Source organism: Saccopteryx leptura, chromosome 2 (assembly GCF_036850995.1).
Source record: "Saccopteryx leptura isolate mSacLep1 chromosome 2, mSacLep1_pri_phased_curated, whole genome shotgun sequence".
In the NCBI taxonomy this organism is placed as follows: domain Eukaryota; kingdom Metazoa; phylum Chordata; class Mammalia; order Chiroptera; family Emballonuridae; genus Saccopteryx; species Saccopteryx leptura.
In genome coordinates this window covers 62,182,051-62,254,139 of record NC_089504.1, presented here as the reverse complement: position 1 = coordinate 62,254,139, position 72,089 = coordinate 62,182,051, and the positions used below count along the sequence as shown (strand labels likewise).

The 72,089-nt window shown below is 41.1% G+C and overlaps 1 protein-coding gene and 1 pseudogene across 2 annotated transcripts; both read right to left on the bottom strand.

The window, feature by feature from the left end:
- Window positions 1-23,635: 23,635 nt before the first annotated feature.
- Window positions 23,636-40,194, bottom strand: KCNV2 (potassium voltage-gated channel modifier subfamily V member 2). Of its 2 annotated transcripts, none has more exons than XM_066368071.1 (3): window positions 38,585-40,194; window positions 28,257-28,534; window positions 23,636-24,649 (listed from the first exon to the last, which is right to left on the bottom strand). In XM_066368071.1, exons 1-2 carry the CDS (start codon window positions 39,950-39,952, stop codon window positions 28,277-28,279), a joined length of 1,626 nt encoding a protein of 541 aa, XP_066224168.1. In that variant the 5' UTR covers window positions 39,953-40,194; the 3' UTR covers window positions 23,636-24,649; window positions 28,257-28,276. The 2 variants fall into 2 exon arrangements, with proteins under 2 accessions (XP_066224168.1, XP_066224167.1); XM_066368070.1 differs by lacking the exon at window positions 23,636-24,649 and adding an exon at window positions 25,067-26,519.
- A 30,841-nt stretch (window positions 40,195-71,035) lies between these two features.
- LOC136396548 (U6 spliceosomal RNA) lies at window positions 71,036-71,133 on the bottom strand (annotated as a pseudogene).
- Between the last annotated feature and the right edge of the window lie 956 nt (window positions 71,134-72,089).

Below are 72,089 nucleotides of genomic sequence, written 5' to 3'. Positions count from 1 at the left end.
GATTTCAAACTCTTCTTTTTGAAAGGATTGCTTTCTAAGTACAGCAATCCTTTCAAATGTTATAGGGGACAATGCTTGAAATGGTCCCTGGTGTATTTTCTTCCTCCACAACCCCCCCCCCCCCATTCTATAGTTTTGCACCACCAGGTCTAAGGCCAAGTTTCACTGCCCCCAGGGTAGGGAGTGGACGCTGGAGAATTTTAAGAACAGTAAAATTCATAATGTATTTTTCCAAAGTAAGACGCTCATGCTAAAACCTGTTGGAAAATAAGCTATTCACTTGATGCCAAAAGGATTACATCTCAGATTTTTTACTAATTTCAAAAAGCAAATGGGACCTTTATGGGAGAGATCTTTCAGTTGTCTCTTCTCAAAGTAATCAAACTTAGTATCACTAGTAGCAAGAAAACCTGGCATTGAGTTCTCATTGAATTTAAAATAAACATCACCTATGAAGTTTGTTTGTCAAAATGACTTAATTTGAATCTGATCTAGTCTTCAGACTCAATTTTCAAGTTATCAGAAATATAAGGTCTACCGGAAAGTTCTGTCCGTTTCTATCACAAGTTTCAACACGTAAGCACATGTTTATTTGGCGCATGTGTGCCTCTCTATTTTTATCACTTATTGTATACATACTGACGTAGCAAATTAACTAAAACAAAGTTGATTCACGTTAGTCTTATGTGTGAAGCGATAGTGTACCCATGGCTACTGATAAAGTTCATTTACACCACTGTAATTTTTACGAATTTCTACAAGGAAGAAATGCTACAGAAGCATGTCTGTCGCATCCACCATATTCCTCGGACTTAGTACCTTCCGACTATCACTTGTTTTTGTCCTTAGAAAATTTTTTGAAGGGCAAAAAATTCAAAAATTAAGAAGATACCAAACAAGCACTGGTTCAATTTTTCACATCAAAAGATAAAATATTTTTCAAAAATGGGATATACAAATTGCCCTCACGCTGGCAAGAAATCATTAATAATATTGGCAATTATATTATTTAATAAAGTTTATTGACGGTAAGAAAAATTTGTATTTTGTTTTATTTCAAACATAGACAGAACTTTCTGGTAGACCTTATATATGGGAAAGAGGAACAGGTTAAATTCTATCACAAGAAAGCTCTCAAACAAATTCAGAATATAGGACTTCCCCCACCCCCAACCCCTGGGAAAAATAAAGGAGAAGGAGCTGTGTTAGGCAAAAAGATAGTAAAGAGAAAGATAGCAAAGAGACAACCAAATGTAATAGTTAACCTTGCTCTAGAATTCTATTATGGTTTTTTTTAAGCCACAATATAGGCTATTGGGATAATAGAAGAAATTTTAATGTGGACTGTACACTAATGAATTGTTGAAACTGTGATATTATGAAATCATTGTCAAATTCTTATTTGTGATAATATAATTATGCACGAGAATTTCTTTATTTTTAAAGTACACATGCTGACATATTCAGAGGTGATGTGTTTGTTGTCTTTGTGGGAGACAGTCTCTATGCTTCTCTTGTATTTCTGCACATCTTATGAATAGAGACATTATAACAGCTTACGTTCCAAACAATAATTTCAGTGTTTGCCAAGCACACAGCCTTAAAGGATAGAGTGTCTCTCTGTAAGTCAAAGGGAGAACACTTTTATACTGTAACGTAATAATAATAATGTCTCCCTCTGGGGTAAAAGTCAAGCAGCCCATTATGAAGATTTGGATTACCTAGGCTTGGGGTTCCTTAACTGTGACACAAACCCACTCTATGTGCAGCACCCACGTAGGTTACTCTGCATTACTCCTGTGGGAGTTGAGGACAAGAGAAACCATTGCAAACAAGAAGCTCATGCCACTTGCTGTGAGTAATCAAGTTCTTTGTCTCTGACCAATCTCTGACCCATGCCTTCTGCCGGCATACATAAAATTAGCTGTTAGCTTGTAGGTGGGTAAAATCTCAGAATCTTCAGAGTTCTTTAAAATGATGCCTCAAATTTACTTTTAATTTTTTTATTGATTTGAGATAGAGGGGATGGTGGATGGGGGGAAGGAGGGAAAGAGAAGCATCAACTTGTTTCACTTAGTGGTTCCATTTAGTTGTGTATACAGTGTTGCCATACCATCAAGCAATCACATGCCTAAAGTATTTACCCAAACTAGTTGAAAACTTATTTTCATACTAAAACCTACACACAAAAATGGGAAGCAACCAAAACATCCTTCAGTAGGTGAATGAATGTGATGATACTAATGAATGAATGTAATATCCTACTGGGATATTATTCATCAATAAAAATAAATGAGCTATCAAGACATGAAAAGACATGGAGAATCTTAAATTCATTTTCAAGTGAAAGATGCCATCTTGAAAATGATATGCACTGTATGATAGTTTGGAATGGCAAAACTATAGAGACAGTAAAATGATTAGTGTTTATCAGGAGTTTGGTGGGGCTAGGGTGGAGATGATTAAGTGGACACAGGAGATTTTTAGACCAGTGACTATTCTGTGTAATACGATAAGGGTAGGATACATGACATTATGTATTAGTCAGATATCATAGAACTTCATAACACAAGAAATGAAACCTAATGTAAACTATGGACTTTAGTTAATAATAATGCATCAATATTGGTTCATCAATTGTGACAAATGTTGTACCACACCGGTGTAAGATGTTAATAATAGGAGAAATTATGGGTGGAAATTTTATGGGATGGAGTGGGAAGAGGGTACATAAGAACTTTATATACTGTCTGCTAAATTTTTCTGTAAAGTTAAAACCTAAATTTGATTAATTTAAATTTATTTATTAATTTATTAATTTATTTAAGTAAATTTAAGTAAGAGGATGGGAGATAGAGAAACTCCTGCATGTGCCCTGAGATCTACCTGGCAACCCTCATCTGGGGCTGATGCTCAGACCAACTGAGCTATCTTTAGCACCCATGGCCAGTGCTCGGACAAGTCAAGCCACTGGCTTCTGGAGGGGAAAGGGAGAGAAGCAGATGATCGCTTCTCCTGTGTGCCCTAACAGGGCATAGAACCCAGGATGTCCATACCGGGCAATGCTTTATCCACTGAGCAAAATGGCCAGAGCCTAACTTAAACTTATTTTTTTATTAAAAATTATTTTTAAATTACTGTTGACATTCATTTTGTTTATTTTGCTTTTTAGATTTCACATATGAGTAAAAACATGACATTTGTCTTTCTCTTTATGACTATTTCACTTATAATAATATCCTCTAGGTCCATTCATGTTGTCACAAATGGCAGAATTTCAATTTTTTTTTATGGCTGAGTAATATTCCATTGTACATATGTACATTTTCTTCATTTGTCTACTAATGGACATATTGCTTTCATATTTTGGCTGTTGTAAATAATGCTGCCATAAATATAGGGGTGAATATATATTTTTGCATTAGTGTTTGGGTTTCTTTGTATAAGTATCTAGAAGTGAAATTGCTGGGTCATATGGTCAGAGACGGATTAAGGTCAGTTGAAGCCCTGGACACAGAAGAAAATATTGGGCCCCTTACATATTAGAAAAAAGTGTAAAGTTGGGGTTTTGTGGTTCTCTTCAAAAGTTGGGGCCCAGGGCATGTGCCTGGTGTGCCTGCCGTTAAATCTGCTTCTGCGTATGGTAGCTCTATTTTCAATTTTTTTTTTTTTTTTTGCATTTTTCTGAAGCTGGAAACGGGGAGGCAGTCAGACAGACTCCCGCATGCGCCCGACTGGGATCCACCCGGCATGCCCACCAGGGGGCGTGCTCTGCCCCTCTGGGGTGTCGCTCTGTTGCATCCAGAGCCATTCTAGCACCTGAGGCAGGGGCCACAGAGCCATCCTCAGTGCCTGGGCCATCTTTGCTCCAATGGAGCCTCGGCTGAGGGAGGGGAAGAAAGAGACAGAGAGGAAGGAGAGGGGGAGGGGTGGAGAAGCAGATGGGTGCTTCTCCTGTATGCCCTGGCTGGGAATCGAACCCGGGACTCCTGCATGCCAGGCCAACGCTCTACCATTGAGCCAACCGGCCAGGGCCTATTTTCAATTTTTTGAAGAGCCTTCATACTGTTTTCCATAGAGGCTGCACCAATTTACATTCCCACCAATAGCACACAAGGATTCCCCTTTCTCTAAATTGTTAACACTTGTTATTTCTTGTCTTTCTGATAATATCCATTCTAACAGATGTGAGGTGTATCTCATTGTGGTTTTAATACGCATTTCCCTGATGATTTGTGATGTTGAGCATTTTTTCATGTCTATTGGCCATCTGTATGTCCTCTTTGGAGAAATGTCTATTTAAGATCCTCTGCCCATTTTTTTAAATTGGGTTTAAATTTTGGTATTGTATGAGTTTTTAAATATATTTTTATTATTAAATTCTTATTGTATATATTATTGGCAATTATATTTTATTCAGTATTTTGTCTTTTGTTTTATTGATGATTTCCTTTGTTGTGGAAAATCTTTTTAGTTTGATGTAGTCCATTTGTTTATTTTTTTCTTTTGTCTTTCTTGCTTGAGGAGACATATCCAAAAAAAAAAAAAAAGGTTGAGAATGATGTCCAAGAGTTTACTGCCTATGTTTTCGTCCAAGAGTTTTATGGTCTTGGGTTTTACTTTTAAGTTTTTAGTCCATTTTGAGTTTATTCTTGTATGTGGTATAAAAAAAGATCCAGTTTCATTCTTTTCATATTATCTGTCCAGTCTTCCCAACACCATTTATTGAAAGACTATCTTTACCCATTGTCTATTTTTGCCTTTTTGTCTATATATTAACTTTTTTTCAAAAGTACTAAAAATGGTGTATAGAGAGCATGAGCCTGTTAAAGTCAGATATAGCAAAATGTTAACAGGTATTGAATCTAGGTGGAGGGTACGCAGACTTTCATTCAACCATTCTTTCTACTTTTAACTCTACTTTTCCTAATAGAAATGAGGGGGGTAAAACCAGGTCTAGAGGACTGAGAACATTGAGGGTGTATCAGTAGAGAAATATGTGATGATGTAAGGTGTTCTGCCATGCAGACGATGATAGAAACTCTGTCTCAGGGGAAGGGGGAGGTCTAGGGGGATAGTGGTGATGGAGGGAGATTTGACTTGGGGGAAAAGCACCCAAGATGGTGTACAGAAGATGTGTTGTAGAATTGTGCACCTGAAATCTGTATAATTTTGTTCACCACTCTCACCTCAATAAATTGAATTAAAAAAAGAAAACTATCTCATTCAGGGATGGGTTGGGGGGGTGATATCTGAGTGTATTTAATGAGGAGAATGCAGATGAGCAACTGCTGTAGGCTCTTGAGGAAATTGATGTTCTTCCTGCCTGACTGGGTTGAAACTCACAAGAATGTGGGTTGAAGAGATCAAAAAACCTCAGGTAATTGCCGAGCTCTAGCGACCGGAAATTTGTCTCAATTCTTTTTTTTTTTTTTTTTTTTTTTTTGTATTTTTCCGAAGCTGGAAACGGGGAGGCAGCCAGACAGACTCCCACATGCGCCTGGCTGGGATCCACCCGGCATGCCCACTAGGGGGCGATGCTTTGCCCCTCTGGGGCTTCGCTCTGTTGCGTACAGAGCCATTCTAGCGCCTGAGGCAGAGGCCACAGAGCCATCCCCAGCGCTCGGGCCATCTTTGCTCCAATGGAGCCTCGCTGCAGGAGGGGAAGAGAGAGACAGAGAGGAAGGAGAGAGGGAGGGGTGGAGAAGCAAATGGGCACCTCTCCTGTGTGCCCTGGCCGGGAATCGAACCCAGGACTCCTGCACGCCAGGCCAATGCTCTACCGCTGAGCCAACCAGCCAGGGCCATTGTCTCAATTCTTAATGGTATAATTGAGGGAGACTGCAAGTATCTTAGAAGAGCTTCTGGGGAGGGGGCACTAGTCATAGCAAAATGAAAACAGTGGCATGTTTAGGCAAAAGGGTCTAAGATAATACCCCAAATCTGTGATGGTACAAGAGCACAGATAGGCCTGTGAGGCTTTGTGGTGGGCATGAGGAAAGCACAGATAACCTGGGCACCCGAACAGTGCATTCTCTAGTTATGAAATGAGCAAATTACAGATGGGTTCATTTGCTTCAGTGGAGGATGCCAGCAGAGAAAGGTCATGGCCAGATGCCCACCTAGCCCGGTCCAACATGCCATGCTATTATATATATAACCTCCTGTGAACCCAGGTGCCACTTCTAGGATGAGAGAGAAGAGGAGAATAATCCAAATTAATATTTTCTCTCTTAAGACATTTTAAATCAAAAGTACATGAATTGTCTCAAATTAGCTAGCCAATAAAGTGAATAAAGGAAAGATACATTTAGTTAATTATCAGCTAATAAGAATATAAGCTGAAAAAAATATTAAGTGTATTATAAATCCCCAGGGCTAGCTTGTGGATTCTCATTGGGTCCACCTTTCTGTGGCCCTCTAATTAGCAAAATGCTTAAAACGAAACAAAACTCCTAAAATTTTAAATGGTAAGTGAATAAAATAAAATATGCCCATCCCACTGGTCTGTGTTATGCTTATGAACTAAACATTTGTGTCCCTGCATTCATGTGTTGAAGCCCTAACCCCCAGTGTGGCTATATGTGGAGTAAGGAAGTAATTAAGGTTAAATGAGTCATAAGGGTGGGACCCTGAGTTGATGAGATTAGTTTCCTTATAAGAAGAAGCCCTGTCCAGAAGGAGTTTTTGTTACAGCAGTTGGAGAAGACTAATACAATAACTAAAAGCAGTCATCAATCTGATTCTAAAGGCTATGGAATTTTTTTCTGTAGGTTTTCTTGAGGGAACAACAAAGGAAAGATAGTATGGCACAACAGCTGAACTAAAATTATTCTCTGTGACTCTTTCCTCTTCTCAAGTGCCACATCTCCAGGCAGCTCCTCAAATCCCTCTTCTCTGCTGTTCAAACTGCACTCAGTACAGTGACACCTCGCCACACAGGTTATTGAGCTCCAGAAGTGCGGTGTAAAGCCAGTAGCCAGGGCCACCATCACAGCAACCTGGCCCATGCAGGTTCGCATTGGATTCGGACAGTTGGTAAAGAAACAATGGAGCCCAAAACTGGTGCGCCATTGTCTTTAATCCTAACTTGCACCCGGCAGGCAAGAAAAAACACACACTGGGCTCCAAAACCCACTCACATTCAGTGCTCACAAAGCTACTGACTTACCCAAGTTTCCTAGAATCAAAGGTTTTTAGCTCACCAGAATTATTCACCTCTGTTCCCCGTCTCCTTCCTTCTCCCTGCATAAATTCTGCACAAACTGGCTTCTCACTCAACACTCCATCATCTTGTCTGCTTCTCCTGACCTCCTCCACGTGGCCTTTCTCTGCTCTGCTCTCTGCTCTCTCCTCTGCTAATCTCAGGAACCAAGAGCGCAAGCTCCTGTTCTGCCCCCATTTTATAGTATAGATTCATAACCTTTAATCCAATATATAAAATAGGGAAGTCTCTAATACAAAGTCACTTCTCTGAGGCATGATGGGATTGTACCACCCCACATCAAAACGGGTGGGAAAGGCTTAATCCTAAAACCAAGCCCCAGGCTACAAGGATCCTGCCTGCCCACAGCCCGCCCCCAACACACATTAATATCACCTGGGCAACGGCCTCCATGTGGGCAGCGTCATCTTTAACAAAGTGAGCATAATACATTTTATCTGCCCAACATGCGGCAAGGCAGACTGAAAAACTGATTTTTAAATTTTTATTTAACTTTAATTAATATAAATTTAAAAGCCAAAGCAGTACAAAGCATTTTTCCATTAAACTCAAATGCATTTTTGTAGTAGGACTAAATTTCACTTAAACTGTATCACCTACAACATTATTGTTGGGTTGTAGTATGCGGTCTGGGTACTTTTATTTTTCTGGTGTTCCACAGGATTCTATCACAGATCTAATCAGTGTTAATGGATTGCTTCAGTTCAACTAATTTATTTTTCTATTTATTGATAGAGTATTGTACATTTTTTGAACATTTTCTATAGACTGTAATGAGCCAGTCATACCTATATAGATTGTTATGGATAATCAAGGTGAAATACTTATTATTTTAGTTATAATTAAATCATAGTTTTAGTTAAATACATGTAGACCAATTTCTAAATTTAAAATTAAGGCATAATATTGGTGCAAAATTGAGTGGAGAAGGAGAAAACAGTACTATAATGCCTTAGTCCATTTGAGGTTCTATAGCAAAAGAATGGACCAGGTGGCTTAAACCACAAACCTCTTGGTCACAGTTCTGGAGACTGTGAAGTCTAAGGTTAAGGCACTGGCAGATTTGGTGTGCCTTATTGTGTGTTAGTTTAGAGGTAACAGAATTTGAGTTCACCTGCCATCTCTGCTAATGAAAATGCGAGTGTCTACCAGGAGTCAGGATTGTAACTGGATGCTTTGCATTTGTTACTTTGCTTAATTCTCAACGTAAGAATTGTGTGACGAGAGCCAACTTCCTGGTTCTTAACAGCTGTGTTTTCCTTGGGTAGGAGGAGCAAGGCAGCTCTCTGAAGTCTCTTACTAGGACACTAATCTCACTCATGGGGGCTCTTCCCTTTTGACCCAGTCACCTTCCTGACCTCCCAATACTGTCACATCGGAGATTAGGTTTCAACATATGAATTTTTAAAGGACACAAATATTAAGTTTATAAAATACTTAACTATTTTATATATGGATGGGAAGGGAGTTGGCCATTCAGTTTCCCTTGTGAAAGGTACATTAGTTTAGAGGTAACAGAATTTGAGTTCACCTGCCATCTCTGCTAATGAAAATGCGAGTGTCTACCAGGAGTCAGGATTGTAACTGGATGCTTTGCATTTGTTACTTTGCTTAATTCTCAACAACTATCATAAAGCACATGGAATTTCCTGTTTCATAGATAAAGAAACTGAGGCTGCATAAGCCAAGTACGTGGCCCACGGTCCTGCTGCTGATGAGTGCAGAGCTTCCCATCAGGTCTGTCTGACCCTGTGGCTTTGTGCTGACGACGCCATTGACTTTGCATGCCTTTCCTGGAGCTGCTCTAACCAAGTCCCACAAACTGGGAGGCTTAATCAACAGACATTTGTAGTGTCCTCCAGTTCTGGAGGCTAGCAGTCTGAGATCAAGGTGTCAGCAGGGTTGGTTTCTGAGGGCTGTGTGGAAAGGAGTCTGTTCCATGCCTCCCCCTTACCTTCCGGTGGTTCACTGGCAATTGTTGGTGTTCCCTGGCTTGTAGGAGCATCACCCTGCTTTCTGCTGTCACCTCCAAATGATAGTTTCACTGTGTGTCTGTCTCGGTGCTCAAATTTCCCCCTTTTATATGGACACAGTCATATGGGATCAGGGCCCAGCTCATCTCAAGACCTGATCATCTGCAGAGACCCTATTTCACATTCACAGACCCTGAGGGAAGGACTTTGACATCTTTTGAAGGGATGCAAGTCAACCTGTAACAGACCTCTGACTCCAGCTCCTAGGAGAGACACCTGTGTGCACAGGTGGATTGCCTTGTTCCATTAATCCTGTAGTTGGAGTTTGAAATCACTATCCAGGCCCCAGGCAGAGGGTTAAAAGGAACCTTTGTATTTCTTTCCTGCTCTGTAGTCTTCCTGTTCCTGCCTTCAGGCATCGCAGCCTGCTCAGATCCTAGGGAGAGGAAGTTGTTAAGCCCTCCTGGCTGGTTGCCTCCTGCTCTGAGACCCAGACTCTGCTGTGCTCAGCAGAGCTGCAGGGAGGCTGCCAGTTCCCACAGGCTGAGTTCTGCCAGGGAGGAGGCCTGGGGTGGGTGGGGGTGTTTCAGGACATCGATGGGGTTTCCTGGGACAACTGGTCACAGGCCCAGGTCAGAAACCACCTGCTGCTGTCACTTGACTTATTTCTTTCTACTCTTACCAGATGAGAGCCTATTGCTGGGAGCAAACCCTACCATTTGTTAACTTTATACTGCAAGCCAGGCCCTCTTCTAGAGACTTTCTATAGAAGATCTCACTTTATTTTAATTTTTATACTCAGGGTTTTATAGTTTGCAAAGCACCTTTACTGCATCTCTGGGATTAAAATAGATTTTTATTTGGTGGATGGGCAAGTAATGAGCTCGATGTGAGGTAGGGGAGACCACAGCCTAGTTCGCAGAAGCAGCCAGGCTTCTCCAGGGGAGCCGCTAAAGGTTCTAATCCAGAGAAGGTGTTTTATTCCCACCTGTTGTTCCCTCTGAGAATGTGCCTCCTTCTAAGACCCATGAAGGAGACAGCCATGCCTTAGATGCCTGCCCCTTTCTGACATTGCCATGTACACTTCTCTCTTACACACCTCCGTTCAGGCACGCATGCGTCTTATGATCTTACTTTTGCAAAGAAAGAGTGCCTTTACTTTGGTATGCTCTACTAAGGGTTCTACCGTCCCCATCAGTGTGTACCAGGATCTGCTCCCAAGGGGCCATTTCTAGGGCAGCCTCAGCCCAATAGAGTCTTAATTCCTAGCTGGAGCATCTGACTTGACTTTTTGCTGCCTATTCTTCTTTGGGAAGTATGGGGCTGGCACACAGTAGGTGCCCAATGAAGGATGATGGTCTGTGTTTATGTATTAGCAATCTTTTGCTGCATGACAAATGACCCCACATTTAGAAACTTGAAACAATACATATGTATTATCTCAGTGTAAGGCCAGTGGCCAGGCAGGTTCACACTGGATTTGGGCAGATGGTAGAGAAATTGAGAAGCCGGAGAATGGTGGGCCATTCCATTTATTAGAGTCTCTCAACGGAGGATGAGCAAGCAGGCAGGGACAACCACTTCTCAGGGCTGATAAGCAAGCAGGCCAGAGGAAAAACCCCTTCTCCCACAAACAAAAGCAAAAAATGGCTCCTCCCAATGGTGGCAGGCAATCGCAGTCCACAATCTGCCGCCCTGAGGGCCAGCACCTGCAGCCTTACATAGACTATACACACGTAGGGCTGCGCTGTGCTCAGGCACCAGTCAGGCAAAGTACAAGCAAACAAGCCTAATACACTTGTTTGCCTAGCACTCAGTTTCTGTGGGGCAGGAATCCAGGCGAGATTTAACTTGGTGATTCTGGATTAGGGTCTCTCATGAGATGGCTATCTAGTTGTCACCTGGGCCTGTAGGCATCTAGGGCTGGTGGATCTGCTTCCAAGCTCACTCTCAGGGGTTTAGTTCCTCTGTGGCTGTCAGCTGGGTAGCTCATCATGTGGGTCTCTCCACTGGCTTCCTGAATATCCTCATATCATGGCAGCTAGCTTCCTCTAGGGCAAGTGATTTGAGAGCCTAAGCCAGAAGAGGCAGACTTTTATTACTTAGTCTTGGACATGGCATCCCAGCACTTCTGTTGTATTTCACAGATCATGCTGGTATCAGCTCCGGTACAATGTGGGAGGGGGTGCCTACCAAGGCCCAGGGTCATTGAGGGCCATCTGGCAGACCATCTACCACAATTTGTCTATACAAATATTTTACATTTTTCAGAGACTTTCGCATGTACTATCTCATTTTTAAAAAACTAATTTCCATGGACTTATCTTGTTTTTCCATAAGTCAAATGCTTATCAAAGGAAGAGAATGTTACATTTCCAGCTCACTTGCCCCTTTTCCCTCTCCCCAGTGTCCAAACCCACACCAGGGGACAAAACAAAGTTAAACAAGCTTCTGTGTATTTGTGAGTAGTATTCACTGCATGAAGTGGGTGGGTTGCTTTGCATTTTCAGTCTCAATTTTTGCCTCTATAAATGGGGTATAGAGGAGAAAGGGTTGGAACAAATGTTCTCTGAGGACCCTTATAGCTGCAAGGGATTTTTTCCTAAACTGAAGGAACTATCCCTATTTGATGGAAACACAGGCAGAGAGTTGGGGAGTTCTCCCACCTCTACCAGGGCAGTCTCGGACACAGCTGGGAGCAGAGCAGCAGTCTGAGGACTGTTGGGGCTGATTAACTCTGCAACAGCCAGCACTTTACTTACTTAGTAGTTTTGCTAGTACTACTGCTTCTACTAACCATCACCACCTCGGCTATTCGTTTAACCTCTACCCCCATGTCAAGCATTTCTAGTATCCCTATGAATCACAATAATCTTATGCCATAGGAATTATTCCCAATTTATAGGGGGGAAAACTAACCCTAAGTGAGTTTTACCTGAATCAATAAAAAGGGAGTGGAAAGCGAGCTCACCCCCTGCTACCCACAATTTCCGGCAAGGCAGCTGCCCTGCTAGCGTCTGCCCCCACCCCACGCTGAAAGGGCGACGTGACCTCCAGGGACACCTGTGTGGAGCATGACCTTGACTCCACAGCTATCTAACTGAGCCTCAAGCAGGTGGACTGCTGCACTCTGAGCCAAATACAAGACGGGGGGGGGGGGGTTGCTGCATGTTTGCTTTACACACAGCATGGTGCCCTTGACTTCCAGAACGCAGACACAGCCACCAGTGTGGAGGGGTTGGAAAGAGCAGTGAGGACTCCGAGGGCACTCTGAGCAGCAGGGCTGCCCTGCCCAGCGTGCCTCCAGGCACGTCCAAGTCTCTGCCTTTACCTTGCAGAACCTGGGCGCCTCTCAGGGAACGCTTACTCCTTAATATGCTCTGGCCTCCCAAACAAAGCTTCGGGTAGCATCCCTGAAAACGTGTGAAAGAAGTTCCTAATTCCCCATGGGACCAGGGACCCCGGAACACAGACACCTGCTGATTCATTTCAGAAATTGTTAGGGGTAAGGAGGAGAAAATTAGTCTTATGATCTGGAGTTTCTTCCAGCAAGGAGAAGACGACAGCACTTAATAGCTCATTGCATCAGCCTTCCATTATTCCTTGCACTGTTCTTCCATTTGTTCCTTGTAAGAGCCCTATGTACCCGGTATTAATCTCCCAATCTTAAAAACAAGAAACTGAGGCTCAGAGATGTTTAGTATGGAGCCCCGGGTTATACAGTTACTGAGAGTTTCAGAGTCAGAATTTGAACACAGATATGTGTAACCTGAGCCACAGGCTGGGGGGTGAGCACCTATCATATGCCAGACTGTATCTTCTAGATGTTTTTGGACATTGCCTAATCTTAACTCTTGCAACAACCTGTGAGATAGGTGTGTTTTGGTGCCACTTTATGGATTAGAAAACTGGTTCAGCAAGATTAAGTAACTTTCCCAAGGACACAGATCTTAGACATGGAGGGAATTGCGAAATTCAAAGTGCCCTGTAGGGCCTTCTTCCTCTGGTCTCCAGGGCCAAGTTCTGGGTGCCCAGATTCGATCATTCCTTGCCCAAGACCCATGCCCTCACGGAATGTGCCGTCGCCCCAGGGCACGTGCACTTGAGCTTTGCTCTTTCTCAAATACCTGCTGGGTTAACTCCTATGTCACTCAAGGCTTTGCTGTGATATCATTCTTCACAGTGAGGCTTTCCTGATCATTGGATTTAAAAATTCCCCTCACCTCAGTATTGTTGCTCCTTATGGATATTTTATTTGTTGTCTTTTCGCTGATACATTTTGTTTTTTTTATTAATTCGCCTGGGTTGGAAGTTTTATGAGGGCAGAGAATTTTATTCACTGTTAACCCAGTACCTAGAACCATCTTGGCAAATAGATGGTTATCAATAAATATTTGTTGACTGAAAAAGAAATGGCGTAGGGCTGGCTGCATTTTGAACCCTAGGTCAGTTGGGGTAGAAAGTTCCTCCTCCCCACTATTCCTTGTCTTTTCAAGATGAACCACAGTTATGATAACTAGACTGTGGGAGCCACTGAGTTAGCTTTTCTGAGGGTGGGGGGAGCACAAGGAAGGGGCTGGTAAAACACCCCAGTTGTGGGCAGTTGTCAGTACACTGCCATTTAAAGTTTTGTAAAAAGATGAAAATTCAGATGGATTTCTGCTGCATTGCAGGCATGAAGCAGTTTCATTGCCACTCCCCTGTTCTCACTCTTTCTTTCCCTTCCTTCCCATCTCAACCACCCTCTCTTCCTTAATTGTGTGCATCTTCCTATTTTCCTTTTTCCTCCCTCTCTCTCTGCCCCTCATTGTCTTGCCTCTAACTCCTTGACTACTTTCCTTCTCAGCTTTCTTAGAAAACAAACAAAACTATTTTTTTTTGGAAAGAATTTTCATTTCCAAGGCACAGGTGAAATGAAATTGTCCCCTTTCCTGTGGTTCCCTTGAGCGTCCTGCACTTGGATGAATTAAATGGCCTGGGTAAGACATGGGCAGTGGGGGTCAGTCAGTCTGTCCATGTTTGGGTCCCCTCTCTCCCTCCCTCAGGGCCTCTGCCATCTAGGGCGGTGGGTATGGCAGGGCAAACTGATCCCTGGCCCCTGCCTTTTGCTACTTCTGAAATAGAAATAAATCACAGCCTAGAGATTTTGAAGACATTTGACAGTGAATCTTGAAGCAGATAGAAAAACATCATTCTCTTTCTGAGCGCCAAGTTTGAATTTCCATGGATGAGCGGGCCTACGGGAGGCCTGTTTCTCTTGCTTCTCAATGAGTTAGGCTACAACAGTTGCATGTGACAGAAGTGGGGGGGACAGAGCTGATGGTGGGGCCCTGGCCCCCAAAGTAAGAAGCAGAAGTGTCGGAAGAGTGCAGCGCACAGAGCCTGGCAGTCTGCTCTGGGCCGCCTGGGAGCGGTATGCAAAGAGCAAGGACTTCGGTTTCAGGCGAACGTGAATTTAAATCCATGCTGCATAATCTGGCGCCTCTGAAACCCTGTCATATCACTGAACTGCGTTGTGCCTCAGCTTCCTTGTCTGTCAAGTGGAAATATCAGTCCCTACCTTGTTGAGTTGTTATAGGACTGGAGGTGATGCATAATAATGATGATGACGGTAATTAGCATGAATTTGGGTATTGACTATATACCAAACATGGTGCTATGTGTGCACATTAGCTCACATAAAGTGCCCAGAACAATGTTCAGCTCATAATGGTGATTTGACACATTTTAAGTAACATTATTAATCTACTACTGTGAAAGAAAGTAAAAAAAAAAATGACTTTGGGGACATGAACATTTAAGATACATAACTATTTCAAGTCACTTTTCTATTGTTACATAGAGAAGCTTCAGCTGCTCTGGAACCTTGATACTACAAGAAACATTCATCAGGATGGAATAGGTTATGGCTGCCGAAAGAAACAACTCCAGAAACTCAAGGGCTTTACCCAACAGCAGTGTATTTCTCACTCAGACTACATGTCCAGTGGGGTCAGCCTGGCGTTCTGCTCATCATTGTCACTTGGAGCCATTGATGGATGGGTGTTCCATCTTGACATGTATTTCCACAATTACTAAGATAGAAAAAGGGATGACTGAGATAGAGAAGCAGCAATTAAATGCTTCTGCCCCAAAGTAATACATGTCTCTTTTGTTAACATTTGTTTGGCCAAGGCAAGCCTCTTGGGCACATATAATTTGAATGTGGTGGAGAAATGCAATAAACTTCCAGGAGAGCTAAAATACCTGTGAACAGACCAATAATCATGGGCCCTAATGAGCGTGGCAGAAGGGCATGCTGTGGACGGTGGATATTGTCGACATTCTGTTTATAAAGAATGATTAATAAGAGCAACCATGAACTGAGCATTCATATATCAGTTAATCTCCCCAAGGAGTCTTAATCTTCTCCATATTATAAAATAGAAACTTGACGATCAGGAAAGTTTCCTTACAAAGGCTTAATAGTATTAAGAATACTGTAAGTATAGTCTGCACAGGTTTTCTGTATTTACAGAAAAATCCTTCAAAAAGAACAATGGTGTGGGACGCTATAGAGACTGATATCTAGTCCCAGTTCCTAATTTTTGAAGTCTGAACATGTGCTAGGACAGCAGACAAGCCTTGAGTGTCAACTCTGACAGATTGGCATTGGCTGCTAGGAAACTGCAATGAGAGGCTCTCCAATGGGAGAGGGTAATGTGAGCAACAATGTCTGCTGTGGGCATAGGAAAGGAGACAGCAGCATGGAAAACAGACATTCGTCATGTCTGGGCACAATTCTTAACTTCTCTGGGTATTGGTTTTATCACTTACAAAATAAGGTTAATAAAACCTTACCTGTGTGAAGGTAGAAGACTGGCCAAACTAATTTATGTCCTCAGAGGGCACTTTCTGTCCCTATGTGCATGTATTCCAACTCATTTTATGCATACTGTTCTATCATGTAGTCACGAATATTAATTAGTATGTGTCGCATGGGGCTGCGGAAGGAAACTCAACAGATTGAGTCATTGAAAACTGCTCCTAAAAAGAGCAGAGACTTTGACAGAAAGAAAGAATAATTTATTGGCACTTAAGGGTGCCAATCATTGCTGCCCTACCAACCATCTGTGAGCAGAATATGCCTCCTGGTCTGTAAATCCAAGGCCTATATTTCTCAGTCTGGGTTGATATTTTGGGGAGCCATGAATCCTCCGATAAATATGCCTCATCTTCTCAGTGGCAATTTGGGGAATAAGAGTGTTGTGGATTGTAAATGGCAAAAAGCCTTTATAGATTCGAGGCTTAGCAAAAGGCTAAGTTCCCCCCCCCCCCCACCTCCATATTGGCTAGGAAGCTGAGTATTTGCATCCACTTTACTTGCTTCCTTAACTTGCTGGAAGCAAGTTACATGCCCTTCCTCTTACTCTTTGTTCAGACATTGGTTGATTTCACTTATGCATGGTGGGGGGATTCCTGTTTTTGCCTTGGGAGAGTTCCTGCTTTAGCCACAGATCTGTAACTTTGTAACAAGGACTTCCTTGATTTGCATGTGGCTATATAATAAAGCAAACTGGGGCTATGGGGCACTTGGATATTGCCATCAGCATTTGAAGAGCCCTCCCAGTCCTATTTTTTCTTGATGAGTAGGTTTCCTTAATTCCACACTGTTATTAGATGCTGTGCTGGTCCGTGGCAAGTGGCACCCGAACAGAAGACTTGAGTATGAGTACGTTGAAACTAAAACTGAAGGAAGGTGACGGAACTCCCCAAAGTGAAGTGCACACAGTGAGTAATGAAAGTTTTTGGGGAAAGTGTAGTAGGGAGTAAAAGATTATGGGACAGATAGGGTAAAAAATAAGAGACCTTTTTGTAGAAATGTTTCTGTATGAAAACAAATCATTATCAGGGTGAGCTGGAAACAGAGGGATGTGAATATGAGGATAACTTGGAGTCTGAGGTGAGCTGGAAACAGAGGGATGTGAATATGAGGATAACTTGGAGTCTGAGGATGACTCAGGGGATTAAAAATCTGTGGCTATGGCTGCCTTAACCACGGGGCCTCTGCTGCCCTTGGCTCCTTCCTACATTCAACCCTCTGCTCCTCCGTTCCCTTATCGGGCTGATTGCGGAGTCTATAGCTCAAAATCTGAGAAATCCCCACTCCGACAATCTATAGACTAGGCTTGAAGTGTAGGGGAAACAATAAATGGCTTTACCTGTTTTCCTGTTGTAGAAAGACAGGATGATACAGGGAGACTAGTGCGAGAACATGAACCTGTACCTTTTAGACTCTGAAAGAGTTTAAATTTGCTTGTGTTCAGTATGAGCCTACTGCCCCTTTTTCACTTGGTTTATAAGATACTATTAGTGCAAAGGCTCTTCCCCTAAATGACTGGAAGGCAATTGCTCATGCTTGTCTCTCCAGGGGTGATTATTTGCTGTGGAAGTTGGACTTTCATGAAGGGGCTGTTGAGGTAGGAGAAAAATCTCAGCATAGTCAACCTGAGTAGCCAATTACAGTAACTATAGAATTTGAGAATGGACAGGAGACTCAGGTATTAGGAAAATTACAGCTTTTCCTATTATGGTCTGATTTTCTTTAATGTTTTAACTACAATCTTCTGAACTATTATTTTGTTTCTTTCTTATTCTTTGCCTGGAAATTGAGGCAGGGGACCTGTATTGGATTTGACTATAGAAAATATCCCAGCAGCTGCCGAGAGCAAATTTTCTGAGAGAGATTTTGTTTAGTCACATCCTTCAGTCCCTCTGTCTGAAAATGCCCTTATTAATAGCAGGCAGGCATCTTTCTAATCTGGATGTGCTCTGAAATCCCGGGTTTCTCTCTGGTTTGTCTGGTTCATCTAATTCTTGTTTCTGTTTAGTCTTTGTTTAATGTTATCTAAAATGTGTCTGTTTTTAAGGCCTGAATTAAGTTTTTTTTGCATGCAAAAATTGGAAATGCTGGCTCTAATATTTAGAAAAAATAAATTTCTTTTAGAACTTGTAAGGAGTGCTCATTTAAATTTAAATAGAATAGAATGTAGATCCTTAAGACTTACTAATTTGGTTAGTGCATTGTGAGGTGTGTTCAGAGTTAGGAGCCATATAGCAATTTAAGTATTAGGATTGATCAAAGTTTTACGTTATACTTGTGTTTTTTGTGTATAAATTGCCTTGTTTATGTGTAAGGTTATACTCGGGCAAAACAAAGGGATTGAGCAAAATTAAGCAGGGCCCTAATAAGTAATTTCAAGAATTTGTCTCATGGCTAATTCAAGCAGTAGAAAGAACAGTAGAGGATAGAAATGTGGGAAAGATTTAAATTTAAAACAATTAGCCTATGAAACTGCTAACTCTGCTTGTCAGTCTGTACTTCGGCCTCACTGCAGAAGGGAGAAATAGAGGACTATATCAGAATATGCGCCAATGTTGGGCCTTCATACATGCAAGGTCTTGGTTTTGCCACAGACGTTAAGTTAAGATTTCCAGGACAACACTTGATAAAGGGCAGAACAAGCGAAAGAAGGAAGGTCAGGGGAGTACTTCTGCCCGTGGATACTGTTTCTAATGTGAGGGTTTGGGGCATTTTGCTAGAAACTGCCCTGCTTCCCCCAGATATTGGCCTTTGCCTCTCCCTCAAGGACAGCCAGCCCATAAGGCTCTGGACCTCTGCCCACTTTGTAGAAAAGGGAAACATTGGAGGAATAAGTGTAGGACTAAATATACTACCAAAGGGCAGGTAATTCAGGTTAAAGGACAATGGGGCCCTCCCTGGCCCCATCAAACAATAGGGGTGATGTCGGTGTTTCCTCAGCAAACTCTGATTCCAACAGGCCAAACATTGCTCAACTATCCCGGGCAACAAGCAGTGCAGGACTGGACCTCAGTCCCACCTCCCAATTCGTATTAACTCCAGAGATGGGACCTCGAGCTATATCCACTGGAATTTTTGGGCCACTTCCCAGTAACACAGTAGTACTCTTGTTAGGCAGAAGTAGTTTAACTATGAGAGAATTTTTTGTTCTTCCTGGAATAACAGACTCAGATTATACAGGGGAAATTAAAGTAATGGCTCACACTCTGAGGAATATAGTCACTATCTCCCCTGACATGAAAATTGCTCAATTAATCCTTTTACCTTTTTTAAGACAAAGCCAAACCCTGCAAAAGGAACCCCGAAAGAATCAAAGATTTGGCTCCATTGATGCTGCCTATTGGATTTAAAAAATAGGTCAGGAATGCCCTGAAAATGGACCTAACAATGCAAGGGCATAAATTTAAAGGGCTTTAAATACTGGAGCTGATGTATCTGTTATTGCTAAGCTACATTGGCCTCCTTCCTGGCCCACTCATGCAGCAGCCACAGAATTACAAGGTATAGGGCAGAGTAAATCCCCTCAACAAAGTTCTAGTTTTCTACATTGGGAAGATAAAGAAGGTCATTCTGGATTTTTTCAGCCTTATGTGCTCCCTGGATTGCCAGTTAATTTGTGGGGTAGAGATGTTTTGAAAAATATGGGAGCATTGCTTGTCAGTCCTAATGGTTTAGTCAGTACTCAAATGCTTGATCAGGGATTTTTTCCCACTAAGGGACTAGGGAAAGAACAGTGAGGAATTCTTACCCCCATAGAAGTGGCATCCAATACCAGAAGGTGTGGATTAGGATATCAAAATTTAGCATAGGGGTCTTGGTAGCTCCTGCTACCCCAATAATGCATTGTGCAGACCCAATTACTTGGAAATCAAATAATCCTATATGGGTAGACCAATGGCCCCTTTCTCAGGAGAAACTTAGGGCAACTGCTCAATTGGTACAAGAGCAGTTACAGTTTGGGCACATTGAACCATCTAATAGTCCATGGAATATGTCTGTATTTGTCATTAAAAAGAAATCAGGAAACTGGAGACTATTACAAGATTTGAGAGCAATAAATAAGACTATGGAAATTATGGGTCCTCTCCAGCTAGGACTCCCTTCTCCTACTGCCATTCCATGGGATTTTCACCTTATTATTATTGATTTGAAGGATTGATTTTTTACTATTCCTTTAAGCCCTCATGATTTCAAGTGTTTTGCATTAAGTGTTCCTTCATCTAATTTCTAGGCTCCAATGAAATGATACTAGTGGAGAGTTTTGCCTCAAGGTATGGCTAACAGTCCTACCTTGTGCCAAAAATATGTTGCTCAAGCTATCTCTCCAGTATGAAGGCAGCACCCTAAGGTGTACATAATTCATTATATGGATGATATTCTTATTGCTCATCCAGATAAAGACATTGTGTTGACCATTTTGCAACAACTGGAATATTCTTTGAAAGAATCAGGACTTTATAGAGCTCCTGAAAAAGCACAGCAATCTTTACCTTTTTCTTATTTAGGACAAGTTTATACTGAAATAGTCACCTTAAAATCAGTTCAAAGAGTAGAACTACATGCCATTATCATGGCTTTTCAGCATTTGCCATATTCTTCCTTTAATCTATATACAGACAGCAAATATTTACTAATGGTTGTTTCCACTATAGAGACTGATGTCTTAGGGACAACTGCTGATGAACTATTTCAGCAGTTTCTCCTTCTTCAAAGACTTGTATGTCAACATAGAGCTCCATGTTTTATAGGACATATTTGAGCTCACTCCATGCTCCTTGGAGCTTTAGCACAAGGGAATGCCCTTGTTGATCAAACTACCCAAAAGAAAATTATTGGGGCAACCATGACAGATCAAGCAATCCAGTCTCATACATTTCATCACCAGAACACTACAGCCCTGTGTAAACAGTTTCAGCTTTCTTGGGAAGCAGCATGGCAGATTGTTTATTTTTAGAGAGGAGAGAGAGACAGATAGGGAGAGAGAGGAGAGAGAGACAGAGTGAGAGAAGGGAGGGGGAGCTGGAAGCATCAACTCCCATATATGCCTTGACCAGGCAAGCCCAGGGTTTTGAACCGGTGACCTCAGCATTTCCAGGTCGACGCTTTATCCACTGCGCCACCACAGGTCAGACCTTGGCAGATTGTTAAATCCTGTCCAAAGTGTCCTATACTACAATCTGTCCCTTCATTTGGAGTTAACCCTCAAGTACTCCTATCAGGACAACTTTGGCAAATGGATGTTTACTCATATACCTTCATTTGGCAAACAGTCCGTTGTCCATGTTACAGTGAATACTTATTCTGGATTTATAGTAGCCTCTGCTAGAACAGGAGAGGCTGCTAAGCATGTTATAAGTCATTGTCTATGCATTTTCTATTATTGGACTTCTTGATGTGATTAAAACTGACAATGCTTCTGCATATGTAGCAAAAGCATTTACTGTATTTTGTCAAACCTTTTGAATTACGGGTATTTCTTACAATCTTTAAAGTCAAGGTATTTTAAAGTGTATCCAGCAAATATTTTAAGGTCAATTTAAAAAATATAAAAGGGGGAGTCATATCCTGGAACTCCTATGGGTCTACCTTATCATGCTTTTTACTTAAAAAAAAAATTTCTTTTGAATGCTGATGAACAGGAGACGCCAAATCTTTCTCCTGCAAACTTCTGCCCTCTTTTATTTGATCAGCTAATAACACTGTTTTATCTTTTTCCAAATAGCTCCAGATATATGGAAAAGGTTTATATAGGCAATGGGGATCCTCAAACCCCTCAGCGTGATCTTCTGAGCATGACTTTTAAGGTCTATAATGACCAAGAGGCAGAAAAAGCCCAAAAGAGATCAGGTGAAATACTAGCTCTTTGCATACATCCTCAAAGGCTCCAACGCCCCAATGGGGCCTCATAGGACTCCATCTGGGCCCTGCTTCAATAGTGGAAAGTAAGGTCATTGAGCCAAAGCTTGCCAGGTTTACATGCCTTTGCTGTGAGAAAAAAAGGGACACTGGAAGGTAGGCTTCCCCCTCGCTCCTTTAAGGGAAGGTTTAGTCTCTTCTAGCCCTGCTCCAGCCACCTGTGACCTAACCTTGCCCAGCGTGCTGGGACTTGCCACTGAAGGCTAAAGGTGCCCAGGGCCATGGGCCCCATCTATGTCACCGAGGACAAGCCTAGGTTATTTCTTCCAAGTAGCCAGTAAACTGATCTCATTTACACAAGGGCCACTTACTATGTCTTGCCTGAATATTCCAGTTTTTACTCATCCCTCGAAGATCTCTGTTGTGGGTGTTGATAATCCTATTTTCTGCTGTTTTTTTTTTAATATGTAGTGTTTCCTTTATTCCTCCTACCTCAATGCCCCATTCATATTTTAGGCTGGGACCTACTCCTAATTTAGAGCTCTCTTTCTCCTTTTGCCAACTTCTGTTATGAATCTACCTTTGCCACCCAGCTTAGTGTATCCCAAGGTTCTCTTCACCATGACACAGTTGCAGAGCTCCAGGGAAAAGAACCCTGGTCTCATTTCTCCAGGCTGAGGAGAACAGAAGCTTCATCTCCACACATGCTGCAGATGGCTTTTCCAGTCTACCTGAATCATTACCAGCTAGAAGTGGCAGTCATTGGGACTTGGATGCGAGCTTCAAAGTATAGAAATGTGACAACAATTCCAGTGCTATGCGGACTTTTCCAGGATGTGAACTTAACCTGGACTCCTGCTCCTTGTGACAGCTCCTAACAGACTGAACTGGGATTGGGTTGCATTTGCAGGGTTTTGGCATGGTGTTGGTGCCAACTTGGACTTGGTGAACATGTTAAGGACATTACTCTTTTATAGACTCTTGTTATATTGGCTAAAAATTTGCTTAAAGGCTTTAATCACTGTAATGTATTAGAATGTTTGTTTGGGTATCTGTTTAGCATTGGCTATACTAATTTTGTGTTTGTTCTGTATTTTTTCAGTCTGCCTCCAAATTAGAATCTGGGAAACTAGGAAATCAGATGAGTGCAAATCTCAGCACACAAATTAAAAATAAAAAAGAAAAGAGGGATATGTTGTGGACCGTAAATGGCAAAAAGCCTTTGTAGATTCGAGGCTCAGCAAAGGCTAAGTTCTCCCCCTCCCCCTCCATATTGGCTATGAAGCTGAGTATTTGCACCCACTTCACTTGCTTCCTTAACTTGCTGGAAGCAATTTACATGCCCTTCCTCTTACTCTTTGTTTGTTCAGATGTTGGTTAATTTCACTTATGCATGGTGGGGGGATTCCTGTTTTTGCCTTGGGAGAGTACCTGCTTTAGCCTCAGATGTGTAACTTTGTAACAAGGACTTCCTTGATTTGCATATGGCAATATAATAAAGCAAACTGGGGCTATGGGGCACTTGGATGTTGCCATCAGCATTTGAAGAGCCCTCCTGGTCCCATTTTTTCTTGATGTGTATGTTTCCTTAATTCCGCACTGTTGTTAGGAGCTGAGCTGGTCCATGGCATAAGAGCAATATGTTTTTCTTAAGGTAGGAACAATATACTACTCAAGATCCCAGTGGAAAATAGATGGTATACTCAAAGGGTTTATTTGAAGACATTTTATTTATTTATTTATTTGAAGACATTTTAATAGTGACTCTACATAGAGAGGTATGGTCAGGATTAAGGAAACCAACAAGGGGTGGCGAGATAATCAGCAACTAGAATGCAAAGGACCATTGCCACTCATAGGCCTGAAGGGATGACAGGAGGAGTCAGTGTTACTGGAACCTGTGAGTGCTGTGGCTGATCAGGAAGGCTGCCTTGGCTAAGGGAACTTAGCTGCTACCCAGACTACTGCCACACAGAGAGAGGGTGGGGAGTTAATACCCTGCCTGGTCTCTCATCTGCTGATGCCCTGCCAGAGGGGGCGGGGGCCCGGTGGTACAGACCTGGAAGACAGACCCCTTGGATCATGCAACAGGGCAGAGCAGGGTAGGTAATGGCACTAGGAAGACAAATGGGGAAGGCCCAGAACCCAAGAACAGACATATGAAGCGGAAAACATGTAGAGTCGCATGAGTTTTAAAGTTGTCACATCAGAGTTGGAAAAGGAGGAGGAAAGAGGGAGCACCAGGGTGTGGGGAAGCACATTCATCTTGTTCGGGGTCCAGCCATCAGCACGGGAAGAGGGAATTTGAAGCTTTTGAGAACATGTTTTTATGTTTTTGTTTTTGAGTGATAATCTAGTGTTTCTCTTTCACTTTAAGATGTCCCTCCTAACCTCAGAGCAGATGCCTGCATGAGGGCAGATAAAAGGCCTACATTTTACCCAATATGGTAGTCTGTAGCCATATTTAAATTTTAAATGACACTAATTAAAATAAAACATTTAATTTCTGAATCACACTAGCTGCACTTCAAGTGCTCAGTAGTCACACATGGTTATATTGTATTAGTGCATACCGTTTCTACCACTATAGCAAGTTCTATTGGGCAGACTGGCCTGCAACCTTGTGCCCGATCCTGGGTGGGCTAGAGGGCTGGCAGCAGGATTTGAACGCTGTCTTCATCCATGAAATCCTCTCTGATGACAAGCAACTCTGTCTGGACTTGTACAGTTTTCCTGTGCAACCAGCAAAATATTATGATCATTGCAGCCCACATTTAGTTCTTAATGTGACCCAAACAGTGTGTTAAGGGTTTTATCTTCAATTTAATGAAGCAGAAACTGAGGCTTAGAGAAATTAAATAAGCACACAATATCAAGTTGCCCCATATGATGTTGCCAAAATTTAGTTGTTTTTGATAAAAATGGGAATTTCATGTGATTCGACCTCCCAGGACATGGCAGAGCTAGGTTCCAAATCCAGATCCAAAGACGATGTCATGTTCAATGTGGCTAAGCCTCTGTCAGGGACCACAAGGAAACCTACTTCACAGGGCTGTTGAAGGATGACCTGATGGTTCTGTGCCTGGTGCTCAATGGGCCTCATAGAAGGTAGGTATTTTTTTGTTTGTTTGTTTTCACTCTCTTCTGTCGGTCTGTCTTATTCTCTTGGGAGGCAGAGCACAGCTATTTTAACAGATGTGGCTAGTGAGATTGGGAGGAGGGGGCTGCTGTCATTTACCAGATCCCCTCCCAGGGACCTGGAAAAGTTTGTCTTTCTTACCAAGACCTCCTGCACCCTTCCCCTGACCAGCCCCGCCCCCCCCCCCCCCCCCCACACACACACAGTCTCTTCAGCTGGGCTGGTCAGGGTCATTCTCTCTGGGTCTTGAGCAGAGAGTCAGGTGATAGATACTGGCCCTCCTATTCCCTGGGACCAGCAGATGCACTCCCTGGAGACCTTGGGAGGAGCTGGAAGGCTGTAGGTGAACTGGAAGGGACAGCAGCTACACTGAGCATGTCAGGTGGTTATGGACGCTGTGCTCTGACCTCCTTCCTGTTGTAACTGTTTTCATGATTCTTTCTACCAAGGAGCCTGATTCACAATATTCCCCCCTCTTGAGATTTTAGGATTTGGGAGTAACTTCCATATGAGGAATATTTATCTGAAAAGCAATAGTATAGGGTTGCTAATTGGTTGCTCAGTTAAATTTCAATTGCAGAAACACAACAAATGACTTTTTTAGTGGAAGTATATACCATGCAATAATTGGGAAATACTTGGAAAAACTGTTATTTATCTGGAATTCAGATTTACTCAAGCATTCTGTATTTTATCTGGCAACCTTCCAATAAATAGTGGGGCTTCTGTCCGCCCTTCCAACGCCAGGTCAGTTATGATGATGTTAAGGGCACTTCCGAGGAAGGGGGAGGGAGATCTAGATCCAAGCTTGGCCAGCTGCACCCTCCTTTCACATTCACAGCTCCCTGTGGGAGGGCAGAGGGAAGTGATATAAACCCATGGTTCTCAGGATGTGGTCCCTGGCCAGCGGGCTTGGCATCTCCTGGTACGTGATAGAAATACAAATTCTTGGGTCTCACCCAGACCTACTGAATTGGAGACTTTTGGTGTGGGTCCAAGAATCTGTGTTTAACAAGACCTCTGGGTAGTACTGGTGCAGTTTGAGAACCCCAAGTTTAGACTTCAAGCCAAGGCTTAGGGATCAAACAGACTGAGGCTGGAAACCCAGTCTCACTATTTACTGACAGTGTCAACTTGGCTAATTATTTAACCTCTTCGAGCTTCTGTTTCTTCCTAAATTTTTTAAAAAAGTGTTTTTTCCTAAATAAAAAAGTAAGGTAATACTTAATTTAGGGACATATCAAGGATAAAATAAAGTTATATATTATAAAATACAACCCACAGTGCCTGTAATTGTAAGAACACATAAAACAAGTACTCATTTTTATGACACAAGCATAGGTACTGTCATGCCCTGAGACAAATTTAATGGTCAGCATAGCAGAAATTCTAGTTACTGGGGAAATCTTCATTTTCTCAGTTCAGCTGAGCCTTTCATTTCCAGGACTTCAATTTCCAATAGTCCTAAGGAGAAAGGAGAGAATAAGGAAAAGAGGGCAGGGAGAGAAAGGACCTCCACCCTGTGGGAACGTTCTCTGACCCTCCGACAGAGCCCCAAGTGGAGGCCACACTGATTTAATTCACTTTGTTCAGTGCTCTGCCCAGAAGAGTCCCCCCAAAGCAGTGGTTTTCTCTTTGGTTGTTTTTTAGTGGAAATGTAGGGGAAAGGAGGCCTGGATAGGTGAGGACATGTGAGGGCTCTTATGAAGGGCAGGGGGATTAGCACACTTTAGTATGTTTCACAGGTCAAGTCTGGGTGCTCTCAAGTTAAATCTAGACCAAGGTTTCTCAACACTGGCTCTATTAATATTTTAGGTAGACAATTCTTTGTTATGGGACTGTCCTGTGCATAATTAGCAGTGTCCCAGACCTCTACCTACTAGATGCCACAGCCCCCTCCTCCTCCTTCACAGTGGTGACAATCAAAGGCATCTCTAGAAATTGCCAAATTTCCAGAAGGGTGAGATGGTCATTACCAAATCTCTCTGGTCTAGAGACCTACTGATCTAGAGAGTCGACTAGACAGTATACACTCAGTGTTAACTGCTTCCATTTATTGAGCAGTTACTAATATTATCTTCATTCCCCATGCTCATATTACAAGGTAGTTCTTAAAATGTTTTTTTAAATGTATTTATTGATTTTAGAGGGGAAGGAAGAAAGCTAGAGACAGAGAGACATCAATTTGTTGCTCCACTTATTTTTTCATTCATTGGTTCACTCTTGTAGGTGCCCTGACTAGGGATGGAACCCACAACCTTGACATGTCAGAATGATGCTCTAACCAACAGCTACCTGGCCAGGGAACATGGTAGTTCCTTTTTTCAATTGAATTTATTGGGGTGGCACTGGTTAACATAACTATACAGATTTCAGGTGCACAATTCTGTAATACACTCCTGTGCACCATATTGTGTGTTTACTGACCCCCAAATCAAGTCTTCGTCCACCACAAGATAGTTCTTATTACCTACATTTTGCAGTTAAAGTAATTGAGGCTCAGAAGTTAAAGTAACTCATCCTATATCCTATAGCTGGTAGATCTGTTCTAACATCAAAGATTATATAGTTTCTGCAGCATTCCTTCTTTTTGGAAAATTAAGGATTTCTTTTCTTTAATATAAGGAAATTATTCTCAAGTCAACTCAGGTCCAAAAATATTTATTAAGATGCCATGAAATATTTATTATGATGCCATGAGAAGCCACAAGAGAAAGCTAAGATGTTGCTTCTCTCAAGAAGTTTTTAGTATCAGTGTTGTTGGGAAGGTCAGACTCTCACACAATACAGTGTGAGGTAGTCTGAGTTTGGGTAAAAATGAGCATTTTTGAGTTAGGACTCTTATGAACTGAATGCCCTTTGTTTATGTCTGTCTCACATGTCCTTTTATTATTATTGTTATTTATTGATTTTAGCCAGAGATAAAGGAAGAGAGAGAAAGACAGGAGCATTAATCCATTCCTGTATGTGCTCTGACCAGGGATCGAACCACAACCTCTGTACTTCAGGCCAATGCTCCAACCAATGAAGCTATTCAGTCAGGGCTGCCTCACATGTCCTTTAACTGGTAATCTTGATAATAAAAATAGATAAATAAACAAACAAGTAAATAAATAAACAAGTAAATACATAAATAAAGGAAGAAGACAGGAAGCCTTGAAGGTCACAGATCTACCAGCCACACGGCCTACAGAGTATTACCTCTCTTGCCTTGGGATGGGCTATGGGTTGCTTTTAGCCAAACATTCAGCCAGCTTCTTTCTGGCTCGCTGCATCAAATCCACCTTTCCCCTGTCCCTCCGTATGGCAGTGTACTCATAAGCCTTGAGCTTGCTGTAGTAATCGGAGAATTTGTTGTAGAGGATGGAAATCGGCATCCCATTGAGGATAATCCCAAAAGCAATGCAGAGGAAGGCAAAGAGCCTGCCCAGGTGGGTCTCTGGGTACATGTCTCCGTAGCCCACAGTGGAGATGCTCACCTGAGTAGGAAGGAAAGACAGATGGAATCGTTAGCACCATGAGAGGGGAAAAGAAAAGGAGAGAACAGGCAAGGAAGTGTCCTGTTTCCTTGAAGGTGTACATGGGTCATGTAAGAGCTGCCCACAGAGCCAGCTTTAGGAGATACCAGAAAGTTTGCCTGGGGAACCCCTGTCTTGGAAAGAGCACAGGCTGTGGAGCTGAAAACCTTGGGTTTAAATCCTGACTATCACCTCTAAATTTTCTTATATACAATACAGGAGAGATAAAAATCTACTTAAAGGGTGGTGTGAAGAGCATATAAGACAACATGTGTAAAGTCCCCGGTGTAAAAAGGGCTCCATACATGGGGTCTTTGCCTCAGCTGGGGCCAGCTTTCCGACCGAGGCCCTGGGCTTGCCTACATGATATACATACTGAAAAGAGCTCGGGCTTACAGTCAGCCAGACCTGGGCTCAGGGCCTGACTCGGAGGCTTTTGTGTAAGGCACACAGATGGCATGACACAATTTCCTCTGTGGTCCTGCTCTTATCTTTAAAGTGAAGACAATTACAACACTTCTCATAATTGTTATGTAATCCAAAGAGATATTTTATATAAAGGTGCTTTAATTGTAGATGATGGAGAAACACGCTCTCGTTTTGTGAGGGGACTTTCTTTTAAGACATCGCCAACCAAAGATATGTTCGCTCTGTATGAAATTCTTCCCCTCATTCTTGTCACAGTACTTTTGATTCTACTAATTAGAGATTTATGTAGGTCAACAAGCTTCTGTTTTAACGTGTGGATACCCATGGAACCAGTTATCATCAGAGTAGCTAGAAAAACCTCACCAAAATATACTGGGGTTTGTTTTTTCTGCCTCACGTACTAAGACTCCTTTTAGTCCCCAAAGTATTGGTTAAGTTGGGCAGGGCTCTTGCTTACATTGGAAAAAACTGCATCGAACAACTCCAGGGGGCAGTGTGTGCTTCATCAATTTGTGGTGGTGTTGGCTACAGTTTTCCAGCAGATGGTAGTAAAATGTCCGAAGTCGTCCTGTTGCCCTGCACCAAAATGGCCTTTAGTTTATTTATTTATTTTTTTAATTTTTTTTTCTTTTTGTATTTTTCTGAAGCTGGAAACGGGGAGAGACAGTCAGACAGACTCCCGCATGCGCCCGACCGGGATCCACCCGGCACGCCCACCAGGGGCGATGCTCTGCCCACCAGGGGGCGATGCTCTGCCCCTCCAGGGCGTCGCTCTGCTGTGACCAGAGCCACTCTAGCGCCTGGGGCAGAGGCCAAGGAGCCATCCCCAGCGCCCGGGCCATCTTTGCTCCAATGGAGCCTTGGCTGCGGGAGGGGAAGAGAGAGACAGAAAGGAAGGAAGGGGGGGTGGAGAAGCAAATGGGCGCTTCTCCTATGTGCCCTGGCCGGGAATCGAACCCGGGTCCCCAGCATGCCAGGCCGACGCTCTACCGCTGAACCAACCGGCCAGGGCCCCAAAATGGCCTTTAGTTTAAATGTGTAAACTTTTTTAAAAAAAATAATGAATGGGTTAGTTGGAACTTAGAGTAAGTGTGATCAATTAGTTAAAATGAAATGGAGACGTGGGCCAGCTGGGGAAATCTGATGGCACTGATAAGAACAGTAGCTCCGTCCAACCCATAAAAAGAGGAAGCTTACACCTCCCCTATGGAGCAGGTGGCCCACCACCACTCACTGCTCCATTGTGGTGAGAGACTGGCTGCCCTTCCCATGGTGGAAGAACATAAGCCAGCCTCTGAGAGAGGCAGGGTGGTGTAGACCAGGTAAAGGAGACAGGTATGGCACTAGGCCGTATGCATCTGAATCCATCTCTCAGCTGTCACCTCGATCCTTTCTGCCTGTTTCCACCTTTGGAAATGAGGGGAGTACTACTACCTCCTTCATAGGGTTGCTGTGGGAAATGAAGGAGTGCCTGGCGCTGGGGGTGTGTATGGTAATGTTAGTTCTTAGACTTCTTAGACCAGCAGACTGTGGAAGTGGGCTCCTCCTTGCTCCTGCTGAGTGCTGTGTGAGGCCAGGTGGTGGGGCACACTCTGGCTCCAGCAGAGTCTCTGGTTCCGAACCTCTGGATCAAAGGGCGACGAGAGGCAGTGCTAAAGTAAGACTGTGTTTCATCTCAAAGCATGCTCACATGTGTGCGTGTGCATGTGTGTGCGTGCTGTTACTAGCCACACCAGAAGGAAAAGAACCTGAGTCAGATCTCTGTCCAGGTGTCTGAACTGAGCTTATGTCACTAAGCATCACTCAGGCCTCTATAGGAGTGTTTAGTCTCCATTCCCTGGAGGAGGCCCAAAGGGAGTTTGGAAAATAGGGGTGAGTAACGAGAAGGGTAGTTTTAGAACAGAAATCTTCCATGAAAAACCAAAGCAGAGGTTTTTAGGTAAACCAGCCCCTCAAGGGTGTAGTGTGGGGGTGGGGGTGGAGGGAGAGCTAGGGTGCAGAGGAAGGAAAATAATTGAGAAAAAGTGCCTTTTTAAAACTTCTGATGAATCCTCATACTGGTCTTGCTTCACATCCAAACCCTACTTCTAGTTTTGTGTGTGTGTGTGTGTGTGTGTGTGTGTGTGTGTGTGTGTGTTTGCTGAGCTTTGCAAAATTAAAAGCAAAGAAAACTGGCTTAAGGAAAATCAAATATTTGATGTGCATAATATGGTCTAAATATTTTTGTATATCTTGGATCTCTACTTTTAGAGAAAAGAGCTCTTGCTAGTAGATTCTGTATAACTGGTGTTGAAAAATGTGTTCAAAATGCAGAACTAATTTATGCATTGTCAGTTGTGTGTATAATTTAACTCAACCAGTGATCTGCTTGCTCCTTGACTCCAAGAGGAACCCAGCATTCCTTGGCTTTAGGGAACCTTTTCTCCATACCCTATAGGCCAAACCATTTCTCCCTAGATGAGCACTAAAATTTGAAGGCCACAGACTGACCCACATGAATCCAGAGTGAGTTCTCACATTAGCATGGGTTGGGTTTATAAATGTGACCATAATTTCTACAATCCATCTTAATATCCTGAAGAACTGGCTGGCTCAGCCATTTTATAAACTGAAATTTTACCATTCCATTGCAAACTTACGTATTTTCCCTAACTTTAGGGTCCCAAAAGCCAGAATGTGGCTTTCCCTAGCAGCTCACCCACTAGTCAGCAAATCCTGGACTCTGAAACATTACAAGCAGGACAAGCATCCAGTTTTTCTTTAAAACTTGAGAATGGCTACACTTGAATTTCTCCTTCAACAAGGAATGTTTGTTTCCTTCCTAATGAAGAAGGCAGAGATTAAACCTTGGCAGCCAGTAATCCATGCATTTTGGAATTATGATCCCAAGGACTAAACCTGTTTTCAAAATAATTAACACCCCTTCTAGTCCTTTCAAAAAATGAAAGGGACTGAATAGTAACATTTTCTGACTGAAATTACCCACATACCTCAATCCCTCAAAGGGTTAAGCTTTAAAGGTTACACTTAGCCTATTTGTGCTGCTGTTGCTACAAATATTTTCAAAATTCCTCTTTTGGATTATAATCTGCATGAAGGATTCAGTGGTATGGCTTTGAAACAACACAATTAAGGCACAATTATCTGATGCCTCAAATAGAGATTAACAACCTTGAGGGTTAACATTAGATGCCAATCTTAAACTCAAAGGACTTGATGATTTTAAAATATTGAATCCACCCTCAAAAAGGTAAAGATTGAGCACCATAACAAAGAAGCAAATGGACATGTCACAGACTCTGAAGATAACTCCTCAGTGGCATTCAAAGAATGTTTTGATCAGTGGAAGCACTGTTAGAATGAGGTATGGGTGACCACCGTGAAGCAAACAGCCAGCTCATCTGTGTATGACAATTCTGACATGGACATAAACTGTACAATAAGGAGGGGGTATGAGAAAGCTAACACGAGTTTGGGATTTATTCATCTGCCCGCGAAGCACAATGCCCTCTGCATCTTCAGCTCACCTGCTACTTCTCCCTGCCTCTACAGTAATGTCATGTCTCACTCAGGTCATAATGGCCCAACAAGAGGAGCATAATTTAGAGATAAAAGGGGATCACCCCAAATCAAGATTAAAGGTCATAAAAGTACCTAATAACCTTTGGTCATGTGACAGCTCCTGTGCTAATCTGAAGCAGCTGTTGGAGCCTGAATGCCTCTGGGCCAGACATTTACCTGTCATCTCTCAGCAGCCCAACACCTTTCTGTACTCCATTTTGTAACTCTGCAACTGGTCGTCTGCAAACTACATGTCTTGAAGTCTCTGGCCCACTGTCTTCGGGTTGCATTCCATTCGGCCCATGAGAGACACCATTGGGAGACAATGGTAAGACGAGGAGCTAAAGGTTTTAACAGCCGCTTCTGTTTCTGTTATCATCCTCCAGTCTCAGGAGATGTTTACAGCTCAGGTAGCTTTCAGCACACTTGGCACCAAGCTCGTGGTGCCATTGTAGGGACCCCTGCAACAGCTACACGAAAGCTCCTCCTCTGCACTCCTTAGTTGGCATCTCTCCCTTCTCCTACTCTTGCCCCAATTCTGGGGCTGACAGCTATCTCCTACATTTACCAATCTTTGGGTTATCTTAGTTTCCCCTTTTTACTCCCAGTCTTCTAACACCTATGTAGTACCCTGTATCAAATTTCCTCCATTTAAAACACCCACACTGCCTGACCAGGCGGTGGCACAGTGGATAGAGCATTGGACTGGGATACAGAGGACCCAGGTTCGAGACCCCAAGGCCAGCTTGAGCTTGGGCCCATCTGGCTTGAGCCTCCCCCCCCCCCCCCAAAAAAAAGCTCATCAGCTTGGACCCAAGCTTGAGCAAGGGATTACTTGGTCTGCTGAAGGCCGGTGGTCAAGGCACATATGAGAAAGCAATCAATGAACAACTAAGGTGTTGCAACAAAAAACTGATGATTGATGCTTCTCATCTCTCTCTGTTCCTGTCTGTCTGTCCCTATCTATCCCTCTCTCTGTCCCTGTAAAAAAACAAAAACAAAATAATAATAATAAAAAAATACCCACCCACACTGTTACCTGTTTTTCCAACTATAACTTGACTGATTCACCTTTCAACTGGGTCTTCTCAAAGCATGCAACCAATTCATAAAAATAAAATAATATAATATAAATTTCATTGATCTCCTAAGTACCATTTACCTACAAGGAAATGATATCATACTTTAGGAACTAAATGAAAATAGGAGCAAGGTCTCTAAAGCACAATTATTAGATGACTCAGCCAGAGATAAGTGTTCTTTTTTTAAATTATTATCTTTTTATTTTATTCAGTGAGAGGTGGGGAGGCAGAGAGACAGACTTCTGCATACATTTCAACTGCAATTGACCTGGCAAGCCCACTAGGGGGCAATGTTCTGTCCATCTGGGGCACTGCTCCATTATTCAACAACCAAGCTTTTCTTAGTGCCTGAGGTGGAGGCCATGAAGTCATCCTCAGCACCTGGGGCCAACTCACTCTAATTGAGCCATGGCTGCAGGAGGAGAAGAGAGAGAGAGAGAGAGAGAGAGAGAGAGAGAAGCAAGAGGGGGAGGGGTGGAGAAGCAGATAGGCACTTTTCCTGTGTGCCCTGAACCGGAAATGAACCTGGGACATCCACATGCCAGGCCTATACTCTACCACTGAGCCAACTGACCAGGGCCTATATAAATGTTCATTGTGAAGAGTTTTTGAAGAAATAAGTTTATGACATAGTTTCCTGTTTGGTTTCTATAGCTCTCTTTTGCTCTGGAAAACTCAGAAGGAAATAGTTTGTTGAACAGTCCAATTGCCTTTTTCTATTATATATAAAATCATAGCCACACTGGAGACCAATGATTACAGCTTCATCATAGAGTTAATTGTTCCTGTTGAGCCATGCCATGCACTTCCCACACACAGGCAACCCAGAGAGCCCCAGTGCGGCTGGAGCCGATCCAAGTGTGGGCCTATTTATCAGGACACTCAGAAGCTCTCCCAAGATAGAACAGCTGAATCTTTTGTATATGCCCCAGCAATCCCTCTTTCCCCAGTAGAGAAGGAATAACTTCTCTTCTATTTTCCCCCATATGAATCTGGAAGCCAAAGTTATTACTTTCATGTGATAAAGACTATTAGCTAGTCAGCTATGGTAACCTCTATTTATTGTGGATGTACTACTGGCTAGTATTTTACATGTGTTTCTTATTACATTAGCACTCATGAATAACCGCCACTTGATGGATGAGTAAGATGAGTCTATTTTATGTCCTAATGCACGAACATCTGCAGACAGGAGTGTCCACAAGGGATTTGTTTTGCAGCTGTAGGAGAATGTACAGTAATGAAAATTATTGTTTTCCAACTCTAAGTTGAACAGAGGAAGGTTGCAGATCCTTGGCACAGAGGGAGGGAAGATGATTAAAAGCAAGTCAGATGTGGGATTTTCTGAAAGCACTAAACCCATAGAAAAATGGATTAGGGAATATAATATGGGTGAATATACCATGAGGGAAACAGCACTGGAGTGGTGGAAGATACATTATTCTGTATCTCATCTTTTAAATGTCAGTGTGTGAATGTTTGTTTCCTGATGTGTATCATATATTTGAGCAGAAATATCTTCCTGTAGTAGAATGATTATATTACTGAAACTACATAATTCTTTATATCTTCCTGTATCTAAGCTCTTTGCCATATAACTTTGCAGTGCTTTCTTATTATGGGAGGGCTAACCTGCCTTGCCCTTTTGATTCTGAGTTTGGCCTTGTGACTTGCTTTGGCCAGTGGGTTTAGCAAATGACATTGAAGAGAAGCTTATTCAGGGCTGGCACGATTGGGCTTGCACACTTTCTCTCTCATTCTTTCTCTTTCTCGTCCTTTGCCACAGCCATGGATAAACATCTGCCAGAGGTGAAAGATAAGTAGCCTAGTGTCCTCCTTCATTCCATCTGTCAGCCAGCTGACCATCAGATATGAGTCAAAATGAGAAGAACCTTCTGGCTGAAACTAGCTTAAATTGCTGACTCACAAACTCATTAGCTAAAGAAATGCTTGACATTTTAAGCCATTGAGTTTTGGGGTGGTTTGCAAAACATCATTATTGTGGCAATAAATAACTTAGTATTTATGAATAAATACATATTGATCATGGTGTCAGTTAAAAAATTTTAAACTTAAGATATTTTGTCAATAAATTGCTTGAAGATTATTTGATCAGAGTTTCTTCTAGGATTCCATTTTTCAGATTCTCATAGTCATGTCTATTTATATGAGTTTCTTCTCATTGTTCAAATTTTACCTAAATGTCATCTTTTCCAAGAGGGCTTCTTTGACTAGCCTATCAAAGGCCAGCCAAGTCACTCTCAGTCCTATTATCCTATACAAGATATGATACATAAATATCTGAAATTATTTATTATCTTTCTCCATTAGAACATAAGCAGCCCAGGGGAAAGAACTTTATCTTTTATTTTTCTATCACTTGGTATGTCTTGTGTTTAGCAAACTACTTGGCACAATAGAGGTGTTCAAAAAGGTGTTTTTCAGTGAATGAATGAGGGATTTTTATGGGTAACATGAGAAATTGGTCCTAATATTTTGCATTGTTTTGCTTTGCATCTGTATAAGGAAACAAGACGTTTTGTGTGCATCATTTTTATAGTATTTTTTTTTCTTTACTCTGCTGAGAATGCAAACCCTTGGTACACAATGCACAGTGTTAGCAGAAGTATGAAGAAGAACTGGGTTAAAGAGACATCAGGCCTGGGGAATAGAGCAGTCCTCAAATGTTCAAGGGCAATTGATCTTATAGATTAGTTTAGAAGTAAATACAAGTTATCCATCTTTTATCTAATTTATTATGACTTCTACTAGTACATACATATAATCCTCAGAATAAAATGGAAAAAGGCCATTAGTAAAGGTTAAGATTGGGAAATGGTAAGGTTAAAATGTATAAATTTTGGTTTATGAAAATAGTGCCTGATAGAGATAAAGCTTCAAAAGAAAACTCATATTGGTAAAAATATATTGTAGATAAAACCTGAATGTTGGTTTACTTTTTATTGTAAAATTTATGGAAAACACCAGTTTTGAGTAAAATAATTTCCTGTAATATGAAAAAGGTAATTTGAAAGTTTTAAACATCACTGTATTTATATATTAAGCCAATCAAGAAATTAAATGGGATGAATGGGCATTTACTTCAGGACATATTTATAAAAAGAAATGTCCAGTATTAGCAACAAAATTTTAATAAAAATGTTCACATTAATATGTAAAAGTAAAAAAAAGTTTTATGAGTTAACAATTATAGTATTAAAGAGTTCACTAGGTCCAGCCTATATATGCTAGTCTTCTAAGATATTTGAATGAATGGAAACGGGACCCTCTAAAACTTGGAATTATATCATCAGCATGTGGATTTGCCATTTTCCCTGTCTCCTTTACTCACCTCCAAAGTAAGTATCATTTGCTAGGGACAAATCATTCTCTATCAGCTCTGTCTGTACACAGTTTATCTACTATGGAGATGACCTTTTGTCATTTGGAATATGATCAAAGGAGTGGCATTTGGCTAGCTCACTCGGAAGAGCCTAATGTCATCCCTTCACTGAAGAAAGCTCACAAATCCTGTAGTACTGTGAGCGCTCACTTTCCAGGAGAGGAAGGACAGCTCAGTGAACTGCAGAGCTCTCCCTGCTCCTCTTTAGAGATGAGGACACTGGGGATAGGGCATGAGGGAGTAAGGTGTCACAGCTTATTATTTAGGGTCACAGTTAATTACTACCAGATCTGATACTAGAATTAAAATGCAAATTTTCCATCCTACCAAACTCCATTGTTAGTAGCCTTGAGTTGGTTCATTCTTAGAAATTCACCCAAGACTTTGGGTTCTGATATACCCAATGCTAATGTTGAGAATACTGACTTTTTAACATGGAAAAAAGTTGTTATATTTGCTTAATGTCTTTAAAGGCATTACAGTAATCTACTTAAGAAAATATTGAAACCATATACCTGGTTCTTTCCTATGCACACATGTCAACTTATTCATTGACCTGAGAAGACCCAATTGGAATTTCCAGTAACTCAGGGATTTTCCAGGGATTTAGTCAAGCATCCCAGAAATATAGATATGTGAGTAAGTGGCATAAATTGTTATAAAAAGGCAAATACCAAAGAAAGCAATGACAAAACTACATATCGTATAGTCCCTGTTCAGGCCTGAAGAAGAGCCGGAACATGGAAGAGGCAGCGCTGGCACTGGGGTAAGGAAAGGGCGTGGAGTTCGCTCTTGGACAGGCCTCGGCTTCAGTTCTAATGCTGGATTTAGCTGTGTACCTGCACTCACACTCTTTGCACTTCAGTTCCTTTCTCTATAAAATGAGGCAATAAGACCAGATCCTGAAAGAATTTAAGTGATATTAGAGCAAGTTTCAGTTTTAGATGCTTCTTTTCACACTCAGACTTAGCTAGAACCTGTGGGATTTCAGTCAAGGTTGACAGTATTCAGCCAAGTCTCACTTCCTCTCCTGAATAAATATACTATTTCAATAATAATAATAATAATAATAATAATAATAAAAAATTTAAAAATTAAAAAAAGAAGCCACTTCCAATTTGTTCTATTTTAAATAAAAACAGTAACCATAATCACCTCATAGGGTTAAAATAAAGTTATATTATAAAACTACTTAGGATAATAGATGTTCAATTAGAGGCAAATAACAAAAACTAGAATGATGACGAGGAAGCTTCCAATATACTATACATCAACAATGGATCCTCCTTTAAAATCTGATTGTTAAGGGTTTTAAAACTAAACCTAGATTTGGAGATTGCTGGGATCATGTCCGATTCAGTCAGTTACTTGCTGGACTTTTCAACCCTCTAACATCCACCTGTTTTTGTTAGCTGGAGGCAGTGATGAGATGGTCCTTGTGCAAGGCAAGGGAAAGATCGGGGGATGAAGACAGGCAGCTGGCGACCAAGGAATGCTGAGGAAGAGGATGGAAAAGCCCAAGGCCACGGTACTTACCGCGGCCCACCACCAGGCGTGGGGGATGCTGGTGAAGTTGGTGCCAGGCATGTCGTGCTCCACAGAGTAGACTGAGGCGGAGAAGGTGAAGATGCCCATGGTGATAAAGAGCAGCAGGCAACCCACCTGCTGGTAGCACTGGCACAGCGTGAAGCCGAAGGCGCGCAGGCCGGTGGAGTGTCGAGCCAGCTTGAGGATGCGGAAGATGCGCATGAGGCGCATGATGCGCAGCACCTGGCCCACCTTGCCCACGGTCTCGAGGTCGTGCTCCCGGGAGGAGCCTTTGCTGTGCCACTGGTCCTCGTCCATGAAACACTCCAGCAGCAGCTGCAGGTAGAGTGGAAGGATGGCTACCAGATCCACCAGGTTGAGAGCACTGCGCGCGAAGCGCCGCAGGTCGGGCGTGGAGGCCAGGCGCAGCAGGTACTCAAGCGTGAAGAAGGCGATGCACAGCATCTCCACGTGCTCCAGGAGGGGCCGCGGGCTGCCCTGCTCCACCTGCTGCTGCATCTCCTCCACTGTGTTCAGTGCCAGTGCCACGATGGAGATGAGCACGAAGAGGCTGGAGGCTACTCCGATGACCTTGGCAGCCACGGACGAGAAGGGCTTCTCCATGAGGTTCCAGAGGCGTTGCCGCTGTGGCCCGTAGAAGCGCACGTCGCGGAAGAGCTCCTCAGCCTCCTCGGCTTGCGCCTGGGCCCGCAGCTCGCGCTGGATCTTGAGCTGCTCGCTCAGCTCATCGCGCCGCTCCTCGAAGCAGATGCGGCAGCAGCGTGGCGTGTACTTGAGCCGCACGCCCCAGTAGCCCAGCTCCTCCAGGAAGCAGCGCGGGCACAGCTCATCGCGGACCAGCAGCACCCCTGATGCGTAAAAGTTATAGACAAGCTGGAAGACAGCCGGGTCGCGGTCGAAGAAGTATTCGTCTGTCTGCGCCTCATAGTCATCACACAGGCCCAGCTGGCGGCTGCGGCTGGTGGCGGTGGCCAGGCGGCCCAGGCGTGTCTTGGGGTAGCTGGCCAGCCCGCTGTAGTCCAGGCAGTAGCTCTGACCGCCCACATTCACCTTCAGCACGGAGCACTCTCTGTGGCCTTCCATCTGGGCAGTGGTTTCTTCTTTTGGCCACTGGTCCTCCTCCGCCAGGTCGTCCTTCCACTGCTCCTCCTCTGCCCCATCCTCATCCTCCTCGATGTAGTAGTTATAGTTGCCCTCGGTCCACGGTGGAATGCTGGCCTGGGAGCCAAAATGGGTCCCCAAGGAGCAGATGCTTCTGCGAGGTTGGCTGTTCCCTGCGTTGGATCTGTCGTCACACTCCGTGGTGTTCCAGGGCTTGTAGCTCCAAGACCGCCTCCTCTCGCTGTGTTTCAGCATGGCTGCAGAAAGTGGACCTCTTGCTTTTCCTTCCTGGCTGGTGTAGGGTCCCCAGCCTTCTCACTGCCACTAGGAGGATAATGTGCCCTGCACTGGCTTCAAGAATACCACAGACCTAAGGGCTTAGGCATTGCCCTCAGAATGGCCCCCCTCACACACTGGGCAACCCAGCCTAGGCTGCTGGGTCTGAACACATTCGCAGATGGCTGCTGACTGCTCTAATCTTGTAGTGAGGGAAGAAGCAAGTGTTAGAAGGGATTTAGAACCTCTTAGCCTGTTTCCTCCCCCTCTCCCTCCAGTCTGTGACATGGAGGGTGATTATGTGGTCTTAAATCTGTAGATAATCAGAAGATGGCAGGGATTATTGCTAATAAAAATGTAGGCCAGCCATTAGGCCTTCCCTTAGGAAGTGCTCAGTGTACCTGTGCTGAGATGAAATCACCTGAATTAGCTATAGAGTATAGCTCAATTTCCGTTTTGAACTTTGTCTTTCTTTTCCTCTGTCTCTTTCTCACCCTCCCTTCTCATACAGGTAAAATCCCAGACCTGGTGAGATGTTTTTAGGGCCTTGCAGCACTGCTTAGGGCCATATGTGCTGGGCCATATGTCAAGGTAGCCAGACTTCCTTAGAAGGAAAAGGCCTCCATCGCTCTTTAAGACATCATGTTTTTAAAAAGTCTCTTTTCATATGTAAGGCACTGTGCTGGATACTGGAGATGGGTATTTGATGGAGACACAGTTGTAGCCCTCGTGTTGCTCATGGTTTTATAGGTGATATAAATATGCAAGCGCAATAAAAGAGAAAGTAAAAAACACAGGGGTATCAGAGAAAAGCAAAGGATTTGCTTTGAGCAGGGAATTTGTTTTTAAATTCAATTTATTTTGATTAGCTAATGCATGTTTATGAGATAAAACTCAAAAGGTACAAAAGTGCATTACAGTAGAGAACTTCTCCCTCTCTCAACCCCTAGAAAGTGTGCCTCTGAAGGGGCAACTGCTGTTAGTACATTTTGGTTAGCCTTCAAGAAATATTCGAAACATATGCAAGCAAAAACCTATCTCCATCTAGCATCTGAACAGCTCCCTATTATTAACACAAATCATAGTGTGCAATACACTTTGCTTTTTCCAATTAGCCATATATCTTAGAGGTGTTTTATATCTGAACATGAATATCTGCCTCATTTTGAAAATCTCTACTTAGTAGTCTTACAGTGAGAGACACTCTGTCTTTGCTCTCATAAACAGTGGCGCAATGAAGATTTTATATGTACATTAATTTATATATATTAAGATATATGGGGGATAAATTGTTAGATGTGAAATCTCTAGATTAAAGACTTCACATCTGTGATTTTGATTGATAATGCCAAATTTCCTTCATAGAAGTTTATCAATTTACAACTCACCACCAAGGTTTAAGAATGTATTATCACATGAGCTCTTCTCATTTTATAGGTGAAAAATACATGGGTTATTTTGAAATTGTTTCTTTTATGAATGCATTTGAACATGTTTTCATGTAATTAAGAGTTATATTTCTTTTTCTATTTTCCATTGAGTTGTTAGTATTTTCTTACTGATATAGGAGAGCTTTCTATATCATGAAAACAGACCTTTTGCCTGTGATATGAACTACAAATATTTTTTTTCTGAGCTTATTTTATGACTTCTGGGTATATGTCATATTAGAAGAGTCTTCAACTCTCTGTAATTCTTTAAAAATTTTCTTCTCATGGTTTCATTTTTCATATTTAAGGGTTTTCTCTATCAGGAATTAATTTTGATGTAAAGAATGAAGTAGAGACACAACTTTGTTTTCCAGCTTTTTATCTGGATGCCCCAACACATTAACTGAATAATCTGTTTTCTCCTCACTGATTTGTAATGCTAGTTTTATCATGTGGTTCAGTTTTAACTATATTTCAAAGGTGTTGGGACAGGTAACAGTTGCTATAAGGTCTGTGCCTGCTAGTAATATTCACTGATGTTGTTTAGCAATCAATAGGGCTCAGTCCTTCAGGCATCAAATAAAGCCTATCACCAGGACTAGTCTTTAAGTTCTTCAGTGTATTTCTAATGTTCTCCTGTTGGCTACAGTGTTGATGATGTTTCTGTAGTCACATACTTAGCAGTTTCTCCAATTCCATGTCTTCTTCATATTGTGCCAACTACTGTCACAATTGTTTTCATAGGTTATGTAAATTCACCTTTTCTTTAGAATCAATTATACTATTTCAAGTGGAAAAGTATCATTATTTTTGTATTTTTAGTTTTTTATTTCCATTGCAATCACATAATATTTTTTACCTAAACTTTCAATAGTCTTATGTCTTTTGCACTTAAAAACAATGGCCTGAGTAATGTTTGTAAGGCATCTCAAAGCCAAGCACAGGCACCAGAACCATACAGTCAAGTGAGGAATATTGCCTTGATGACCACACTTAGGTAACTCTTACAGCACAAATGCACCTATTCGTGTGGACATTTTGTGAGCTTTAGCTCTGATGTGCATGTGTGTAAATGCAATGGAAGATGAGTGTCTATATGTGGAAAACACTTCTGACAAAGAACTGTCCAGACTTCGGATGGGCTTGTTCATAAAGTGGTGAGCTCCTTCTCTCTGAATGAAGTTAAGAATCCATAGGGCATACTGCAGAGGGATACCTCTATGCATGAAAAATAGGGCTGGGGTGATCTTTAAGCCCCTTCTGGCTTGAACATACTAAGATCTAAGTCTTTGCTTAATGTTCTATTTGTCTTGACTTTCCTCCTGCCCTTCTCCATAAGTTCTTTTTCTTCAAAAATCAACTCAGATGGCATATTTCTCTTTTAGTGGTCCTTCTTTGACATCTTTCTCTGTTTCCCAGTGTTCATCTTTAAGAAAACACATACAGTACTATTAATTTACAATACAAGTCATTTCTTTTAACAAAGAGTTGTTTAAATATTTTTTGTATTGTAAAAGTTATATAAGTGCCTTATAAAAATATTTTTAAATGGAGAATAGAATACTAATAATCAGTATAATAATAATAGTAGCTAGGTACTGTACTATGATGATGCTTACAACAGCCTATCATGTAGGTGCTATAATTATTCTTATTTTACAGATGAGGAAACTGAAACACAGAAGTTAAGTGACTTGTCCAAGATGACACAGAAAGTAAATGATGGAGCTGGGTTTTGCATCATGCTATAAAATAGCAAATACATAAAACCCAGTATAATCTAATTGCACCATTCAAATATAACCTTATAAATACACTGCTCACAAAAATTGGAGGATCGGGGAACATGCAGATACTCTACTTTCAGCCTTTTGTACAGTGCGTTTTCACCAATGAAATAAAAGTTGTTTTCCATCTCATTTGCATAACTGAACAACTTTCTTTGACTAGTGATTTGCTTTCCTGATGTTCTTGTTTAATAAAAAAAAATCAAATGCTTCTTTTTTTTTAATCACTTCATATTCGTTTTGAAATATTCCCTAATTTTTGTGAGCAGTATATTTTAACCTGTCTCCTTCCTTTTAATTGCACACAGGCACATTTAGCATGCTGTGGTCATACAGGTATGAGGTATGAGATTATGTACCCTGCCTTTTCATTTAACATTTTAACATAAGCATTTTTGAAATTTTAAAAAATACTATGTGATTTCAAATTATACTATAGACCATGATAATCAAAATAGCATGGTACTGGCAGAAAAACAGACACACAAACCAATGGAATAGAATCGAGAATCCAGATGTAAAAACACATATGTATATATATGGACAAATCATCTTTGACAAAGGAGACAAAAACACATAGTGGAGGAAAGAAAGCCTCTTCAATAAATGGTGCTGGGAAAATTGGAAAGCCACATGCAAAAGAATGAAACTCGACTATACATTTTCCTGCTGCACAAAAATTCAAAATGGATCAAAGACCTAAATATAAGATCTGAAACAATAAATTACATAGAAGAATACGTAGGTACAAAACTTATGGACCTTGGCTGTTGAGAACAGTTTATGAATTTGACCCTAAAGGCAAGGGAAGTAAAGGCAAAAATAAATGAATGGGACTATATCAAACTAAAAGCTTCAGCACAGAAAAGAAAATGACAACAAAACAAAAAGGTAGCCAACCAAATGGGAGATGATATTTAAAAACAGCTCTGATAAGGGGTTAATATCTAAAACAGGGGTTGGGAAACTTTTTGGCTGAGAGAGCCATGAATGCCACATATTTTAAAATGTAATTCCATGAGAGCCGTACAATGACCCATGTACATTATGCATTATCCAATAAAAATTTGGTGTTTTCCCGGAGGACAGCTGTGATTGGCTCCAGCCACTCGCAACCATGAACATGAGCAGTAGGAAATGAATGGATTGTAATACATGAAAATGTTTTATATTTTTAACTTTTTTTTTATTAAAAATTTGTCTGCGAGCCAGATGTAGCCATCAAAAGAGCCACATCTGGCTTGCAAGCCATAGGTTCCCAACCCTTGATCTAAATTATATAAATAACTCACAAAACTCAGAAAGAAATAAACAGTTCAATTAAAGAATGGGAAGATGATCTGAATGAACACTTTTCCCAAGACGACATACAAATGACCAACAAATATATAAAGAGATGCTCATCTTCTCTGTTAGAGATTTGAGATACCACTTCATACCTGTTTAATTGGCTGTTATCAACAAGGCAGGTAATAACAAGTGTTGGAGAGGCTCATGGAAAAAAGGAACCTCAGTGCTGGTAGGAATGTAAACTGGTACAGCCATTATAGAAGAAAGTATGGTGGCTCCTCAAAAAATTAAGGCTAGAACTACCATATAACCTAGCAATCCCTCTCCTGGATATCTACAAAAAACTCAAAAACATTGGTATGCAAAGACACTGGCACCCCCATATTCATTGCAGCATTATTCACAGTGGCCAAGACATGGAAACAACCAACATGTCCCTAGATAGAGGATTGGATAAAGAAGATGTGGTACCTATATACAATGGAATACTACTTGGCCAAAAGAAATGATGACATATTGCTATTTATGACAGTGTGGGTGGACCTTAAGAGCAGTATACAAAAATGAAATAAGAAAGCCAGAAAAAGCTAGGAACTATATGATTTCACACATGGGTGGGATATAAAATTGAGACTCGTGGACATAGATAAAAGTGAAGTGGTTACCAGGGGGAAGGGCTCAGGGGGAAAGGGAGTAAAGAGAGATAAATATACAGTGACAGAAAATGATCTGACTTTGGGTGATGTGCACACAACAAAATTAACAGTTCAAATGCTATAGAAATAGTTACCTGAAACCCATGTACTCTTACTGATCAATGCTATCTCATTAAATTTAATTTTCTAAATAAAATAAAAATACTTTGTAAACATTATTTTAAATAGCTACAAACTATTCTCTATATTGTGGATATGTACCATCTATAACTGAACCAGATCTCTTTTATTGAAATAAACATGTTTGAATAGTCCACTGTTATAAGTAATGATGTAGTGAAAATCTTTGAGACGTTTGTTTTTTGTTGTTGTGTATTTTGGTTATTCCTTGAGATAGTTTTGCCAGATTTTTAGTTCTTTCTTTTTTAATGCTCATCTTTCCCATGTGCTTTCTATTCGTGCTGTGTAGGACATTTTCTCCACACCACACTATCTCTTCTTCCGCTGGCTAACTCCTGTTCATCATTTAGTAGATGGACTCCACCCTCTCTTATCCTCTCCTCTAGGTTAGCTCTCCCTTATCACCTAGGCTAGTGGTCGGCAAACTCATTAGTCAACAGAGCCAAATATCAACGGTACAATGATTGAAATTTCCTTTGAGAGCCAAATTTTTTAAACTTAAACTATATAGGTAGGTACATTGTTATTAACTTAATTGAGGTACTCCTAAGCTGGCCTTTGAGCCATACTCAAGGGGCCAAAGAACCCCGTGTGGCTCACGAGCCGCGGTTTGCCGGCCAAGGCTAGGTTGAATTCAGCTGCCCTCACAAGTGCTTCTGCAACATCCTTCTATTGCCTCTCACAGCACTTTCACAAAGGCTTACCTGCCTGTAGACAAGTAAGACAGCATATATACAAGGAGAGCTGGACAGTGCCTGCTTTGCTCAGCTTTTTCCCCACGGCTCTAATCCAGTGCCTGGCACACAGCAGGCACTCAAAAAATGGTAGGTAAAAGATTAAAATATTTTTTGCATTCTGCCAACTTGCATTCCTATTTGCCTCAGTTTACATTTTACCAGTAAAATATGGGACTGTCTTGTTCACAGTAGCTTAGCTAGGATACCATTACTGTTGTTACTTGCCAATTAGTAGGTAGAAATGGCATTACATTTTTGTTTTAACCAACTCTATATTATTTATTTATATCTTTCACACTGGCCTCTAAAGTCTCCCAGAGTGAAGACAATTTTGTTTTTGTGACCCCAGCACCAAGTAGAGTGTCAGTGTGCCACAGATTAAAAATATACCTATTGAAGAGATATCTGAGATCTCTCTGTATTCTTACAAGTGCATGTGAATCTATAATTATCTCAAAAAAAAAAAAAGTTAACTCTTTGTATTGCTCTGTACTGACTTAGCCCCATCCCTCCACTTTGAAGAGAGAGAACAATAATGAGATTTGAGGCTCAGTGGCTAGAAGTCCTTGGTGACAGATTTTATTTTTTGGTGACAAAGATTGATAGGCAGCATAGTACAACAGAAAGGACACTGAGAATCGAACAGTCTTGATTTTTCACTCTGATGTCAAAGCTTGGGGTAAATTACTTAACCACTTTTTCTTTCCATTTTCTCTCCTGTAAAATGGGTTATTGAAAGATCGCCTGTTAATATAAAGAGGTCTACCTATGGCTGTCCTGCCTCTGCTCTGACCCTGGCATATAATACTCATCAAAAGGTGGCCACTTCCCCCTCGTCCAGCTACTTCCTACCCTAATCGTGGTTATACACCTACAATATACAAATATGTTCATTTTTAGCACTTGTACATTTCTTCAGCACAGAAATATTGGTCACATTCACAGTCCCCTACTAAAATAAATTCCTTTTTGTTAAGGCAGGGCTAGTAAGCCTTCTTGTGTTGATAGAAATGTGTGTGTTTTTTTTTTTAATTTTTTTAACATGATATTTTAAGAAGTTTATTTTAAATTATTTTTTATATACATGAATTTCAAGTTTTTAAAATCCATTTCATAATCTGGGTTGTCAGGTTCTGTTTTCAGGTTAGTCTGTCTCCTCCTTGGAGAAATGCTTGGCTCACTCCTTAGTCTCCCACCCCCAGGACCTCCCATCCCTACCCACCCCCTTTCAGAACCCAAATCTCACTTCCAGAATTCTTGTTGCTGCAGCCCAGAGCAGGCTTAAACACTAAGGCTGCCTGGGCAAGTCTCTCTACCAAGTCACTCCCATACACAAGTTAGCTATTTGCTCTTATATTCCAGATTCTAAACATGACTATGCTGTATTATTTTTATTTTTTTAATTAAAAATTTTAATTTGTTGTGTTAACATTATTTAAATGCCCTACTCATTATAATACCCTCACCCTCCAACATCATGCCCCCCCCCCATTGCAACCCCTCCCATTTCTCCATCCCCCCTTTCCTCTGGGATTTGATGTTCTGTTATCTGTATCTGTGATATGTATATATAATTTTACTAATACCTTACCTTCTCTTATCCTGTCCCCTCATCCCCCTTCCCTCTGACAGCTTTCCCGCTGCTCCCCTGTGACCCTGCCTCTGCCTCTATTCTGTTCCTCAGTTTACTTTGTTCATTAGATTCTACATATAGGTGAGATCATTTGATATTTGTCTTTCTCTGCCTGGCTTATTTCACTTAGCATAATGATTTCCAGGTCTATCGATACCATTGTAAAAGGTAATATTTCCTTTTTCATGGATGTATAGTATTCCACTGTAATACACGTGTAAATGTACCACAGCTTTTTAATCTATTCATCTACTGATGGGCACTTGGGCTGTTTCCAGATCTTGGCTACTGTAAACAATGCTGCAGTAAACATGGGCGTGCATATCTTCTTTTGAATTAGTGTTTTGAGATTCTTAGGTTATATTCCTAAAAGTGGAATAGCTGGGTCAAAATGCAATTTCATTTTTAATTTTTTGAGGAAACATCATACATACTGTTTTCACAGTGGCTGTGAAAGTCTGCATTCCCACCAAAGAAGGTTCCCTTTTTTCCACACCCTTGCCAGCACTTGTGTATTGATTTATTAATGAGAGCCATTTTGACAGGTGTGAAGTGGTATCTCATTGTGATTTTAATTTGCATTACTTTGATGATTAGTGACCTTGAACATTTTTTCATATGTCTATTGGCCATCTGTATGTCCTCTTTGAAGAATTGTCTATTTGGGTCATTTGCCCATTTTTTTAATTGGATTGTTTACCTTCCTGATGTTGAGTTTTAGAAGTTCTTTATAAATTTTGGTTATGAACCTTTTATCAGATGTATCAGGAAATATGTTCTCCCATTATGTGGATTGTCTTTTTATTTTGCTAATGTTGTCCTTTGCTGTGCAAAAGCTTTTTAGTTTGATATAGTTCTATATGTTTATTTTTTCCTTTATTTCACTTGCCTGTGGAGAATATTGGCAAAACTATTTCTACGAGAGATATCAGAGAGTTTACTGCCTATGTTTTCTTCTGAAATTTTTATGGTTTTGGGACTTATATTAAAGTCTTTTATCCATTTTGAGTTTGTTTTTGTGAATAGTGTAAGTTGGTGGGTTTAGTTTTATTCTTTTCCATGTACCTGTCCAATTTTCCCAACACCATTTATTAAAAAGATTGTTTTTACTCCGTTGTATATTTTTGCTTTCTTTGTCAAATATCAACTGACCATAAAGGCATGAAATTATTCTAGGATCTCTGTTCTGTTCTGTTGATCTGTATGCCTGTTCTTATGCCAATACCCAGCTGTTTTGATTACAGAGGCTTGTAGTATAACTTGATATCAGGAAGTGTGATACCTCCCACTTTGTTCTTTATTTTCAAGATTGCTGAAGCTATTTGGGTTCTTTTATTGTTCCAAATAAATTTTTGGAATATCTGTTCTAGATCTGTGAAATATGCCTTTAGTATTTCCATAGAAATTACATTGAATTTATAGATTGCTTTAGGTAATATAGACATTTTAATGATGTTTATTCTTCCTATCCACGAACATGGTATATGGTTCTACTTGTTTGTATCTTCCTTGATTTCTATTTTCAATGTCATAATTTTTTGAGTACAAATCTTTTACTTCCTTGGTTAAATTTATTTCTAGGTACTTTTTATGTTGTTATTGCAATAGTGAAGGAGATTGTTTCTTTCATTTCTATTTCTGACAGTATATTGTTGATGTATACAAATACCACTAATTTCTGAATGTTAATTTTATATCCTGACACCTTGCCAAATTAATTTATCAGAACAGGTTGTTTTCTAACTGAGACTTTAGGGTTTTGTACATATAATATCATGTCATCAATAAATAATGACAGTTTTACTTCTTCTTTTCCAATTTAGATGACTTTTATTTCTTCTTCTTGTCTGGTTGCTATAGCTAAGACTTCCAGAACTATACTGAATAAGAGTGGTGCAAGGGGGGGCACCCCTGTCTTATTCCTGATCTTAAGGGGATTACTTTTAATATTTGTGCGTTGAGTATGACCTTGGCTGTCAGTTTGTTATATATGGCTTTTATTATGTTGAGGTATGTTCTCTGTATTCCCACTTTACTCAGAGTTTTTATCATAAATCAGTGCTAGACTTTATCAAATGCTTTTTCTGTATCTATTGATACAATCATGTGATCTTTATCCTTCATTTTGTTTATGTGATGAATCATATTTATTGATTTGAAAATATTGTGCCAGCCTTGCCTCCTCAGAATAAATCCCACTTGATCATGAAGTATGATTTTTTTTTAATGTATTGCTGGATCCAGTTTGCTAATATTTTGTTGAAAATTTTAGCATCTATGTTCATCAAGGATATGGGTCTATAGTTTTCTTTCTTTGTATTGTCTTTACCTGGTTTTTGAATTAGGATAATGCTTTCCTCAAAAAATGAACTTGGAAGTCTTCCCCACTCTTTTTTTTTGAATAGCTTGAGAAAGGTAGGTGTTAGTCCTTCTTTAACTGTTTGGTAAGATTTGTCTGTGAAGCCATCTGTTCCAGGACTTTTGTTTGCTGGGAGTTTTTGATAACTGTTTCAATTTAATTTGTTGTAATTGGTCTGTTTAGGTTTTCTGATTCTTCCATATTGAGTTTGGAAGATTGTATGTTTCTAGAAATTTATCTATTTCACCTAGATTGTCCAATTTTTGACATATAGATAGTATGGTGTTTTCTTACAATCTTTTATATTTCTGTGGTCTCAGCTGTTACTTCTCCACTTTCATTTCTCATTTTATTTGGGTCCTCTCTCTTTTTTACTTAATGAGTCTGGTTAAAGTTTCATCAGTCTCATTTACCTTTTCAAAGATCCTTCTCTTTGTTTCATTGATTTTTTTGTACTTTTTTAAGCCTCTATGTCATTTATTTCTGCTCTAATCTTTATTATTTCCTTCTTTCTATTTCTTCAGAGCTTTATTTGTTGTTCTTTTTCTAGTTCTTTTAAGTGCAGGGTTAGGTTGTTTATTTAAGCTTTTGCTTGCATCTTAAGGTATGCCTGTAATGCTATAAACTTTCTACTCAGGACTGCTTTTGCTGTGTCCCATAGATTTTGGGTTTCTCTATGTTCATTTTCACTCGTTTTAGGAAAATTTTTTATTTCTTTCTTAATCTCATTATTAACCCATTTATTAATTAATAACATGCTATTTGGCTTCCAAGTATTTGATTTTTTTAGTTTTTTTTATTGTAGTTGATTAATTTCATGCTATTGTGATCTGAGAAGATGCTTGATATAATTTCAGTCTTCTTAAATTTGTTGAGACTTGTTTTGTGTTCTGACATGGTCTATCCTAGAAAAAGTACCATGAGCACTTGAAAGCAATGTGTATTCTACTGCTTTGTGGTGAAATGTACTAAAGATATCAGTTAAATCCAGTTGATCTCATGTGCCATTTAAGGCTGCTGTTTCTTTGTTAATTTTCTATCTGGAGGATCTATCCACTGATGTTAGTGGGGAATTAAAATATTCTAGTATTATAGTATTGGTATTAATCTTACCTTTTACATCCATCAAATTTATATATATATTCTGCTTTATATATTTAGGTGCTCCTATATTAGGTGCATAAATATTTACAATGGTTATATCCTTCTGTTGGATTGCTCCCTTTATCATTATGTAATGACCTTCCTTGTCTCTTACTATAGCCTTTGTTTTAAATGCTATTTTGTCAGATATAAGAATTGATACCCCAGCTTTTTTTTTATTTCCATTTCAATGAAATATTTTTTTCATTCTTTCACTTTTAGTCTATGTGTATCTTTTATTCTGAGGTGAGTTTCTTGTAGACAGCATATATATAGGTCCTGTTTTCTTATCCATGGAGCTACCTCATGTCTTTTGATTGAAACATTTAATCCATTTACATTTAAGGTTATTATTGATAAGTACTTATTTATTGCTATTTTATTCTTTAAACCTACAAACCTCTTTATCTTGATTTCTTTCCCTTTGCTCTTTTTATAGCAGACCCCTTAACATTTCTTGTAGTACTGGTTTGGTTGTAATAAATTCCTTGAGTCTTATTTTGTCTGGGAAGCTTTATGTTTCTTCTTCAATTTTAAATGATAGCCTTACTAGATAAAGTAGTCTTGGTTGTAGATTCTTGTTTTCCAACTCTTTGAATATTTCTTGCCAATCCCTTCTGGCCTGAAGTGTTTCTATTGAGAAGTCAGTTGTCATACTTATGGGGGATCCTCTATAGGTAATTAACAGATTTTCTCTTGCAGCTTTTAGTATTCTTTTTTTGTCTCTTCACTTTGGCATTTTAATTATGATGTGTCTTGGTCTAGGCCTCCTTGGGTTCATGTTTAATGGGACTCTCTGTGCTTCTTAAACTTGTGTTACTTTTTCCTACATCAATTTAGGGAGATTTTCAGCTATAATTTCTTCATACAAGTTCTCTATTTCTTGTTTTTCTCTTGTCCTTCAGGAACCCCTATGATGCAGATGTTATTTCTCTTCATGTTGTTGCAGGGGTTCTCTTAGAGTTTCCTTAGTCTTTTTGAGCCTCTTTTCTTTTTGATGCTCTGCTTCTGTGTTTACACTTATCTTGTCCTCTGAATTGCTGATTCAATCCTCTGCTTCATCCAGCCTGCTGTTGATTTCTTCTAGTGCAGTCTTTGTTTCTGATATTGTATTTGTCATTTCTGACTTTTTTTTTATGATATCAATATCCTTTTTGATGCTTGCTATCTCTTTGTTTAATTTCTCATTGTAACCATTAATTGTTCTTCTAAGGTCCTTGAGCATCCAATAATTATTTTAAATTCTGTATCTGGTAGTTTGGTTACCTCCATTTTATTTAGTTCTTTTTCTGGGGATTTCTCTTGTTGATTCATTTGGGTCATATTTCTCTGTCTTCCTATTTTGTATGTGTATTAGGTAGCTCTGCTCTGCCTTTGAAATTTGTTGTGGTGTCTTTATGAAAAAGATGGACTCAGTGGTACTGACCTACCGGCCACCTGATTTCCTTGCTCTAGAAATGCTTTTTGAGGGTAATATTTACCCTCTTGTTGTATGTGAGTATTGAGTGCACTTTGTCTTTTTGTAGGTGCAGTTATCCCTTCAGGCTGGCTAGCTTTAAGGGTCAACCTTGATCATATGTGTTAGACACTGAACAGTGTCTGTCCTGTTGGGCATATTTATTCTCTACAATGTCTGGTACCTGCTAAACTCCTCCTTTGGACATGCTGCTTGTGTAGCTAGCTAAGTCTAGCATTGGTGGTGTCTGCTAACCACTACTGGTTGTGTTGGTTGTGGGTCTTGTTAGGTTGGTGGCAACCATTGGTTGTAACCTGCTATGGGCTACCTGTCTGGAGCTACTTCTCTGTTTGCTGTTTATCTCTGCATTTTCTGTGCCTAGGTAGTGTGGGAGGGCCAACCAGTGTATAAGGATCAGCTTTCTCCTGCTTAAAGATGACAGAAGCTCCATAAAAGCCTCAAACTTTGTAAGATTTGCCTCATCTTTTAAGCTGCTTCACCTCCTGTTGCACCTTCTGTTGAAAGACTATAGTGTGGACTCATACTGGCCTGACCCCACCAACTCTTCTACAGGTTGCAGGCTTGATGGCTTAGGGAAGCTGAGGTTGGGAGCACAACATTAGTAGGACCCCCTACTTCAGGGATCTCTTGTTCAGAAACTCAGTAAGGGAAAAGTGGCCCCTACTCCAGAGCCTAATCCCTCAGACACTGCTGGATACTTCAATTCCCTTTCTCCCCAGTGAGGTGAGCAGCAGGTTCATATTGGGTGGGGCTGACAGTACCCTCTGCAGAAGTTCTTTTAGGTGGGGAGCCCCAGGTTTCATGAAAGAAGACAGAAAGTCCTTCCCTGGGGCTGACTGTGCTCTTATAGAAAGGGGCTAAGCCCCTCCACCAGACCCAACAGTAGGATCCTGGGAACCTACACTTTGAATGTCCATCCTCCAAGCCTCTCTCCCTTCCCTCTGTGGAAACTAGCACAGCAGGGCAGGATATCTAAAACCCAGGCTGGCTTGCTGTGAAGCTCTACTTTGTCCAATACACACAATTTGCTGGTAATGATCACAGTATGCTGAACTCACCTCAGCTGGGCCCAGTGTCTCATCAGCCCTTCCTTAGGACACACCTCCAGCAATAGTCACTAAGTGCTGAACTGATACTCTCTATAACTGGCTTCTGGATGTGCCAGCCCTGGGCCTCCCTGGAGAGAACCTGGTACAGACCAGTGGGGGACACTGCCCGTGACTGGTCCTCAGTAACCTTCTTGGAGCTACAAGCAATCCAGAGTTTGTGCTGCCCCTGCTGCACCCAGGTGCACATGGAAATACCAAGCTGCCATCCTATGCTGGCTTTTACTCACATTAGACCTGGAGGAAGGTCAGCAAAAGGCCAAGGTTCTTTGAGATCCTTCCTCCTGCAGCCTCTGTCTGCTGGCTGCTTATTGGGATAGGCCACTAAAAAAACCCTCTGGTAGAGTGTAGAGCCTGGGGCAGTTCAGGGATTAGAAAGGGTGGTCGGTGTGGCTCCTACCCCAAAGCCCCAGGTGTCAGTCAGTCCAGACGATTTTCACAGACCTCAGTTGGGTATGGCCATCAGGAGTCCACTGGGTGTGGCCTCTGAGACCCAGAGGCATGGTTTTCCCACAGTCTGAATTGTTTCTGCTGAATCACTTATGAGGTGGAAGCACCAGTCATAGACTTGGGAGTGTGGGAGAAGCTTCGGTCACAACACCAGAAAACTGAGTCAGTGATGGAACCCCTGCTTCCTGGCTGACTTCTCAAAATTTCCCAGTCTCCATAGGGTGGGGAAGGAGGGATTCCCAAGGGTGAGACAGTTGTTTTTCCCCAGGCTGATGCTGCTCAAAGGGGACTGCTCCACCCAAAAAAGATGGCGACTACAGTATTGGAGAATGACTCAGCAGAGAGGTTCTAGTACCCATCCTCCACAGTGTCTCTCCCTGGGCCACCAACTTTACATTTTCCTCGTGAAATTCTAGTCCTCTTAGCCCTTTCTTCACCAAAGCCCCAGGTAAGTGGCAGTGAACAAGATTTTCTGCGCTGGTCCTTTAAGATGGAACCTGTGTCTCCAAGAACTCCGTCTCTTTCTCACAGACAGAAACCATGCCTCTTTTCACCAATAAATGCTATGTGGGTACCTCTTCTAGGCTCTGGGACTCTAGGCTAGGGTGCTGAACCTGGGGCTGAGGACCCTCTCCTCTCAGGGTGAACCTCTCTGCAGTGAGAGTCCCTCCAAACCCTCTATCACCACTCACTCCTGGGAGCAGGGCAGCCCTTTCCATGTCTCTGCCCTTCCTACCAGTCTTAATGAGGCTTCTTCTGTGATTCTTGGTTATAGACTCCTGTTCGTTTATCCAAAGTTGGTTTTTCAAGATCATCTAAAAATTAAGTTGTAATCCAATTCAGTCCTGGAATGTAGCAATTGAAATGTCTGCCTACTCTATTGCCATCTTGGAGTCTTTATGGATAGAAATATTCTTATGTCTTAAAACATGGCTACTGCCTTTGAGGAATAGAATTTTAAATTTTATTTAGTTTATATTCAAATTTAAATAGTCACATGCATCTAGTGTCTGCCATGTTGGGAAGGCAGTGGGAAGATACCATCTGTGTCTGGATCAGGTTCTTGTAAATAAGCAGTGCCACAGGAGCAATGAGCTTTTACAACGTTAACCCCAGTCTAGCCATATGAATTAGCCAGCATAAACTGGCCTACCACTTCTAAGACTAAAAGGAAAGAATCAGGGGAAGTAACTTAATAGGACAATAAAAGAAGCAAAGGGACAGGATTGGGCTTGGGCTGGGGGTATTTCAGAATAGATTCAGGTTTGGAATGGCTTGTGAAGAGAGCAGTAATGAAAGGGAGAAACTAAGGCAAATGGTAAGAAAAGCAAGGTTGCTGAAGATAAACTCCTTTGTAAATTTACCCAGATAATAGTCCTAAAAGGCAGAGAGAAAGAGAGAGAGTTTCAGCATTTATCTGGGAAATTACTTGCATTTCTTAAAGGCCTTTGATGTCTCTGTCAATAGAGGACTAAGATTGTAATCTAATACCAAAGCCAAAACAAAAAAATTACAAAAACCCAACAATTTTTCAACTTCCAATAAAAGATAAAATAGTAAGATTTTTTTTTTTGTTCTTTTGTTTTGTCTTTGCTTAGCCTGGTGAATTTTTTTCCAGTAGTTGAGTTATTTAGGTATTTGTTCACCTCCTTCTCTTTAGATTTACCTGTCCCATCATAGGTCACATGTGCAATGAATAGGAACAGCGACTGATTGAAAAGTGTCTTAGTCAGTTGAAATTCTTGCTGACCTAATCAAAGTTGTCTGTGAGTTTGGGAAAAGGAAGAGAGTGATGAGGAGAAACGAAATCTGTGACTAAACATTCTTTTTATCAATGTTTTGTCATCAGGCTTAAATCTGGAGAGTGCACCCCTTTTCCAAAGCACATCCATCCTCTTTAGTTCCCTCTCTTAAAGATGAAAAACCTGTGACTCAGAGATACGGGTTTCTTTCTTGATGTTTTTCATTGAGTGGCTGGCAGAGATGGATCCAGAATCTGGGAGTCATCCAGCTGCCACTCGGGGCCCGGCCTCTCCTCCGTACTGCAGCAGCAGAATGGGCAGCCCATAACAATGTGTGCCTTACTCAGAAAGCCTCGACTTTCTGATATTCATTCATCGTTTCTCCTAAACACACATACACAGAATTTCAACATGCTTCTTTTTGCCCCAGATAATGTAATAGATCTTGGCATATGTTATGCCATTTTGGAAGTGGGTGAACTCCAATTCAATAGGAAGTATAAACATATGTACTAGGTATAGGTACTTTCAAGCTGAGGGAATCCAGTGGTTGTCTAGTCCTACTGCTCACTTAAGAGATAAGGAAACTGAGGTGTCAGATAAATCAGGCCACTTCCCCTGGGTCCCATGGATAGGTGAGTTGTTACATGCCTGAGTCTAGAACCCTGTTCTAACAAACACCAGGATAGTGCCTTTTCCCCTGATATTGGTGTAGTTTCAGCATCATCACTGCATATAGTTTTCACTTTGAGGTGTGTCCATGTGGAACAGTGAGTTAGTTGTAGATCTGAAAAGAGTGTTTTTGAGTAACTTAAATATCAGATCCTTGCATTTAATAAAGAGCTGGTTTTAGTTGTCCAAACAAATTGTCTTCAGTGAGCTAATTCCGTGGAAAATTTCATAGTCCTCCATTCTGCATTAAGTAGGTAGTCACAGTTGTATTTCACATACCTTCCAAAAACAATCTGTTCTCTTCTGCCCAAACCAGAACACTGCTGATTTCCATGGTGGAATAGACTCAGCTGACCTTTAAAAAATTTAGCCTCATATAATTTGACACAGTTTTGCATCTCATTTCTGCAGGTTTCCCAGTACATCTCATCTCCATGTCTGTGTCTGTTTCTGCTTCCTATACTCTAAACAAAGAAACTCTCTCTGACCATGTCTCCAGAAGAGCAGAAACGAGGCCACTAAGCACTACACAGAGAAAAAACAGTTGCAGCAAATGCTTGCACCCAAAAGTGTTTTTTTTTTTTATCTTAAAATTTGCATTTAAGAAATCCACTAAGAGAAGGAAATATGCCAGAAAGTATGACACATGTGCTCTGACATCGGTATTACTGAGATGTCAGGGGACTCCCTGGAGCAGAGGTGGCAGAAGCCAGATGATGTTCCTGAGGGGATTTGCCAATTTAAAATGTGGCATCTGTGAAAACCTAGTAAGAGTATAAAGAGTGCGTTTGAACAGATAGTACATGAAGAATATTGGAACAGAACCATTTTATGAAAATCTTTGAGAATTGATAAATGTGGCAAAGAGAAGGGATTACAAGTGATTTATAATGACTCAGTTATGTTATTCAAATTGCCTATGTAGTTTTACTCCCAAACTCATATTTTTTGGGTATAGATCAATAGTTATCACTCATGGCAAAATTATATAGTATAGGTAAGTACTTTCTGTGCAGTCTTCTAAAATATCACGTTCCTGCATTGCAAAAGTTACACATAAAATCAGAGCAGAAGAGTTAGACCTTAGGTAATGTGTATGCATGGGCGTTACACTCACTGAAAAACATCAGTCATAGATTTAAATAAATATATTTGTAGTTAACATTGTTCTTATGTTGATGCAGTGCAGCCGATTTTAGAGTACTTCATGAGAAAAGTCAGTATTCTGGATTGAAGATCAAACTGGAATGCACTAGCAAGGCTTTGCCAAAAAGAATTATAGATTAGATATAAATTACTATAATTGAAATTGCATCTACTTTTATATAACCCTGTTCTTGGCGCTGTTAAAGGGCTTGTGATTAATAAGTAGCTTATTCTTTCAAGAAAGATAATGATTTTCCTTGCCCCATAATTTTACTCTTGATTTGTTTTAAAATTAATTTGGCAAAAGTCAGTTTTAACTCTTGCTATGTAAGACCATCATAAAATATGACTAAGTCAATTTAAAGTGGTGTAATTTCCTGCATATTCTAGGATTATGTACATTCAGCAACAGGAAACTGAAAGAATGCTAAGGGCTTCTACATGTAGGCATATTTTTTCCCAGTGGCAAGATGCCCAAAGAATGGTAGTTCATGGCCGGCAGTTTCCTACAGATTATTAGTAAACTAGAAAGTTGCATCATTTAGTCCTAAAGAGATTCATTTTCTCATTCCTCTTTCTGGATGAGTAGATCCTGCTGTGATCTCTATATCCAATGTCCTTGTTCTAATGTGAATATTTGTTCCAATCCATTTGTCATGCTTCTGGTACCTGTAGTTATTCAGGGCAATCTAGCTTTTAAATTTCATTGCTTTAAAAAAGATAAAATTTACAATTGAGAAATATACAAAGAGGAAAATAAAATGCCCCTTATGTTTTACAGCCCAAACAACTAACATCATGGTGAATATTCATCCAGAAATTGTTATACCTCTGTAATCTCTACATACACATGCTGAATGTATATACATACATATATGACTACACATACAGTTAAGTATATATATATAGTTTACATATTGTATAATTTCACACACCTGTGTTTATATATAATTTACATATACAGGACGATAAATGTAATACTCATAACCTTTATTGACTTAGTGATAGGTAATGTTACTTTTCAATATGTAGATTTATTTCCAGATTTATATCATTTTTAACAGCTGTCTGATATTCCTTTGTTTTTATATACCCTACTCATTGTCTAAGAAAATATTAAAAGAGATTAAGCACCTTCACAAGGCCTAGTAGTTTTTCTCATGTTTATTGCTGTGTATGTTTATAATTGTATGACAAAAATCTCTCTTAAGTACCAGATTAGACTCTACTGAGATGTATAGTCTAAACCCCTCAGACTATAATCTGAGAGGCAGAATGATATATTAGGAAAGTCCAGAAAACTGAGTTCTAGTCCCAGCATGATGACTTACTAGCCATATGAACCTCTCTTGTATGTGCCCTCCCTGGAGGTTGAACCCACAACCTTGGTGTATTGGAATGATACTCTAATTAGCTGAGCTACCCAGCCAGAGCTGAAATGCCTCAATTTAAATGTGGAGTTTAATTCTGATCTATAAGGTGTGAGATGGATTTAGAGACTTGCTGCTAAATAAAAAAATAGAGCAAAATTAATTCAGAAACTAGATCATGAGAGGTATTTATGGCTTCTTTCTTGCTGTTTTTCAGGTCGCCTTCTATGTAGTAAAGCAACTGCCACATCATGATGATACTCAGGCCATCTTATAGAGAGGTTCACAGGGAGAGAACTGACACCTGTTAATGTCCAGCAAGGACTGAGGCCTACAGATTCCACCCACAAAGTGCATTATCTTGGAAGTGGGTCCTCTAGCCCCAGTAAAGGATTCAGATGACTACAGCCCCACAGCATGTGACTGCAGCCGGTAAGAACCCTTGTCCAGAACCATCCAGTGGAGCCATTTTTGAACACCTAACCCTCAGATACTGTAAGAGGTAAGAGATAACATGTTTTTTTGTGTTAGATCACTATATTTTGGAATAATTTGTTACAGAAAAATATATAAGTAATATATCATTTTAAAAATATACTGTTGCCCTGGCTGGTGGCTCAGAGAATAGCATGTTGGCCTGGCGTATAGATGTCTGGGTTCGATTCCTGGTCAGGGCACACAGGAGAAGCGGCCATCTGCTTCTCTTCCCCTCTCTCTCTTACCTTCCTACAGCCCATGGCTGAATGGTTCAAGCATGGCCACAAGCTCTGAGGATAGCTCATTTGGTCTCAGCATGTCAGCCTCAGATGCTAAAATATTCAATAGTTTGGTTGATTGGAGCATCAGCCCCAGAGAGGGTTGCTGGATGGATCCTGGTCAGGGCGCATGCAGGAGTCTGCCTCACTATCTCTCCTCCTCTCACTTAAATAAATATATATATAAAATACATAAATAAATAATAAAAGGGTACTGTTTGTTGCTGCTATGCAGTTGACTTTTTATATTATTCTTATAGTTAACTATTTTGCTAAGCTTTCTTACTAATTACAATAGTAATACATTTTCTATGAGGTCCATTGGGTTTTGTGTAGACAATCATATTATATACACTTAATGGCATATTTTTTCCTTTTTTCAATCTTTATTTATTTTTCTTCTCTTAATGTAGATGGCTTGGTCTTCAGTATTATATTGACTAGAAGCAATGATAGTGAGTATTCTTTTCCTGTTCCTAATTTTAAGGGTGTTATTCTCCTTCTTCTTTCTTTTTAACATTCTTCTACTTAGAAATATTTTGCTTCCTATGTTTCTAGTATATACTCTTATTGGGCGAAGACAGTTATTGCTTATCTTTTGTTGCTTCCCTCAACACACAAATGCACACATATGATATATACACACTTGTGCTGGTAGATCTGTAGTTTACATTCTTTGCATGGAATTGATGCATCAGAAGACACAAACATTTAAAATGCTGTTGAATATTGCCAAATCACCCTCCATAAAGATTGCATCAATATAAAACCCCACCAATAGCATATGTAAATGTATGTTTTTCCATCTTTTACCTAACCCTTTTTCTCCACAATGATGCAATCCCTATTTTCCTTTTATTCTTTTTTTTTAATTCATTGATTTTTAGAGAGACAGAGGAAAAAGGGAGGGGGAGACATCTGTTTGTTGTTCCATTTAGTTGTCCATTCATTGGTTGCTTCTTGTATGTGCCCTGACCCAGGATTGAACCCAAAATCTTGTCATATCAAGACAACGCTTTAACCAACTGAACTAACCAGCCCAGGCCTTCTTAATGTTAATAATAAGAACAACCAGTTAAACCAGTTATATAGCTGTTACTATGTTCCAGGCACTGTTATAATGCTTCATGTGTATTAGCTCCTTTAACCCTCACAACTACCCTTTGAAATAAGTGTTATTGTAACAAGAACAACCAGTTAAACCAGTTATATAGCTGTTACTATGTTCCAGGCACTGTTATAATGCTTCATGTGTATTAGCTCCTTAAATCCTCACAACTACCCTTTGAAATAAGTGTTATTGTTATCTCCAGTTTACAAGTGAGCAACTATGGCACAGGTTAAATAACTTGTCTAAGGTCACCTACTAGTAAGTGACACAGTCAGGATATCAACACAAGCAATCTAGCTCCCACATTCATGCTATTAAATGTTATGCTGGACTGCCCTTTATAGCTGACAGCTACTAGTGCTTGCCATGTGGCTAGAGCTGTTGTAACTCAATCATCACAATCACCTTGTGTGGTTAAGTACTGTTATCATCCCCAGTCCTTTGCATATTGTTGCACATTTCACACTTGTTTCTGAGTGAAAGCATTGGTTTGATGGTGGCTTGATTGGGCAGTGGCTGTTCCTATGCCTTCTGATTTATTTAGAAGTGGGTCATATAGGCCAGCAAGATTTGCCAAGGGACTGGGACTGAATTGAGGGTGGATAGCATGATTCAAGAGAAGGCATGTGGTTGTAGTTTGAACTTAGTAAGGATAGCATTCCTATCTGTATTGCACAGGAGACAGTCTGAAAGAACAAGGGCTCAGGAAAGAGAAAGGTTTGGATTTAATCTTCTGCTCCAGTTATCAGTTATGGTTTTATCAAATCTCCAAGTCTTAGATTTTCTCATCTGCAAAATGGAGACAATAGTAGCAACTTTGTGGTATTGTGGAAATTAAGTAAAATGGCATGTGTGAAGTGTCTGGCCCATGGCCTGGCATGTAGTACTTGCTCTACAGGTGTGAATGCCTTTGTCGTTTCCCAATCTGTAAAGGTACAAAACCAGCTCCAAATTAAAACCTAAAATCTAGTGAATAATCTACACATAGACAATTGAGAGTTGATTGTGTGTGAGTCAGTGTTTTTACTAATGTAAAAGAAATGTATGATAATTAACAGGGTTCCAGGTACAATTCAAAATACATTATATATCCAATCATTTAAATCCTCAACCAACTCTATAATTTAAGCCTGATTATTATTCCCATTTTGTGGACAGAGAAACTGAGGCACAATGAAGTTGAGTAACTTGTCATTGTGTGGTAGACAGTCAGATAGACATGAACAGAATGGGACAATAGGCCAGGTATGGAGTGTCACCAGGACAGAAAGTCCCGGACACCTAGCAAGAAATGTCTAGCAATGGACAGAACTGGGAGAGCAAGTATTGGAAATAAGTATCGCTAACCAAGACCTCGCCCCTCAGGAACCTTTTCCTCTCCTAGATCATCTCTGGTCATGTGAGTCAGATCCTCCCCTTGATCTCTTCTCTCCTGGCATGTAGCTAGTCATTGCATGTGGTAAACTCATCCCTCACCCTTAAGAAGAACAAAGGGGCCTGACCAGGTGGTGGCACAGTGGATAGAGCATCGGTCTGGGATGTGGAGGACTCAGGTTCGAGACCCTGAGGTCGCCAGCTTGAGCATGGGCTCATCTGGTTTGAGCAAAGTTCACCAGCTTGGACCCAAGATCACTGGCTCGAGCAAGGGGTTACTCAGTCGGCTGTAGCCTCACGGTCAAGGCGAATATGAGAAAGCAATCAATGAACAACTAAGATGTCACAATGAAAAACTAATGATTAACGCTTCTCATCTCTCTCCGTTCCTGTCTGTCTGTCCCTATGTATCCCTCTCTCTGACTCTCTCTGTCTCTGTAAAAAAAAAAAAAAAAAAAAAAAAAAAAAAAAAAAAAAGAAGGGAGTGATATATTATAAGCGTATGTTCTAGCCAAAAGTATGCTTGAACAATATTTTGGTCAGCTAATGCAAAACAATAAATAGTCTTAAACTGTCAGTGGATTAAAGCCCCAGAATTTATTTTCTTGCTCATATAACATGCCCATGTGGGAATCTAGGGCCGTAAGGCAGCTCGCCTCCAAGCTATCATGTAGTGGCTTAGGCTCTTTCTGTCTTAGAGCTCTGACATCCTCTGAGGCTCTGTTGTCTTCTGCACCCAGCTGGTGTAAGCAAAAAGAGAGCATGAAGGAGACACACTTATGTCCTAAATTGTCGACCAAGAAGTAGCATAGCTCATGTCCACTAATTTGTATATAGTCATGATGTTACACCGAATACGAAGGGGCTGGAGAAAAGCCCCATCTGACTTCAGGAGATGATGCAGCAGGAGAAGATGCAACAGGCCCAATAAGTCACCTTGAAGAAGACAGCAGTTAATCCCTGCAAGAGGTTGGAAGTAGACCTAGCCTTGGGGCAGCTCTTTGAGTGTTTTGTTTTGTTTTGTTTTGTTTTGTTTTGAATGTACTTTTGCTTTGCTTGCTGGATAAACTTGCTCTTATGAGTTTGAGTCTTGGCTCTGAATTCTTTCTTAGCCAGAACTCAAGTAATGAGGTTTGCTTTCACTGTTTACAGTTGGTCACAGAGCTAGTATAAAGGAGAGCTGGCTCTGGTTCCAGGCTTAATCACATGTTCTTCCTCTGTGATAGCTCAGAAGACAAATTCCTGACAACTGCCTTCCTAAGAAAAGACCAACCAGCAAATTCAAGTGAGGTTTCTTTTTGGCAGTCCATTGTCAATGCTGAGTTTTTATTTAGGTTTTTATGTCTCTCTTCTATATCAAGTAATGTATATTAAAGTTAATTTGAGTCTTTACCATTGTGTTTGTTTTGTAAAAGATCATCAGTCCATCTGTCTATCCATCCATCATTTCATTTATTCCTTCAACAATATTCCTTAGGTCTTTGAAAGGCAGGAAAAATGCATGAGAACACTTGAAATCAGAAGACCTGGTTTAAAGTCCTGGTTATCCATGTCCTAGCTGTGTGACCTTGGGAAAGTCATTGAACCACCTGCGCCTCATTTAGAAGATATAAGGCGTACTTCTCTGGTTAGTTCTGATGGTTAGATGAGATAGTAATGAGAGAGCAAGTGATTTTCAAACTGTAAATGCTATGATAATGTTATCTGAGATAACTATTCTGCAAAGAGGAGCCAGGCAGAAGCCTTTGCTTACTTAAGCAAAAACCTAGGTTTGGGAGTAAGAAGTGAATTAAGTTTCTTACTGTCCTTCTTTTATCGCTGATCTCAGCCAGAGTTAGAGCTTTAGTTGTGGCTCCCACATGTAACCAAAGAGAGGGACTTTGAGGGAAGCTGGCACGAGGGTCCCACTTACCTTCTATACGAGTCTCCATGGGAGTGTGATAGGTTTGTCTGTCAGGGGAGCGTTGCCTCCTTTGTGGTCCAGCATGCAAATTGAAATATTATGCTACAAAATTATTAGCATTTCCTTACACAGGAAAGATGTTAAAAATAAACAAGTGGCTCATGGACTTGGGAGAAGAGGCATTGAGACCTCCCAGAAGCATTTCAAATGACAAGGATCTCTGATTTAAATTGCAAGGACTTTTTCTCCTTCCAGAAAATTGTCCTGTGTGCCAATGTTTGTTAAAACAGCAGTGCCTGGAGTGACTGACTGCATTAGAATCCACTAATGATAAATAAGTGAACAGTGAATAAATAGCAATTCCTAGTCCCACTCGGCAGGGATGCTTATTCTTCAGAACTGATACCAGACCTGAGAATTGCATTTTTAAAAGCGTCCAGGAAGATGCTAATTCACAGCTGGATATAGGAACCATGGCTTGGGAATGAGGATGAATTAGGCATATAGAGTTGCATATGGGACTGATGAATTTGAGGGAACTAAGCTGATTGTTGGAATGCCTCTGTTCCAGGTCCCGTTCACCCCCCATTATTCATTATTGCCTCTCTTTTTTTCCATGCAAACCTGTTTTCAGTATCGTTTTCTGGACAACTGCAGCATGCCAGTTTTAAATCACTTTAGTGTGAGCTGCCTTCCTGGTCAATGATTTCATGAGAATATAGGTGAATGGTTTTAGGAGGCTATTTGCATTACCCTTTCAACTCATACTCTCCAGTGTACTTACGTGATTGATGTTGGATAATACTATTTCCCTGATAAAAGCTCAATGCTCAGTTCTCTACTCCTCTGCCCTATGTTATGAATGCAAATACTGCTGGGTCAGGGTTTGCCCTGGGAGAGAAGTCCCTGTGCAGGTCCAAGACAGAAAGACAACAGGCAAAAAAAATATTTGAAGTGTTCTAATTCTCAAGAACCTTGGAGGTGGTGGGACCTAAGGAGAGGTGTTGATGCAGGTTTGGAAGTCGCTGTGTTTTTTTGGAAGCTGATGAGCGATGAGGACACACAGGCACAGCTGTGACTTGGGGATGTGAATAGGTTTGCTGGCTGTGTTGCTGTGTGGTCGTTTCCATACTCTTATCTTGACAAACATGTTTGTGATCAATCAAACCTGTCAGTTTGAATTCTGGGTTCCAACACTAATTGTGTAGCAGGTTGCTCAACTTCTCTGTCTTTCATTTCCTGTCCTGAAAAAAAGGATTTAACAATGCCCAAATTGTATGGTTCGTTTGAAGCTAAGATCAGATAAGGTCTGTGAGCATCCGCTAAAGTTAGTTTTTGCTTAATGTGGAGCCCTCTTCCGCCTTCTCAGTTTGTACTGGAGGGTGAAGGGGAGGCTGCTGTAAGGTGAGTCAGTTTGGATAGGAAAATCCACTAAGCCAAGATGATGTGTGACAATGTCCCTTTGTGCAAAAGGTGCTGGGACACATATCTGTGCATATAACCTCATAAAGTGCCATGTGGCAGCAGCTTGTTGGTTGGCAGCAGGCAGTGAAGCAGGTCGTTGAAATCCATCGTGAAGGGGCTATGAATCCGGGAGGATGTTTTGGTGGTATCCCCACCAGTCCACCCCAGAATAAATGGAATCCTGACCAGTGCACTGGAAGAAGGTCTCTTTATATAGCTGGTAATTTGATCTCATCATGGGTAAATTCCCACTTGCAATGTGAGACTCCAGAAGGCAAGGATCCTTCCTTGGTTAACATATTTTGAGCTAAGCAGTCACAGGCCGGCCCTTCCTATTTTATGCTTGTCGTTGAAGACTCAACAAACAACTAACATTTTGCCGTATGGAGGATAACAATCTGAAGAGGTGCTGAGAATGATGGGGCTCCAGGTTAGACTTTCTTGCCCTGGAAGAGCGTCATCAGGATAGGAATAGGTGCTGGGCCAAAAAGAAGCACTGACCAAGAGTTTTGTGCTGAGCTTACACTCTGGCTCAGTGCTTCTTGAAAAGAATAAAACCAGCAGAAATGGCTGAGGTCTCATACTCTGCAAAACAGTTTTCAAAGTTCTTTTTCCATTTGTGCCTCCAAATGGCCCTGTGAGGTAGGGGTTTGAAATCCCCATTGGACTGTGGAGGAAAGAAGGCACAGGGTGGTTAAAAGGCAGGGCCACGAATGGACCCTTTGCCACGGGACTTGGGCTCATGCCAACCCACCAAGCGATGAACCACTTTTAGAAAGGAGGCTGAGGATTTGATAGTATTATGATGGCAGAAAGGCCAGGGGACCCAGGAATACTGACGTCCTACTCTCCTAATGAGAAGGATGCACTGACCTTACAACAAAGGACAAGGATAAAGAACACTATCATTTTAGCTATGTATTGTTGGTTGGGCTTTCCCTCCAAATTTGATAAGCTGGATTGGAGCCTGGGTCCTAGGCTAAAAGCCTAAGAATCCACTTTCTTCTCTTTTTGGCCAAATCTAAATCTTGTGGATCATACTAGACTGGCTCATAGGAGGGAGAGAGAGAGGGAGAGAGGGAGAGACAGGCTGATAACAATGGATCAGGCCCATTCTCTCTAAAGGTCAACCTACCTCTTCTGAGACTTGGGTGGAAGAGAGGTAAGAATGAGACAGATATCTGGCCAGAGATTCCCCCCACACTGAAATAAATCCTGGCCCTTTAACTTGCTATGAGCAGAATAGAGAAGTACATAGTCAGAACTTGATCTCTGTACATACCCACTAACACATGGAGCCCCAAAAGTATTCTGGAGTCAGTCTAACTTGAAGCAACTTTTTGAAGTTGAGGGGGTTTGAGAGAAGAGCAGATAGAGCCTTGGAACCAAATTCTTATAGTTTTGCCCAAACATCTGCTACACATACCAGGGGCTGGGACATGAGTGAAAGGCAAGGGTGTGGCAGGCAATGATAAAGAGGAGATGAGAACTGGGTTTGGAAGTCTATTATGTCATGTTAAAAAGCTCGGACTGTATCCTATAGGTTAGTGATACTTAGTGTCGTGGTCCCTGGAGGTGCCAGTTCTCTTGCCTTATCCCAGACTACTAAATCGGAATCTCAAGGGTGTGGTCCAGGAATCTGGGTTTTAATACTTTCCAGGTGACTCTTCTGTCAGCTGGAGTCTGAGAAGTTCATGGGAAGGGAAGCAAAGGGAATCAGGGAGGGATGGGCAGAGTTGGTTTTTGGAGGTGGTGACAGCCTATATTTCTTTCATATGATGGCTTCCATCCCCTCAGTTCACCAGAAGGGGTGACTTCTTTGCAGCTACGCTTTAGTTACTACCTGATACAAAGTGCCTGACTGTAGCTGACTGGGCTATGCAAAGACATTTGCACAAGGTGGGAAAATCAAATGACCTTGCCCACTTTCCCTGATTTGCAGGAAGTCTAGCCTATCTCTTTCTTTTAGTTCAACTACCTCTTACCCTTCAGCTATCCAGACATTTCTAGATGCTTCCAGTGTCCCCCTTGTCTGGCACACTCCCCCTTGTCATGGCCAGTCTTGTCCTCAGTGATATGTCTGGGTGGGGCTCCTAGTGTGGAGCTCTTCAAGATGTGAGGGACTGTGATGTGTACCACTCTCAGCTAAGAGGCCACTTCCCCATGGGCAGTCACTGTATCAGCCCTGTGGGTTTCCCAGAGCCCCAGCAGCTACCAGGGGGCCTGGCTCATAGCAGGAGTTCAAAGCTTGGAATCACATTTTCTTTCTCATCTCTGCTTTCCCTCACCCCAGTCCTAGAACTTGTTTTCTTCCCCTCTCCCCACATGATGCCCATTGAACCTCGCAGAACAGGAGACATTTTTTGCAAGAGGTAAAAGTACTCTACCAGATTATATGCAGCATATATATATTTCTTACATAAAGTGTAAGCTTGATCGAGAGAGTTTCTGTTACTAAAGACAAAAGAACCTTAGCCAGGACAACTAGGTTTGCCATTGAGAGGTCACTGTCAGCAGTATAGATATCAGAGTAGAGGACAAAGCCCTGATGGACAACAGAGTACCCTGTGCTAGAGTGGTGCCAGCAGAGATGGAGAGAGGTGACCAGACTTGTCAGAGATGTCGGTGTTAAAATCAGCAGACCATGAAAGAGGGAGAGGGGCTCTGGAATTCTACTAAGTTCCTGACATAGGTGTCTGAGTAAATGCTGAAGTCTTTCTGTGGGACAGGAAAACAGGGACAGAAACTGTTAAGATTCTGAACACTGTGACCGTCCAATGATAATGATAGAGGTCAATGGTTAACATCAGGGATGCAATAAAAGTAGTTTACTCTTTCATGTGCCCAGAACCAAATGACAATTTTTTTTTCTTTATCACCCTAGGTCTTCTAGGTGCTTCATTCTCTCTCTGTACATAGGTCTCTTCCCTCAATGAGTTTCTCATTTTCCTTGCTCCTCTGTCTGACCTACCCCCATGCTTCTTTCAACCTATCTCTCCTTTGCTCTATTATGTCCCTTTCTTTCCCACTTGACTTCATCTTCTTCAGTTAACCAGAATTTGAAATGAAAGTACTGCATATGTCTAAAAGTTATGTATTCACATAAATTTTGTGCTCCACGCTCTGAATTTAAAAGCAGTGTAACTTATATTACCTAATTATAATGTTCATTCCTCTATAGACTCTATGCAACCTTAAAAATGAAAGGTGGATCCAATTAATGCCTATTTTCATTTTCAGTTTTCAGTGTACATCCCCAGCTGAGGATTAAGTAATATGTGCCCTGTGAATCTGCTTCTTGTGCCTATTACTGCCATTTCCTTTAATACAGATTGTCCCCCAGACGCCCATTTCCTATTGGCTCCAGTTGTTCAAGATAGTAAAACTGCACATTTAAAAAAAGTCATCTTTTAAAAAATAGCCCAAATCTGGAAGGAAATCAAGTGAACGAACTGAGTTGTCTCGTCAACAACAAATGTTCTTTATATCCCCTGTGGGTTATGAGGCCCTGATACATAGATCAAGAACTGTCCTCGAATAGGGCAGCAGCATCCTTTTATTATTCCCTTGTGGCTTATCTATTCAATTCAATTTAGTAGTACAAACATTTATTAAATACCTATTAAGTGCTAGAAAATCGCTGCCACTTTTAAGTAGCAGACAACCTTCACATTTAGCCCACACATTCCCCAACTCCCAAACTGTGCCCATGGAGTATAAATAAATGGCGGTATCGGTGTTGGACAATACAAGGAGGTTGGACAAAGGCTGAGCATCACAGTTGCCACCCATGGGGTTGGTACATTCCATATGTTGCAGCTTAATTATTACAGGAATACTCTAAGGTAGCTGTGGGTGGTGTTATTCCCACTTTAATTAACTGGCATCAGTAGGATGTGACAATGCAGTGGTTCTGAGCAAGGGTCTGAATTCAAAACTTATCTTCTTTGGAGTTATAATTTATTTTTGTTATTTTAGTACCCTAATTGCAAAAAAAAAAATCTTTATTCTTTCATTGCAAGTAAAGAAAGCAAGGTTTCAGCTAGATTTTTCAGGGTCAGAAAAACTAGGTAACTTCGTATGTAGAAAATGAATAATTGACTGCAAAATATGAAATAACACAGGAGGATATTTCTGATGGAAATTACAAGGACATACATTAGTGGTGCAAAGAAATAATAAGACTTGAGGGGGCCTTTTCGCCTTGGAAAAAGATCCCAAAAGGTAGGTCATGAGTCTCATTGTTGGAAAGGAAAAAAACCTTAATCTTCAAATATTCATGCACAAATACAAATACACACAGAACCTCTCTTGCCCCATCCCTTGCTGTCTGTGTGTAGGAGGAAAAAAATACCAATATATAGCTTAAAATACTGATACTGAGTCTGTGCTAATCTAAGGGGAAGAAATTTGAGTTGTTGGGTAAAATAATTTAAAGGTCGGATTTTGCTTGACAGAATGCATGTCCGGCGGAATCTAATGCAAATGGGCATCCAGGCCCTTTGAGGGCCAGCAGAAAATGTTCAATGACCTAGACTTTCTCCAAATTAATAACTCCATGGGACCAGCTAGTTAACAAGGAAGTCAGAAGAGTCTAGGAAAGCAGTGATGTTCCTTGCCAAGTGCCCTGGCTAGGGCCATTGGAACCTGGTTAAACCTGTCATCTGTTAGAACAAGTCTGAGAGAAACACATCTGGGGGTGACAGCTGGGGCTGCCCCTTATTAGCCAAGTGACCTTGAGCAAATAATTGTACTTCTCTGTACCCAGATAATAATACCCATTGCATAATGCAGATATGGGAATTGAGTGAGGTAATTTATGTGAACAGTACTTGACCACTGCCCAGCAAGAAATTTTACTTTCTTCGCCTAATGACAGCAGTAGCTGCCTTAAAAATGATAAAAGCATGTCCCATGTTGTCAGAATCACCATACATTTTCTTTACAACCAACAGAGAAGCATCATTATCTGGATACTTTGCAGCTGGGGAAACTGGATCCCCATTATTTAACTAAATAATGGCCAGTCCTGGCCAGTGAAGGGAAGACCTGGAACCTGAACCCTGACAATGCGCACTTCCTCTGCCTGCCCGCCTGCCTGCAAGCCAGCCTCCCTCCCTTCATCTCTCCTTCTTCCCAGTGCCAAGTCAGGCCTTGCACTGTGTGCCCTAAGAAATAAGGCTCCCAAAGCAAGATATTTGTTTCTTAAGAAAGATGAAGGGAGAATGTAAGGGGAAATACTTCAGTAGATGTCTTGACTTGGTACATTTTCTCTGGACAGGCAAGGTTATTTATTTATTTATTTTTATTTAGGGGCCATGCTAATCTTCTCTGTATCATTCCAATTTTAGTATATGTGCTGCCGAAGCGAGCACCAGGCAAAGTTATTGACTTACTACGTGGGGCTGTTGTTTGTTCCCATCAACAAGGCCAATATCACTAAATCAGTGCCGCCCCATCCATGGAAGGGGCCAGGTTGTGTTGCCGAGCAGCTGCAGTGACAACATCTGTCACAGTTATTCACCCTATCAGTATCAAAATGGGGACAGGCTAGAAAGCCAGTCAGGTTGGGCAGCAAATCACAAAGAGGTGTTGAGGGACAGATAGATTCTATTGGGAAATCTCCCTCCATGAGCTTGCTGGTGTATTCTGTGCCAGGGGGTGTGGAAGGGTCTGGGGCTGAAGATTTGGGGACATTGAGATTACCTTTGAAGGCTGAAGCCTCATCTACAATGAAAGCAGTCTGAGCTATATGGTCTTAAAGTTTCCTAGCTCGACACTTTACTTATGTCATCTCCCAACAGTGTTTGTCCTACTCTTTTAGCTGGCCTGTTTTTTTTCTTCTCTTTTAACTGTGGCCCTTCTTCCCTTGTTCCTGTGGTCCTTTATTTTCTCACAGCTTTGGGGAGTTCTAGAATTTGAGTTATCACCTCAGTTTGGGGTTCCTTTAAATGCTTCATAACCGGCCCGCCTCCTTTTTGTTTCTTCCCTGGGCTTGTTTGCCTTAAATGTTACAATTAAAATTTTCTTGATCTCAACCTTTTATTCAATAACTTCCAATTATTCTCTATTTCTCAAGCTTAAGCTGGATCTGAAACCCACTTTCATCCATTTAATGTTTTTGTTTTTTGGTTTTTTTTGTATTTTTTCTGAAGCTGGAAACGGGAAGAGACAGTCAGACAGACTCCCGCATGCGCCCGACCGGGATCCACCCAGCACGCCCACCAGGGGCGACGCTCTGCCCGCCAGGGGGCGATGCTCTGCTTCTCCAGGGCGTCGCTCTGTTGCTACCAGAGCCACTCTAGCGCCTGGGGCAGAGGCCAAGGAGTCA

What these genes read in the sequence shown, in the direction of transcription:
- KCNV2 (XM_066368071.1), bottom strand. Translation starts at nt 39,952, where the DNA reads ATGCTGAAACACAGCGAGAGGAGGCGGTCTTGGAGCTACAAGCCCTGG. An exon ending in ACGCCTGGTGGTGGGCCGCG is followed by an intron (nt 28,535 to 38,584) that starts GTAAGTACCGTG and finishes CTTCCTACTCAG; the next exon opens with GTGAGCATCTCCACTGTGGG.